This window comes from Anolis sagrei, chromosome 10, assembly GCF_037176765.1.
Source record: "Anolis sagrei isolate rAnoSag1 chromosome 10, rAnoSag1.mat, whole genome shotgun sequence".
Lineage (NCBI taxonomy): Eukaryota > Metazoa > Chordata > Lepidosauria > Squamata > Dactyloidae > Anolis > Anolis sagrei.
The window spans coordinates 15,053,468-15,125,556 of NC_090030.1; the positions used below are offsets into that span (position 1 = coordinate 15,053,468).

Here is a 72,089-nt window from a genome sequence, read left to right on the forward strand (position 1 = left end):
TGTATTTTCATTCACTGGACCAAATTTGGCACAAATACCCAATACGCCCAGATTTGAATATTGGTGGGATTGGGGAGATTGAGTTTGTAATTTGGGAGTTGTAGTTGCTGGGATTTATAGTTCATCTACAATCAAAGAGCATTTTGCACTCCACCAATGATGGAATTGAACCAAACTTGACACACAGAACTCCCATGACCAACAGAAAATACTGGAAGGGTTTGTTGGGCACTGACCTTGAGTTTGAGAGTTGTAGTTCACTTAAATCCAGAGAGCATTGTGGACTCAAACCATGATTGATCTGGATCAAACTTGGCACCTACACTCAATATGCCCAAAGGTGAACACTCGTGGAGTTTGGGGGAAGAGACCTTGACATTTGGGAGTTGTAGTTGCTGGGATTTATAGTTCAACTAAAATCAAAGAGCATTCTGAACCACACCAATGATAGAATTGGGCCAAACTTGGCACACAGAACTCCAGTGATCAACACAATATACTAGAAGTGTTTGGTGGGCACTGACTTTGAGTTTGGAGTTGTAATTCACCTACATCCAGGGAGCACTGTGGACTCAAACTATGATCTGGACCAAACTTGGCACCGATACTCCATATGCCCAAATGTGAACACTGGTGGAGTTTGGGGAAAATAGACCTTGACATTTGGGAGTTGTAGTTGCTGGAATTTATAGTTCACCTACAATCAAAGAGCATTCTGAACCCCACCAATGATAGAATGGGGACAAACTTCCCACACAGAATCCCATGACCAACAAAAAGTACTCTTTTCTGATGGTCTTTGGTAAATGCTCTGACACCCCCTCACAACCCCCCCCCAGGGGTCCTGACCCCCAGGTTGAGAAATGCTGGCTTAAGCCATCATGGGGGGCCACCAGTGGTGCAGTGGGTTAAACCACTGAGTTGTTGAACTTGCTGATCGAAAAATCACAGGTTCGAACCCGGGGAGCGGCATGAGCTCCCACTGTTAGCCCCAGCTTCTACCAACCTAGGCTCTGACACCCCCTCACGACCCCCCCAGGGGTCCTGACCCCCAAGTTGAGAAATGCTGGCTTAAGCCATCATGTGGGGCCACCAGTGGTGCAGTGGGTTAAACCACTGAGTTGTTGAAATTGTTGATCGAAAAATCACAGGTTCGAACATGGGGAGCGGCATGAGCTCCCGCTGTTAGCCCCAGCTTCTACCAATCTAGCAGTTCGAAAACATGCAAATGTGAGTAGCGGCACTCCATGCAATCATGCCGGCCACATGACCTTGGAGGTGTCTATGGACAGCGCCAGCTCTTCAGCTTAGAAATGGAGATGAGCACCAACCCCCGGAGTCGGATACGATTGGACTTTATGTCAGGGGAAAACCTTTACCTAAGCCAGCATGTTGTAGTGGTTTGTGGGTTGGCTATGACTTTGAAGAGCAGGATTCAAATCTCCACTCAGCCATGGAAGTCTATTGCATGATCTTGGGAAAGTCATACTCTCTCAGCCTCAGAGGAAGACAAAGGAAGCCACAATGTAAGCAAATTTACATCACTTTCTCAATCCAGCTCAAATGGATTTAGAATCATAGAATCAAAGAGTTGGAAGAGACCTCATGGGCCATCCAGTCCAACCCCCTGCCAAGAAGCAGGAATATTGCATTCAAAGCACCCCTGACAGATGGCCACCCAGCCTCTGCTTAAAAACCTCCAAAGAAGGAGCCTCCACCACACTCTGGGGCAGAGAGTTCCACTGCTGAATGGCTCTCACAGTCAGGAAGTTCTTCCTAATGTTCAGATGAAATTTCCTCTCTTGTAGTTTGTTAGTAGATTTGTAAGTACTTTATACTCTCCAGTACCAACCTCTCTTCCAAACTCTGTGTGTATATTGATTTATTTATTTTGAGACATTGCAAGGGGGTTGCTTACCCAGGTTTGTGCCCTATGACCTTTGCCCTTTCCGAGGCCAAGAGATCAACTGGCACATTCCACTTTTTCCCCTCCCTTTCTTAATTCTTTTCCCTCTTTTCCCTCTTTCCTTCTTTCAGCCCTTAGCGCCATATATTGGGCAAAGAAAAGAGTTCCAACGAATACAGCACAGCCAAGGCTTCAGACCCTGCAGGAGGTCAAAGGGCAAAACGAAATGTTTCGCCCACGTTTTGCATTGCTCTTCTCCTTCCATTTCTATATCTTGCCTGTCCTAACTCTCATCCTTTTAAAAAATCTGAATGGGAAAGGGATATGAATCAGAGGATGCTTGCTTTGGGACCACTTATGAAAAGTAAACACTGGGATGCACCGTTTGAGCTGTGAGGCTATGATGTACAAGAGGGAAATGCAACGTCATGCCCTTTGGATGTTTTGATGGCATCTCCCACCATCCCCTATACACATGGCTACAAGAAGGATAATCAGAATTACAGTCTGGCCATATGGAAGTTGATGAGCATGTTGCTGTTAGATCTGTTTACATTAGAAAGGTTATTTCTAAATGTTTACACATTTTGGTCAAATCTAAGTGTGCTGTCGCACGCTGGGCCTGTGCATAAGACTGTAGACAGGACATAAATTCTGTGTGCCCAACGGGACGCCGGGGCTGCCTCAGATTAAAGGCCTTTGGATTTCCTTAAAACAAAGTCTTTAGATTGCTTAAAGGTTCAACAAAGTTCTTTATTAATGAAAACAAAAAGGTACTTTAAAGCTTTCTTAACAGTCTAATGCAGTGGTTCTCAACCTTCTTAATGCCGCGACCCCATAATACAGTTTCTCATGTTGTGGTGACCCCCTACTATAACATTATTTTTGTTGCTATGCCATAACTGTAATTTTGCTACTGTTATGAATCGTAATGTTAATATCCGATATGTAGAATGTATTTTCATTCCCAGGATCAAATTTGACACAAATACCCGATACACCCAAATTTGATTATTGGGGATAGGTGGGTGGGTTATTTTGTCATTTGGGAGTTATGGTTGCTGGGATTTATAGTTCACCTACAATCAAAGAGCATTCTGAAGTCTGCAAACAATAGAGTTGAACCAAACTTGGCACACAGAGCTCCCATGACCAAGAGAAAATACTGGAAGGGTTTGGTGGCCATTGACCTTGAGTTTTGGAGTTGTAGTTCACCTACATCCAAAAAATACTGTGGACTCAAAACAATGATGGATCTGGATCAAAATGGGCATGAATGCTCAATAATGTGAACACTAGTGGAGTTTGGGGAAAAGAGACTTGACATTTGGGAGTTGTAGTTCCTGGGATTTATAGTTCACCTCCAATCAAAGAGTATTCTGAACCCCACCAATGATAAAATTGAGCCAAAATCCCCAAACAGAACCCCCATGACCAACAAAAAAATACTGTGTTTTCTGATGGTCCTTGGTGACCCCTCTGACACTCCCTCATGACCCCCCCCCCAGGGGTCCCGACCCCCAGGTTGAGAAACACTGGTCTAATGGCTCTATCTCAATCTTGTCCACAGGGAACAGGCACTATCTTCATAAACTGTATTTTAGCTAATAGGGAAATCCTTAACTTCTAATCTGGGCAGTCTGTCTTTGCCTCTGTTGGCGTGGAGGCCCTGCACCTGGTACCAACTGCTTCTGGCTTCCGCAAGTGACCCTTACCAAGCAGAGATTTGTAGACTTCCACGGGAAAAAGAACTCAGGTTTCGGTGATGGCTGGCTGAAGTCCCTCAGCAAAGGAGCTATAAGGCTGTATAATCATCAGCCAAGCTGTGGGCTGTATATCTCCCTGGCCAAGCTGTGGGGATGTATCTCCCCAGCCAAGCCGTAGAAGACAAAGCTTTCTACAGGAGCTCTTGGTATTATGTCCTGCATGAAAGGCTTCTCTGTGTGGACTGAACTCACAATGGCTCCTATTCCCTCTAAAACCCAGAAGGGGGGGAGGACCAGGGAACTTAACTATAATTGACAGGTGGCTTGCCCTATGATTGCAGCCAAAAGAAGCCACCTATCTGCAGAGTCACTGAAACTTAAGGGCTACAACAAACATTCAATGCAAAGCAAACAAAACTGGAGCTCCTGGTACAGCTGTACCTGCACACTATGCCTCCTTTGTTTCTTTTAGGTTAGCACATTTCTTCTTTTCCTGAAACAGCAAAGGATGCTTAGAATCAGGCAAACAAAAAAGACTTTATGGCAGTGTTTCTCAACCTTCCTAATGCCGCAGCCCCTTAATATAGTCCCTCATGTTGTGATGACCCTCAATCATAAATTATTTTTGTTGCTACTCCATAACTGTAACTTTGCTACTGTTATGAATTGTAATGTAAATATCTGATATGCAGGATGCATGCACTGGACCAAATTTGGCACAAATACCCGATACGCCCAAACTTGTCTGAATGTATCTCCAACTATGAACCATCACAAAGCTTAAGATCATCAGGAGAGGCCCTGCTCTCAATCCCACCACTCTCGCAATTCGTGGGGACGAGAGACAGGGCCTTCTTGACAGTGGCCCCCCATCTGTACAACTCTCTCCCTAAGGACATGAGGTTGGCTACTTCCCACCTGTCCTTTGGAAGACACTGTAGACCTGGCTCTGTGGCAGGGCGTTTGATTAGATGAAGTGACAATAGGAAAGGAATTTGGGTTTGCGACATTGGATTTCCCGGCTTGATTTTTGGTTTTACTGGCACTCTAATATTATTGTTAAATGAATTTATTGGCTGATTTGTATGATGTTTTTAAGATATTTTCACTGTTTTACTGTTTTAATTGCATTTTTATGATGTATACATTGCAAGCATCATGTGAGGCCGACCTGAGTCCCCCTTGTGGGGAGAAGGGCGGGATAGAAGAATATGAAATAAATAAATAAATAAATAAATAAATAAATAAATAAATAAATTTGACTACTGGTAGGGTTGGGGGGGGGTGATTGTGTCATTTGGGAGTTGTAGTTGCTGGGATCTATAGTTCACCTACAAAGCATTCTGAACTCTACCAACGGTGGAATTGAACAAAACTTGGCACACAGAACTCCCATGACCAACAGAAAATACTGGAAGGGTTTGGTGGGCATTGAGCTTGAGTTTTGGAATTGTAGTTTACTTACATCGAGAGACTCAAACAATGATAGTTCTGGACCAAACTTGGCACAAATACTTAATATGCCCAAATGTGAACACTGGTGAAGTTTGGAGAAGATAGACCTTGACATTTGGGAGCTGTAGTTGCTGGGATGTATAGTTCACCAACAATGAAAGATAATTTTGAACCCCACCAACAATAGAATTGGGCCAAACTTCCCACACAGAACCTAGAAGGGACTCACTGGTGTGAGCCTCCTTCCAGCCTCGTACGCTCTCCTTCACCCACACAGGCGCACCACGCTGCCATGCTCTGAGCATGTCTGCTCTTCCCTCCCCCGTTTGGAGTCTCAGAAACAGCCCTTCCCTTAGATGAGAGGCTGGCCAATCACAGCGAAGGAGAGCTTTTGGTGGGAGAATTTGCTGTCTGTTTCCAAAAAGAAAGAAAAAGGAGAGGTGGAGAGATCTTCAGCTTTCTCTGCCAAAGGTATTCTTAAGACCATCAGAAATATATGTTTTTGATGGTCTTTGGTGACCCCTCTGAGACGCCCTCATAACCCCACCCCCCGGGACCCTCAGTTTATTTGACGAACTTTTTTGTTGTTGTTGTGTCAGGAGTGACCTGAGAAACTGCAAGTCGCTTCTGGTGTGAGAGAATTTGCTGTCTGCAAGGACGTTCCCCAGGGGACGTCTGGATGCTTTGATGCTTTATCATCCTTGTAGAAGGCTTCTCTCATGTCCCCGCATGAGGAGCTATAGCTGATAGAGGGAGCTCATTTGCCTCTCCCCGGATTCGAACCTGCCACCTGTTGAGCTGCAAATTTGACGAGCTGCAAATTCAAAACTCAAAAGCAATTTGCAATCAATTAACTCTTCAGAGGGGAAGAGGACAGAGCGAATGTTATCCTTCCCAGTTCACTTGGGCAAAAACAAACTTCGGCAGCCTTTCCGAGCTTGTGTTTGCTTCCTTTTCTATTTTGGCGACTGCAAAAACCTGCAAAATGTTGAAGGTTTATGCGACACCGTGCAAAATCCTTAACTGAGATGTTAAGAACTTAACTTTCAAAGAGACAGGCTGCCAACCGTACCAAAAGCGATTAGAGGGATTTCGGGCTTAGCGAGACGTTTGCGTTAAAAGCCACATTTAGGTGTCCAGCGAAACAAGGGACACAATGATGCCCCAAAGACATGGCAGCTCCGCATCCTTCCTTGAAGAGAGTGGCAATTGGACCTTGCCTCAAAGTGGGGCAATGCATTGGAGGACTGAAATACAGCAATAATATGCGGTGGATGTCATTATGTCAAATTAAGAGAGACGGAGTTGATCTTGAAGCTAACATGACCTCTTGCTAATTAACCCTTCTGGAACCCCTATTTAAAAATAAAGGGTTTTTCAGGTCCCTGTTGAAGTGGCCCATTTTGTTTAATTTTTTCCCCTCGTACATTCAATAGTACTCTCACCTTGGCACACGATGTATGGCAGCTATTTCAAGCCAGGTATGCTATAGATAACTGAACTGCAATAAGGTGCCGTCTTCTTTCAATTAGTTAGTGAATTAGCTCAGGTGAAAACACCCTGTTCTTATCTCCTTCGGTCAGAACCTCCTCTGTGAAGGATGGCAAATCGCAGAGAACAAAAAATGTGGTCAGTTCCCAAGCCAGGCTGGTTACAAAACAGCCCTCTTCTGAATTCACAGCGATGTACCTTCCTCTAGGTTACCTGCAGCTCTGTTCTGAATTTGCAAAAGCATTCGTAGAGAGGAATATGCCACAATGGGTGCATCTACACTGTAGAATTAATGCACTTTGACCCCACTTTAATGATCATGGTTCAATGCTATAGGTTCCTAGTGTTGCACCTCAGGCCTGGGGACACCTATGACCACAGCACCACACAATATAAGCTTATTGTAAAAGCACATAAAATATATGGAAAAAGCAGAAAGAAAGAAAGAAAGAAAGAAAGAAAGAAAGAAAGAAAGAAAGAAAGAGAGAGAAAGAAAGAAAGAAAGAAGAGGAATAATCCAAAAAGGTTTTGCAAATAGTGCTAACCGCACAGTAATCAAAATCTATATAAATAAAAATGTAATGTTCGTTTGTGGGATTAACAGAACTCAAAAACCAGTAGGTGAATTGACACCAAATTTGGACACAATACACCTAACGACCCAATGTATGTCCTTCACTCAACATTTTTTTGATTTTGTCATTTGGGAGTTGTAGTTGCTGGGATTTATAGTTCACCTACAATCAAAGAGCATTCTGAACTCCACCAATTATGGCATTGAACCAAACGTGGCACACAGGACTGCCATGATCAACGGGAAAACACTAGAAGGGTTTGGTGGGCATTGACCTTGAGTTTGGGAGTTGTAGTTCACCTACATCCAGAGAGCACTGTGGACTCAAACAATGATGGATCTGGACCAAACTTGGCATGAATACTCAATATGCCCAAATATGAACACAGATGGTGTTTGGGGGAAATAGACCTTGGCATTTGGGAATTGTAGTTACTGGGATTTATAGTTCACCTACAATCAAAGAGCATTCTGAACTCCACCAATTATGGCATTGAACCAAACGTGGCACACAGGACTGCCATGATCAACAGAAAACACTAGAAGGGTTTGGTGGGCATTGATCTTGAGTTTGGGAGTTGTAGTTCACCTACATCCAGAGAGCACTGTGGACTCAAACAATTATGGATCTGGACCAAACTTGGCATGAATACTCAATATGCCCAAATATGAACACAGATGGTGTTTGGGGGAAATAGACCTTGGCATTTGGGAGTTGTGGTTACTGGGATTTATAGTTCACCTACAATCAAAGAGCATTCTGAAACCCACCAACAAAAGAATTGGGGCAAACTTCCCAACGAGTGACTATCACTCATAAAAACACTGAAAAACACAGCAGAAGAGAGCCAATAAACAAAAAATACATTACAATGAATTCACAAAGCCACATACATATACACAAATATACACACACATATATACACACACATATATATACACACACAACACATATACACAGACTGGGCCACAGCAACGCGTGGCAGGGAATGGCCAATGTCTCATAAAAATCTAAAAAGAACACAGTCCAGGAATGGCCAAAATCACAAGTACAGCATAAATCCATAAGCAAAAGGTATACTTAGTAAAACTTGAGCAGGCATCATAACATAATAATATAGGAAATTTCCAGGATACTTGAATCCAAAACCAAGACTTGACTTGACACCATGACCAGAGACTCAGGTCTAGCTTGTAACTAAAAAGCCAACATTGCCTGAACTAACTTTAAGGTAAACACTGGCTGTCAATAAGCAGTCATGGGGAAATGATTTCTCCATGTATTTTCTCTATCTCTTTCCCACGTAATCTTGCGGACCAATGTTTTCAGCTCTGATCTGTTAACAAAGACTTTTGCTATTCTCTGTATCACCAGGTGCAGAACTTTTCATTTTACTTAACTCTTCACTTGACCCCTTATCTAATGTTGTTGTTTCTGGCTCCACTGACTGACCTTGGAGCTCTGCACTGTCTGAACCAGTTTCATTTCTCTGGCCTGAATCTTCATCACTTTGAACCCCAGAAAATCCCACAGTTCCTTCTGAATCATCAGTGAACTCATCAGCCCCTGGCTGAGCCACAATATCTGGGAGTTGTAGCTTGGTGAAGCTGTAGCACACTTTGGCAGAGAAGGCTAAAGCCCTTATAAAGCCCCTTAGATTCATAGAGTTGGAAAAGACCTCATGGGCCATCTTGTCTAACCCCCTGACAAGAAGCAGGAAAATTGCATTCAAAGCACCCCCTACAGATGGCCATCCAGCCTCTGTTTAAAAGCTTCCAAAGAAGGAGCCTCCACCACACTCTGGGCCAGAGAGTTCCACTTCTCAACAGCTCTCACAGTCAGGAAGATCTTCCTAATGTTCAGATGGAATCCAGCTAAACCTTTTTATTCAAGTGGGCCTTTAAAACATTACATTTTTAAAGACTTCAGTGGGTCCCGCTTTAGATTAGGGAATTGGTTTTGATAGTTTTTAAAAATTTGTTTATCTTCGTTGTATATTGTGTGCATTCTTGCATGACAGGTTAGATGACTACACAGGGAAGCCACTGAAATCCACAAACGTGGGCAATTTCAACAGAAAGGAGGAAACCATGAAAATGAACAAAATCTGGCTACTGGTATGAAAAAAAACCTCTACAATCAGGACAGTAAATAAAGAGCAACACTCAAAAAACAGGGGAATTCCAGACAGGAAACAATCAGGACCAGCTAACACCTCCAAACAAAGGATCCCTCCAGGCAGGAAGCAGCCAGGCTTTGAAGCTGTAAGGCCAGTGAATGCTAATCAAGGTGGCCAGTGGCAACATTCACACTTGCCTCAGGCAGACAAGCATTATTTCTCCGACCATGGACATTATTCCACAGATGTATAAACCCACTTTCCTAGTTTCCAACAGATCCCTCAACCTCTGAGGATTTTTTTTTTTGTCGTGTCAGGAGCAACTTGAGAAACTGCAAGTCACTTCTGGTGTGAGAGAATTGGCCGTCTGCAAGAACGTTGCCCAGGGGATGCCTGGATGATTTGATGTTTTTATCATCCTTGTGGGAGGCTAATCTCATGTACCTGCATGAGGAGCTGGAGCTGATAGAGGGAGCTCATCCGCCTCTCCCCGGATTCAAACCTGTGACCTGTTGGTCTTCAGTCCTGCCGGCACAGGGGTTTAACCTACTGCGCTACTGGGGGCTCCCTCTGAGGATGCCTGCCATAGATCTGGGTGAAACGTCAGGAGAGAATGCTTCTGGAACATGGCCATACAGCCCGGAAAATTCACAGCAACCTAGTTAGGTGACCGTTGTGGATCTTTCCAGTTCTATAATTCTAAGAATCCAAGGTTGCTTCTATGAGATGGGAAGCACAGGATCATAGATTTCGAAGAGACCCCAAAGACCATCCAGTCCAACACCCTTCTTCCCTGCAGGAACATACAATAGAAATACCCCCAATAGATGGTCATTTAGCCTGTGCTTAAAAACTTCCAGAGAAGGGAGCTCCACTCAATTCCCAGGCATCAATTCCCACTATTAGGACATTCTCCTCAATGTTTAGGTGAAATTTCTTTGTGTAGACTTTGTGCAAATGTGACCCCAGTGAATCAACTGAGAAAGTTGACTTACCCAAGGTCACCCAGCAACATTCTGTATTTGCAATATTCCCAGATATTGCACTGAATCCAGAAAGAAACACACAGAAACTTTTTGTTGTGTTTTCTCCAAACAACAACTACAAAAAGCAACAGAGTGCTTCCTTGCTCCTGGTTGACTCATGTTCGTGTTTCTCGCTGCCATTACTTTAATGCCTGCTATGGATTTGAAACATCTGAAATGAATCATAAGTGCTTGTACTCAAAAGCAGAGACATACACAATTCCATTCCCTCCTGTAATAAAGTATATGTATGTCGCTGAGAGTAAATCTCATTGAACTCAAGCTTGCAAGGAAGGATGCACAAGATTGCACCGTAATGGTTATGGAAGAATCAAAGTGAAGTGGAGTTGTGTAACGGAGGTAATGGCATCATACCCTTTCTCCATTTGTCTCCTTCCTCTTGTCTTTCCAGATCAAAGTTTGGATTCTGGGCTCTTTGGGCATAGAGACCTGCTCTCTTGTCCTCTGGTTCAGAAGTAATGCATAAAATTGGTTGTACCCACTCGAAGTTATTTGATTTATGTTCTCAAGTGGAGGGAGAAAAGGATGAGACAAGCCAGGAAGTCATTTCTCCCAAGAGGTTATTGAAAAAGCTAGGTGGGCATCACTTTCAGGATGGCAAACTTCAAATAAGCAAACAGAAGATGGCACAGCCTTACTCTCTCTTGTCTCTGATCAGAATCTAAAATAATGGGTATTCATTGATCCCTTCCGGACGAAGATGCTAGTGATGGCAACTATCAGATGCTGAAACAGACAACCTTGTGAGGAAGTAGGGTTGTTATGTGTCTTTTATTATAAGTTGTTGTTGTGTGACTTCAGTGCCCCTATTGAAGCAGCTCCACTGTTGCCGAGCCAAATTCAAGGTGCAGGTGATGACCTAAACCAGGATTTCTCAACCTGTGGTTCGGGAGACTTTGGGGGGGGGGGGGGGGTCATGAGGGCGTGCCAGAGGGGGTCACCAAAGCCCATCAGAAAACACAGTATTTTCTAGGTTCTTGTGGGGTTTTTTTGGGCTATAGGCATTTCTCCTGACTTTTCGCCTGCATCTATGGCAAGCATCCTCAGAGGTAGTGAGGTCTGTTGGAAATAGGACAATGGGTTTATATATCTGTGGAATGGCTGGGGTGGGGCAAAGAGGTCTTCTCTGCTAGAGCTAGGTGTGAATAGCTCTGATCACCTTCATTAGCATTTGAAGGCCTGGCTGAGCCTGGGAAAATCTCTTGTTGAGAGGTGTTAAGGTGTGCCTGGTTGTTTCCTCTCTGCTGTTTTGCTGTTGTAATTTTAGAGTTTTTTTAATACTGGTAGCCAGATTTTGTTCATTTTCATGGTCTCTCCCTTTCTGTTGAAATTGTCCACATACTTGTGGATTTCAATGGCTTCTCTGTGTAGTCTGACATGGTGGTTGTGAGAGTGGTCCAGCATTTCTGTGTTCTCAAATAATATGCTGTGTCCAGGCTGGTTCATCAGGTGCTCTGCTATGGCTGACTTCTCTGGTTGAGTAAGTCAGCAGTGCCTTTCATGTTCCTTGATGCGTGTCTGGGCAATGCTGCGTTTGGTGGTCCCTACGTAGACTTGTCCACAGCTGCATGGTACACGGTAGACCCTTGCAGAGGTGAGAGGATCCCTCTTGTCCTTTGCTGAACGTAGCATTTGTTGGATTTTCTTGGAGGGTTTGTAGATTGTTTGTATGTTGTGTTTCCTCATCAGCTTCCCTATGCCAACAGTATTTTCTGCTGGTCATGGGGGTTCTGTGTGGGAAGTTTGGCCCAATTATCTCATTGGTGGGGTTCAGAGTGCTCTTTGATTGTAGGTGAACTATAAACCCCAGAAATTACAACTCTGAGATGTCAAGATCTGCTTTCCCCAAACTCCACCTGTGTTCACATTTGGGCAGATTAAGTATTCGTGCCAAGTTTGGTCCAGATCCACCATTGTTTGAGTCTTCAGTGCTCTCCGGATGTAGGTGAACTACAACTCCAGAACTCAAAGTCAATGCCCACTGAACCCTCCCAGTATTTTTTGTTGGTCATGGGAGTTCTGTGTACCAAGTTTGGTTCAATTCCATTGTTGGTGGAGTTCAGAATGCTCTTTGATTGTAGGTGAACTATAAATCCCTGAAACTACAACTCCCAAATGTCAAGGTCTGTTTCCCCCCAAACACCACTGGTGTTCACATTTGGGCAGATTGAGGATTTGTGCCAAGTTTGGTCCAGATTCACTATTGTTTGAGTCTACAGTGCTCGCTGGATGTAGGTGAACTACAACTCCAGAACTCAAGGTCAATGCTCACCAAACCCTCCCAGTATTTTCTGTTGGTCATGAGAGTTCAAGTTTGGTCCAGTGAAAGAAAATATATCCAGCATATGAGGTTTTTACATGATGATTCATATCTGTAGCAAAATGACAGTTATGAAGTAGCAACTAAAATAATGTTATGATTGGGCGTCACCACTACATGAGGAACTGGATTACGGGACTGCGGCATTAGGAAGGTTGAGAAACACTGCCCTAAACTGTTCGGGCCCCACCTATCTCCACAATCGCATCTCCCTCTATGCACTGGCACAGACACTAAGATCCACAGGGGAGGCCCTCCTCTCGCTCCCACCACCGTCTTGGGGAGATTGATTATCTCATTTGGAAGTTGTAGTTACTGGGATTTATAGTTCACCTACAATCAAAGAGCATTCTAAACTCCACCAATAATGGATTTGAACCAAACTTGGCACACAAAACTTTCATGACCAACAAAAAATACTGGGAGGTTTGGTGGGAATTGACCCTGAGTTTTGGAGTTGCGGTTCATCTACATCCAGAGAGCACTGTAGACTCAAACAATGGTGGATCTGGACCAAATTTGGCACAAATACTCAATCTGCCCAAATGTGAACACCGGTGGAGTTTGGGGAAAATAGATCATGACATCTGGGAGTTATAATTTCTGGGATTTATAGTTCACCTACAATTAAGAGCATTCTGAACCCCACCAATGAGATAATTGGGCCAAACTTGGCATGAAAATTCAATATTCCCAAATGTGAACATGAGTGTAGTTTGGGAAAAATAGACCTTGCCATTTGGGAGTGGTAATTGCTGGGATTTATAGTTCATCTACAATCAAAGAGTATTCTGAACTCTACCAATGATAGAATTGGGCCAGACTTCCCGCACAGAACCCTATAGATGTCATAGATGTGGGCAAAACATTAGGAGAGAATGTTTCTGGAACATGGCCATGCATGCCGGAAAACTCACAGCAACCCATTCAACAGGATGTCTCATATCTGAGGCTGGGAAAGCTTTCCCTTTCGTATAGACTGATCAGATATGAACCTGTTATACTTTGGGGTGTGAGGACTTTGGAAAGACAGTGCATCTGTACCCTGCAATTTATTAATGTAGCTTTTACAAAGAAACGCATGGCTAAGTTAAATGAAACCAATATTTTCATTTGGGATTTTGAGGAAACACACTTGCGCTCATAACTCCTCCTGATTGTCATCCTTGAATTCTGACTCATTCTTATAGCTATTTTGAAAATGTGGCAACCCCAAGAGGCGGTGGTCTTTGTCAGTGGTATTTAAGTAGAAGGCTTAAATAAGATCTTGGAGTCCTCGTGGACAACAAGTTAAACATGAGCCAACAATGTGATGTGGCGGCAAAAAAAGCCAGTGGGATTTTGGCCTGCATCAATAGGAGCATAGTGTCTAGATCTAGGGAAGTAATGCTTCCCCTCTATTCTGCTTTGGTTAGACCACACCTGGAATATTGTGTCCAATTCTGGGCACCACAATTCAAGAGAGATATTGACAAGCTGGAATGTGTCCAGAGGAGAGTGACTAAAATGATAAAGGGTCTGGAGAACAATCCCTATGAGGAGCGGCTTAAGGAGCTGGGCATGTTTAGCCTGAAGAAGAGAAGGCTGAGAGGGGATATGATAGCCATGTATAAATATGTGAGAGGAAGCCACAGGGAGGAAGGAGCAAGCTTGTTTTCTGCTTCCCTGGAGACTAGGACGTGGAACAATGGCTTCAAACTACAAGAAAGGAGATTCCATCTGAACATGAGGAAGAACTTCCTGACTGTGAGAGCCGTTCTGCAGTGGAACTCTCTGCCCCGGAGTGTGGTGGAGGCTCCTTCTTTGGAAGCTTTTAAACAGAGGCTGGATGGCCATCTGTCTGGGGTGATTTGAATGCAATATTCCTGCTTCTTGGCAGGGGGTTGGACTGGATGGCCCATGAGGTCTCTTCCAACTCTTTGATTCTATGATTCTATGATTCTATGACACGATTTCATGGCTGAGCAAGGTGTCCTACTAGATGGGATCCAAAATCTATCCCAACTCAAGTCTTAAATAAAGTCAAGGCTATATATAAATGTAAATAAAAGTTCCTGGGTTTTTTATTCCAACCTTGTATCCTTCAACTTATTCAAAGAATTTGGATTGCAAGACCATGATCCCATACCAGTTGCCATGTTGGGTTAAGTTTCTCGAAGTTCATGGTTGGCCTCCTTTTTTGGTGTTCATGCAAGAGTAGTTTCCCTCATACAAGCAGGGGCTGAAGCATGTTGTCTGCAGTCCTTTGAAGAAAGTGGAGCCCCATGCATTGTTTTGTGTCTCATTGCATGTTGCGTATTATGCATAGCTTGCCTGTTATGCATTGTCGAAGGCTTTCATGGCTAGAATCACTGAGTTGTTGTACATTTTTCAGGCTATATGGCCATGTTCTAGTAGCATTCTCTCCTGATGTTTCGCCTGCATCTGTGGCAAGCATCCTCAGAGGTTGTGAGGTCACAACCTCTTAGGCCGTTTGCCATAGATGCAGGTGAAACGTCAGGAGAGAATGCTTCTAGAACATGGCCATATAGCCCGAAAAACCTACAACTCGGTTGCCTGTTATGCCTTAGTAGTGTAGGATCAATCAAGTATCGGACAGAGGAAAAGTCACAAGGTGTTGGCTTTGGAATCAGGGCAAGTAACTTTTGGCTTTGAAATCAGGGCAAGTAACTTTCCCAGGTCTGCTTGAAGGGATGCTGAAGCCCATTATCTCAACTTACCATTCATAGATGAAGCCAGTTAACAGTGAAACTGCGAGACTCTCTGGCCTATTGAGCTATTGGGCCATTTAGTAATTCTTCAGATCTAATTTCTGGTCAGATGCATTAAAATCAAGGTAGTAGTTACATGGAACTGCATTACAATCTAGGAAGCTGTTGTAGTAAGCCTGACTCTGCACTACTCTGCATGGATTTTAACTGTGATTTTTTGAAAATATTGTTTTTATTTAATTCTGTTTAATGTATGAAAATTTGTATATTTGAAATTGTATGCTAATGCTTTTAGGTTAAGCCGCTGTGATTCTCTTTCGGGAGAGATAAATAAATCTAATAATAATAATAATAATAATAATAATAATAATAATTGGTCTTCCTCTGTCGGTGATCCGGAAGCTCAAGTTGGTACAAAACGCAGCTGCTCGGCTTCTTGCGGGAATTCCGATGAGATGCCACATAACACCAATCTTACTACAGCTGCATTGGTTACCAACTGAGTACTGGATCACTTTCAAAGTACTGGTACTCACCTTTAAGGCCTTGCATGGTCTGGGGCCGATGTACCTGAGGGACCGCTTCACCCCCTACCAACCCCAGAGATCCCTCCGTTCTGAGGACCAAGATCTATTGGAAGTCCCCAGTGTCAAGACCTTGCGTCTAACAGCAACCAGATGCAGAGCCTTTACAGCAGTGGCACCATCACTCTGGAATACTCTGCCACCTGAAGTCCGTGCCTTGTGGGACTTATCAGCTTTCCGCAGGGCATGTAAGACATACCTGTTTCGACAGGCCTTTTATTTTTGATATTGCTGTTTTTAAATTGTTTTTAATTGTTTTTAATTTGTGTTAGATTTTAGCCATTCTTGTAAGCCGCTCCAAGCCCCAGGGGAGTGGCGGCACATAAGCTCGAATAATAAATAAATAAATAAATAAATAAATAAATAAAATAATACCATCTGCCTGCCAGCTACTCTGGAACTTCTGGATTCAGACAGACAGAGTTTTGGAGCACAATACTCCTGACCTCACGATCATGTTAAAAAACAAAGTGTGGATTGTCAATGTTGCAATTGCAGGTGACAGCAGGATTGAAGTGAAACAACTGGAAAAACTGACACGATATGAGGATTTAAAGATCGAACTGCAAAGACTCTGACACAAGCCAGTCAAGGGGGTCCCAGTGGTGATCGGCACACTGGGTGCAGTGCCTAAAGACCTTGGCCTGGACTTAAACACAATCGGTGCTGACAAAATTACCATCTGTCAGCTGCAAAAGGCCACCCTACTTGGACCCGCATGCATTATTTGCTGATACATCACAGTCCTAGACACTTGGGAAAAGTCCGGCGTGTGATTGAATACAAAAGACAGCATAGTGATCTTGTTTGCTGTGTACTAATCTTGTTGTGTATCAAGTTATTATTATTATTATTATTATTATTATTATTATTATTATTATTATATGCCTAGTGAAAAACTGACTTAACTGGTAGCAAGGACATCTGACCCCCACCCACGGCTGGAACTCTAATCTCAAGACCTTTCTGAAATACAAAGTGACTGGAATATTCCCAATATTCCAGTGTGTATGTCTCCCAACATTCAAAACAAATGGTCTGCTCCAGTTACTGCCCAATGAGTCTCCAGCATCTCCCATATCAAACTATCTGGCCTCTAGGGCTTCTCTTTTGTTCGGTGAATAGCTTTTGGTTCTACTTCTTCCCATTCATAATCATAATGATAATGGTCACAGTGGAACAGCGGGTTAAACTGCTAAGTTGCAAAACTTGCTGATCAGAAGGTTGGTGGTTCGAATCTGTGGGACGGGGTGAACTTCCATTGCTAGCCCCAGCTCATTAGATACCGCTTTCACGGGAAGGTAACGGCGTTCCATGCAGTCATGCCGGCCACATGACCTTGGAGGCATCTACGGACAACGCTGGCTCTTCAGCTTAGAAACAGAGATGAGCAGCACCCCACAGAGTCGGACATAACTAGACTTAATGATGAGGGGAAATCTTTACCTTTACCTTATGACACTGCAACCCCCTTATCCGCAGATTCAATATCCATGGTTTCAATTACCCATATTCCTCAAAATATTACTGTTTGTTACAGTAAGTCATAACAGGATCAAGTGTGTATGTGTGTGTTAAAGAAAACCTTATACTGTTGATTATTATGTGCAGCTGCTAATGTAGGTCAACTAGTAAGTTTGGACCACACCTGGTGGGGTATAACTGTATGGGTTTTAGAATACAGTTCAGCTTTGCTCTGAGATGCCTTTACTCAGGCATTTTGCTCAACCATTTCTACAGCTCTCTCATTTGGATGAAGATGAAGAAACCTTGTTCTGTATTGCTTACAAGGACTATGTAAGTTTATTGCACTGTTTGTAATATTGCAAGTCTATGTTTTAACTCTGCTGATAAGAATAAAGTTTTTCTGTTCTTTTTCCTCTTGCTTGTGTGCAATGTTATTGTGTCTTCTGCACTGGACCTGACTGAAACACGTTATGTGTAACACTGTTTGCCAGTCTCTCTAGTTCAGTGTTTCTATATGGTTTGCTTCCAATCCAAGGAGAGCCAAAATATAGAGTTCCCTCCCTGTCATCAATAATTTGAGCTGGCCCAAGGATAATGGGATTGTATGGTGCAACATTCCCCTGTTAGGCTACAATTCTAATCTGCCCCTAGTGCAGTGTTTCTCAACCTGGGGGTCGGGACCCCTGGAGGGGTCGCGAGGGGGTGCCAGAGGGGTCACCAAAGACCACCAGAAAACACAGTATTTTCTGTTAGCTATGGAGGTTCTATGTGGGAAGTTTGGCCCAATTCAATCGGTAGGGTTCAGAATACTCTTTGATTGTAGGTGTACTATAAATCCCAGCAACTACAACTGTCAAGGTCTATTTTCCCCAAACTCCACCAGTGTTCATATTTGGGCATATTGAGAATTCGTTCCAAGTTTGGTCCAGATCCATTATTGTTTGAGTCCACAGTGCTCTGTGGATGTAGGTGAACTATAACTCCCAAAACTCAAGGTCAAACCCTTCCAGTACTTTCTGTTGGTCATGGGAGTTCTTTGTGCCAAGTTTTATTCGGTTCCATCGTCAGTGGAGTTCAGAATGCTCTTTGATTGTAGGTGAACTATAAATCCCAGCAACTACAACTCCCACAGGACAAAATCAATACCCTCCCCAATCCCACCAGTATTCAAATTTGAGTGTATTGGGTCTTTGTGCCAAATTTAGTCCAGTGTATGAAAATACATCCTGCATATCAGATATTTACATGACTATTCATGACAGCAGCAAAATGACAGTTATGAAGTAGCAATGAAACTAATTTTATGGTTGGGGGTCACCATCACATGGGGAAGCGGATCAAGGGGTCGTGGCATTAGGAGGGTTGAGAACCACTGCCCTAGTGTTTCCCCAATCTTCCACTGTCATTGCTGGCTTGGGATGATGTGAATTATATACAACATCTTGGGAAGGCCAGGCATGATGCTTGCTACATCCCTACCCACAAAACAGAACAGGAGAGAAAAGTTCCAAATGTATACATATATATATATACTTTATTGAATAGTTGCTTTGGGGTGGTTCACTTCACCACCCATAGAATTATTTCTTTCATTTCAGCAGTGGTTCAGTAACAGTTTCATTAAATTTGCCAAAGGAAAGGAGGGTGAAAGAAACAGATGCACAAATAAGGTTATAATAAATAGATCCAGATGCATTCTTTTAAAAAAAAACTTTTCAAATAAATTTCTGAAATAAATACGTTTTCCCCCCCTTAAAATGGTAGAGTGTGGTGAAAAATATATATACAACAAAGAAGGTATATGATGAGCGGATATTATGCTGTATATAAATTGAGGGGGAGAACACAATCGCAGCGGATGCACCATACAGAAAGCCTTTTGTCTCTAGGAAAGCTCTGTCCCATTTGACCTGGGCTCTCCAAGTCCTTTCAAGGGACAGGACAGGGCCTTTGCAAAGAAGAATCAATGTGCTCGGAGCCAAAATTACCCAGAAATGGGAAGGGGGATCTTCGGAAGCAAGCTGAACATAACAGAAGAAAGTCAGGGACAACAAGAGAAACCAGGGGACATCACTCAGAAACCCTGCCGATGTGACGGAGACACGAGATTGGAGAATGAAACATTTTTCTGAAAGGGACTCCAGTATTCAGTAGGAATTATTCTTCTAGCTCAAGGTTGAATGACCTGTGGCCCCACAGATCATAGTGGACTACAGCTTCCACCAACAGCAACTTGTAATGGGAGTTGTAGTCCAACCATTTCAGGTGTTCTCCGCCTCTACTAGATCAGTTTTTATGACCTCTTGTCTGTTAAGTTCAAGAACCTGGGATGGCAATTTGTGTAGATTTCATTCAACTTCCATGCCTTCATTTCATAGCCATCTGTTTGGGGTGCCTTGGTTAGACCACACCTGGAATACTGTGTCCAATTCTCGGCACCACAATTGAAGAGAGATATTGACAAGCTGGAATGTGTCCAGAGGAGGGCGACTAAAATGATCAAGGGTCTGGAGATCAAGCCCTGTGAGGAGCGGCTTAAAGAGCTGGGCATGTTTAGAAGAGAAGGCTGAGAGGAGACATGATAGCCATGTATAAATATGTGAGAGGAAGTCACAGGGAGGAGGAAACAAGCTTGTTTTCTGCTGCCCTGGAGACTAGGATACGGAACAATGGCTTCAAACTAATAGAAAGGAGATTCCATCTGAACCTTAGGAAAAACTTCCTGACTGTGAGAGAGAGCTGTTCAGCAGTGGAACTCTCTGCCCCAGAGTGTGTTGGAGGCTCATTCTTTGGAGGCTTTTAAACAGAGGCTAAATGACCATCTGTCGGGGCTGCTTTGAATGCAATTTTCCTGCTTCTTGGCAGGGGTTTGGACTGGATGGCCCATGAGGTCTCTTCCAACTATTCTATGGTGCTTTGAATGCGATTTTCCTGCTTCTTGATAGAAGGTAGGACTGGATGTCCCACAAGGTCTCCTCCAACTCTATGATTCTATGTGACAAGAACCAATGAGCCTAGTCAACATGCACTCCAGCAATGGTTCCCAACATGTGGTCCATAGACTACCAGTGGTCCGCAGGAACTAAAATATGGTATGTGGCCTACACCGTTGCAATGAGAGCAACTGGTCTTGTGAAACCTTCTTATAGTGCTCAGGCTTATTAAATATGGTTTTCTGTGGGCGAGCAGATAGCGACTACTGGATGGCATATGTTCTGTATCAGAAACTACTTCTGATGTCGTCAATCCAGTGCAATTTTCTAAATCAGCACCACAAATCACCAAACCAAATTTAAAGTTGACCAAAAACTGTTTCGTAACCCTCTTTGTACTAATGTTGGAGAGTGGTCAAAGTGGTCCCTGGTCAAAAAAATGCTGGGAATCTGCACTACAGGAATAAGGATCTCACTCAGACACTTCACCATCTTCACCTACTTTCACAACCACAGCTATTTGTGGTTCTTTCGATGCAATTGGGACTGCAATTCCCTTCAGTCCTAACCACTGCTGCCAAGAAGAATGTTGGAAGCTGTAGACTAGTGGTTCTCAACCTGTAGGTCCCCAGGTGTTTTGGCCTACAACTCCCAGAAATCCCAACCAGTTTACCAGCGGTTAGGATTCCTGGGAGTTGAAGGCCAAAACATCTGGGGACCCACAAGTTGAGAACAACTGCTTTAGACCAATAACCAGTTAGGAGACGTTATTGAATGGCAGAGAAGAAGTGTTTCTATACTACAACTCTTGAGAATTCCCAGCCAGCAGCAGCCACTCTGCTTGAACGTTTTTGGGAGTTATAGTCCCCCAAAAAGCCAAATTCTCCAAACTCTAATGAATATGCAGATTTTCTTGCACTTGGAAGGACACAGGTCATAATTCAGACCTGTTATCCTGCTCTCCATAGTAAGGAAAATGCCATAAAGGAAGCTGTCCTCTGTTGCTGAACTATCTAACAATGTCTACACTGAGTGGCAGTCGATCTCCAGGACATCAAGCAAAGATCTTTTCCATCTCCCTGTAAACCAGTGGTTCCCAACTTTCGGGCTTCCAGGTGTTTTGGACTTCAGCTCCCACCATTCCTAACAGCTGGTAAGCTGGCTGGGATTTCTGGGAGTTGAAGTCCAAAACACCTGGAGGCCCAAAGGTTGGGAACCACTGCTGTAAACCGTAATACAAAATTAAGAGGAAAAGCTGTGCGAACATCTCCCTCTATAATCAAAGGTGTCCAAGGTGCTTTATTTAGGCAGGGGGAAACTGAAAGTACAGACACAACCCATTGCAAAGAAATGTCTCCTTCACCCCAGAACCTTGAAATTGAGAGCTATAGCAAAAGTGAAAGCCAAATATCCATTCCCAGGAAAGTTTGTGCCAAGAGTCTTTCCTTGGAGCATTTCTCCCAATTTTCCCATGAAGACAAGAAGTATCATGACTTCTAATATCAAAGCTGTTGTCCTGGGCACTGTTTGCTTTGCATGATACATCCAGCAGAACCTTTAAAAGTTACTTTTTAAAAAACTGAAACTCCCAGAATCCTCCAGCCAATATGTCAATCATGTATGTGAGCCAGAGGAATTCTGGAGGTGTCACTCTAATAAAAAGTAACTTTGTGATCTCTGACCTTATGGATGTCTAAAACAGGGAGATGACCTTCCTTTAGTCCCAAGGTAGGGCAACGAAACATTAGTAAAAGAAGTAACTTCTGTCATTAAGTCATCAGAATGAGCTTTCTATGGAATCTACCAAAAAGTATGAGATCTGTGCTATCTGGTATCCCATCAATTTAGGAGACAGCGATTCCTGAGGCGTAAATTTTTATTCTGCCCAGGGCCAGCCTGACATAGTTTGCTGCCTGAAGCAAGATGGCACCCTTCCCCATTTGATGTAATGGATCGTTGCAATCTATACCAGTTTGTGTGGCATTCTCAGCCCTATCTGCCCATAGAAACCAACCAAGGGATCCAGGAGGAATCATTTGAATATAACAGAGCTCTCTGTGATTCTGCCTTCTCTCAAAGACAGGCATGGCTCAGGGTAGCTCAGAGTAGACATGATTCCTGCTCACTTCTGTCTCCACAGCAACCCTGTGAAGTAGGGGAGGCTGAATGAGAGACTGTGCGAATGTCCCACAGCAAGCTTCACAAATGAATAAGGAATCTAACCTGGATTTCCCACACCTAGGCCAACCTTCTCACCTACTTTCTTGAACCATGCTCATCTGATCTTCAACTAAATCAACTCTGGACTACACAAGGGCTTAACCTCCCAGATGCTATAGTGCTTGAGTGCAATACTTATTTTTGGAACCCACCACAGACAAATAAGGCATTCTGGAGGTCAGAGTACTGAGCCATCCCGTAGCAAACTGCACCTTCCCCTTTGCAATAACATGTGCCCATTTCCCATTTCCACCCATCCATAAGCCATTGTTGAAATGTGCAAAGCGTTGAGAACCCATCTTGGACACGGAGACCGAGTGGTCTCCTTCACCATGGCAGAAGCATCAACAACCCAAGTGAGCTTCAGGGTCTGGCCAGTTTTGGCAATATGCTGTCTTTGCTCCATCCCCAGTTGACAGATTTTGGCTGGGGGAGTGGAAAGAAGAGCATGGTGAAGATGAAGAAGACGAAGAAGAGGGGGAGGACAACGAACAGCCATTATCATCTCCCCCCATTCCTGAGGAAGTCATACTGGTTTGTCCAAAGTCTTGGGTAAAGTGGCTCCACTCGAGGAGGAAATCTTCCGACACACAGTGTTGGTGTGGTTCCGGCAGCGACAGCCCGGCCGTTTCACAGCATCGTAGCCCCGCTGGCACAGTTTGAGGCACCCCAAGGTGGGAAAGTAGCAGCATAGGCAGGGCATGAGCACAGAGAGGAAGGTCATGGCGGCCCAACGGACGCAGCAGGATCCCGGGCCGCAGGAGCACGGGTCATCTGCGCAGGTGTCCTCGTCGTCCGAGGAACAGTGGTAGAAGATGCCCTTGACGCAGCAGAGGCAAGTCCCATAGTCTATGAGATTCTCCGGGGAGCAGAGGCAGCGCTGGTTGCAAATCCAGCAAGAGGGCAAGCTCCGGGCGGCCGCACAGTGGGCACACTTGCAGTGCCCGCACTCCTCACAGATGAAGAGGTGGCCTGCGTGGAAAGCAGGGGTTTTCCCGGACATCCCCTTCAGCAGCTCCTCAGGTTTCAGGTCGCCTGCCTGGGGCTGCGTCCTGATAAGTGAGTGCCCGGAGTGCGGTGGCGTGATGCTACCGAGCAGCCGCTGCTCTGAGGCCGTGGTGCTGTGGGAGATAGAGCTGGCGGTACTGGAATGGCTCAGGGGCTGCATCTGGTGCGTTTGGCCAGGGTCAAGGTCCTGGAGGATGGAGGTAATCAGGTGATCCTGAGTCACCTCCTGTTTATGGATCGCCTGTGGTTGGGATAAAGAAAGGCTGGAGGGTGCTTGCTTGAAGCAGGTTGGTCTCTCCACATAGTCATTGGTGGCACGGATGGCGTGGATCTGGTCGATGGAGAGGACCTGCTGGAACTCCTCCGGGACAGAGTCCATGACCTCTTCAGGGCTGCGCTCAGTGATGCCAGTTGCAAGGGGCATTCTGGAGGAGGAGGAACTCTCTGCTCAACAGGGAACATTAGAAGAACCTACAGAAGAAACAAGAAGCCAGAAAAAGAGACAACCGTCTGTTAATTATAATCATGATCCAATCAACTGAGTCATTAATGGGACAGGAAAGGAAGAAAGGGCAAAGAACAATCGATCCCAAGTTGGTGTCCTCCATAAGTGTTGGACTACATCCTCCAGAATATGATGGGATTGGTTCACTGGGGACTGTAGTCCAGCACAACTAGTAGTGGATATTGCATTGGAAAAGTCTGCTCAAGAGCTCAGAAAAGAATTCTACATTCAGATGGATATCCTCAAATCAGGAAGTTTTAGGAAAGGGGGAAAATTTCCATGACATCACATGATGCCTTGCAGTTAACCTCTGGCTGGTTAATACCAGCCAGAGGTTGGTATTAACCAGAAATACTAGTGGCAGTAGCAAAATCAATTATTCTTACTGATATCTATAGCAGCATTTATAAGACATAATATAGCCCAGAATCATGGGAAACTCTGGATTGCCAGAGATTTATAGTTGAACTCTTAGACATATTGGCACATATATTTGCCCTAGATAGAACTGAACCATGGACATGAATTGGAAGGTAGGAAGAACAATTGATTAAGAACAATGCCCTGTGTTCTCAACACAGAGAAACTATACCCTATCTATAACTGAACTGTGATAAGAAATGTGCCTGTATGGTGAATTAATATAAGATGTTTGTGAGTAAACAAGATATGTAACTTTTTAAAGAAGACTTTGTTTTTGGTCTCTGAGTGCATATTTTTAAACTAAGAGGTTTTGAGGGAGAGTATATGTTTTGAGCAACTGCAATTTCAACTTCAAAGAAACATTTTCAAAACTCTGTTAGCTAAGTATATGTTTTTTTGTGCAGTGGCATGTCTTTGTTCCTGGCAGTTCAAAGACATGGTTTATCAGTTTCACAGCTGAGTTACCTGTGTGCCATTACATGAATGTTTGTGAACATCACTTGTTCAAAGGGTTGAATTCTAACAAGGTCATGCTTTTCCTTGACTAGTGGTTTTCAAAAGGTGGTCTCCAGATGTTCTTGGAGATTCACATTTGCCAAATGGATATGACATCATGTTTCTTTTTCAAAAAGGTTAAGATTGTCAGTTTTTCCACTTTTTCCCAAAAAGAACAGCCACAGGCCTCACAATGGATTCCACACTCTTCCCTCAACCATCACAATATCCATCAACCCCCCACAAGTGGGTGGAGTGATAGGTGCATGTCAAGTTGGGAATGTTGCCCAGCAAAGAGCCAACAACAATAGCCTTGTTATGTAGAGCAATGGTCTGCAAGTGTTTTAGACTTCATCTCCCAGAATTCCTGACAGTTGGCTAAGACTTCACCTCCCAGTATTACCAACAGTTGGCTAACCTTTGGGAAACCAAAGTTTGCTGTAGAGAAAACAAGAGCGAAATGCTCTGGCTTGAGTAATTTAGGTCATATTTCTATGGGAAAACCTGAAGCAATTTAAAAGAGAGCCTGATTCAACTCCCAGATGAAATGTGGATCAGGTTCCACACCGTGAATGCTTTAGCAGGACGGCCTAGTAGCTAGTAGGAGCCAGAATGCATGCACTGAAAGGTACACACAGAAGGACAGAATATACATACATTGGAAATATGCACCAATGCAGAGGTGCACCAAGCACACACTGCAATCTCCTGAATCCAGTCACTCCTTTCTCTGTGATGAGCAACCCTTCACATGACTTGCCCACATAATTAAGGCAAAATGGAAGAACCTTTTGCTTCCCAGATGAGGAGAGTTAAGCATCACAAACCTCACAACCATTCATCCTGAAATCTGCTTCCAGCAATCCCATATGGAATAGGGACAAAGGTGAGGACTTCTCATAACACATCCTGCACCATATAGACTAGCCTGTTGCCCTGGAATATGATGTAAACAGTCACTGCCAGTCCAAGTCAAATTTGACCAGGGAGAATCATAGAGTTGGAAGAGACCTCATGGGCCATCCAGTCCAAACTCCTGCCAAGAAGCAGGAAAATTGCATTCAAATCACTCCTGACAGATGGCCATCCAGCCTCTGTTTAAAAGCTTCCAAAGAAGGAGCCTCCACCACACTCTGGGGCAGAGAGTTCCACTGCTGAACGGCTCTCACAGTCAGGAAGACCTTCCTAATGTTCAGATGGAATCTTGTAGTTTGAAGCCATTGTTCCATTGCGTCCTAGTCTCCAGGGCAGCAGAAAACAAGCTTGCTCCCTCCTCCCTATGATTTCCTTCCACGTATATATACATGGCTATCTTGTCTCCTCTCAGCCTTCTCTTCTTCAAGCTAAACATGGCCAGCTCTTTAAGCAGCTCCTCATAGGGCTTGTTCTCCAGACCCTTGATCATTTCAGTCGCCCTCCTCTGGACACATTCCAGCTTGTCAATATCTCTCTTCAATTGTGATGCCCAGAATTGGAAACAATATTCCAGGTGTGGTCTAACCAAGGCAGAATAGAGCATGGGTAGCATGACTTCCCTGGATCTAGATACTAGACTCCTATTGATGCAGGCCAAATGCTATCTTGTCCATTTCTCCCCTCCAGTTTGCTTGTGATACTTTTTCCCGTTCTTGCCAATGCATAAGTGGCTCTTCTACAACCTAGACACTGTTGCTACTAACTCTGTTACAAACTATCTCCCCCTCCCCCCTATGTATCATCTCCCCATCTCTCTTGCACAGACTATGGTAGTCTCTTCTTTCATGGCCCAATTGCTCTATTTTCCATCTTCGCAACCACGATGGATCAATAATATTAAGTCCTAAGACAGTGTTTCTCAACCTGGGGGTCGGGACCCCTTGGGGGGTCGCGAGGGGGTGTTGGAGGGGTCACCAAAGACCATCAGGATATGCAGTATTTTCTGCTGATCATGGGAGTTCTGTGTGGGAAATCTGGCCCAATTCTATCATTGGTAGGATTCAGAATGCTCTCTGATTGTAGGTGAACTATAAATCCCAGCAACTACAACTTCCAAATGTCAAGGTCTATTTTCCCCAAACTCCACCAGTGTTCAAATTTGGGCATATTGAGTATTTGTGCCAAGTTTAGTCTAGATCTATCATTGTTTGAGTCCACAGTGCTTTCTGGAGATAGGTGAACTACAACTCCCAAGCTCAAGGCCAATGCTCACCTACCCCTTCATTATTTTTTGCATTCTGTGTGCCAAGTTTGGGTCAATTCAATCTCTAGTGGAGTTCAGAATGCTCTTTGATTGTAGGTGAACTATAAATCCCAGCAACTACAACTCCCAAGGTCCAGAGAATGAAAGTACATCCTGCCTATCAGATATTTACATGTCAATTCATAACAGCAGCAAAATTCCAGTTATGAAGTAGCAACGAAACGAAAATAATTTTAGGGTTGGGGGTCACCACAACATGAGGAACTGTATTAATGGGTCGGAGCCTTAGGAAGGTTGAGAACCACTCTCCTAGGAGATGTAGTTGGATGAGACACCAACATTCTTTGGCAGAGGAGGCTCAAGACTTGGTAAAACTACAAATCCCAGGATTCCATAGCATTGAGCCGTGGCAGCTAAAGTGGTGCCAAAACTGCACTAATTCTACAGTGTAGATCAGGCATGGGCAAACTTCAGCCTTTTAGGTGTTTTGGACTTCAACTCCCACAATTCCTGGCCTCAGACCACTTAAGCGGCTGCTTACTTACATAATGGTCTTCCATTATGGATTTCCTTGTGGGTCCGTATGTGGCTGTGGAGCCCTATTCTTGCTCTGCATCTTCTTCCGCAGTGTGGGCATTGGTTTCCAGGTGGAAGGCGGTCCCGGTCGGGGTTGGCTTGACGCGCCTTCCTCCTGGCACGTTTCTCTCTTTCACCTTCCACTCGTGCCTCCTCAAATTCTGCAGCACTGCTGGTCACAGCTGTCCTCCAGCTGGAGCGCTCAAGGGCCAGGGCTTCCCAGTTCTCAGTGTCTATGCCAGAGTTTTTAAGGTTGGCTTTGAGCCCATCTTTAAATCTCTTTTCCTGCCCACCAACGTTCCGTTTTCCGTTCTTAAGTTCGGAGTAGAGCAACTACTTTGGGAGACGGTGGTCAGGCATCCGGACAACGTGGCCGGCCCAGCGGAGTTGATGTTGGAGGACCATCGCTTCAATGCTGGTGGTCTTTGCTTCTTCCAGCACACTGACGTTTGTCCGCTTGTCTTCCCAGGAGATTTGCAGGGGGGAAAGGAAGGGGTCTGAGGCCAGGAATTGTCGGAGTTGAAGTCCAAAACACCTAAAAGGCTGAAGTTTGCCCATGCCTGGTGTAGATGAACCACCAACTATTCAGAGGATGCCAGGGTACAAACACATGCACATATAAGAGCTCATACCTCTCATGAAGGGCTTTAAAGTACCAAAGAACTAGGCTTTCAGGGAGCGGATAACATACTGTGTCGGTGAAATTACCAATTTGGTGGAATAGACTTTCTGCTTTCATTAACGTCATTCTAAGATTTGTTTATGTTCCAGCCTTTTCCCTCCCAAAGAAGGACTCAAGACAACTTGCATTTTAAAATAAATACAGCTAATACACAAAATGCAACGTGCCCAGCATGGCTGCTCTCCTCCGCCACCCTTTTAAGGTCAGCCAACGAATGTCTCCATAGAAAAGCGAGGCTGGAGTCAATGAAGGCAGGGCGCAGCTAGTAACCAAAGCTGTCTGAGCAATTGGAGGGGAGGGAGAAGGGAGGCCGTGGGATGATTGATTTCTGTTCGCCAGTTTGACCTTGAAGAAGCGCAGAGATCAAGAACTCCGTGCCCTTGACGGCTAAAAGCCAGGGCTAAATTTGGTGCTCCTCCCTCCAAGGAAAAGCAGCCAGGTTTCTTGAAAAGGTCTTGAGTCTCCAGGATGAGAACGGGAAGGGAGGAGGATGCTGTGAGGCACATGAAAGGCTGAGAAGCCCAGGCGCATGAGGCATATTTGCATATTATTTATTTTATTTTCTTTAAAACATTTCTATTCCGCCCTTCTCACCCCGAAGGGGACTCAGGGCGGAGCACAGCATATACACAGCAAACATTCAATGCCGGGACACAAATTCACATACACATACATAAACATTTTTTTAAAAATTATCAAAATATTAAAATACACGCTCTGGTTACATCCCGCTTAGACTACTGCAACGCTCTCTACGTGGGGTTGCCCTTGAAGACGGCCCGGAAGCTTCAACTGGTCCAGCGTGCGGCTGCCATGTTACTAACAGGAGCGGGACGCAGGGAGCATACAACGCCCTTGTTGTATCAGCTCCATTGGCTGCCGATTTGCTAGTGGGCTCAATTCAAGGTGCTGGCGTTGGCCTATAAAGCCCTAAACGGTTCCGGCCCAAGATACCTATCTGACCGCATCTCGACCTATGAGCCCACGAGGACTTTGAGATCGTCCGGGGAGGCCCTGCTCTCGATCCCGCCTGCATCACAGGCACGGCTGGCAGGGACGAGAGATAGGGCCTTCTCGGTGGTGGCCCCTCGGCTGTGGAACACCCTTCCCGTGGACATCAGACTGGCTCTTTCCTTGATGATATTCCGCAGGAAATTAAAGACGTGGCTGTTCAAGAAGGCGTTCGAACAAGAAGTGCAATAATTGGTAATGACGACAGGAATGGAACAAGGGAAAATGATACTGGATTGTGGTTTAACGATGAGACGATGCGAATGGCTTTTTGTATTATTGATATTGATATTGTTGATGTTGTTGATGACGATGCTTTTGTTATTGCTAGATTGATTTTAGATTGTGTCTTGTAATTTGCACTCTGTCCTCTCTATGTTGTACACCGCTGTGAGTCGCCCCCGGGCTGAGAACAGCGGTATATAAGCACAGTAAATAAATGAATAAATAAATAATAAATTTAAAACTGTCCTAGTCATCCGCGTCAAATCTAATTGGCCTGGACATCTTTCCTATTGCCGCTTTATTGCCCTGTCCCAGAAGCTTGGTCCCACAGCCAAATTTTGACCATCCTTCTAAAGGACAGGAGGGAGGGGCTGACCTGATCTCACCAGGAAGGGAGTTCCATAGCCGGGGAGCAATCACCGAGAAGGCCCTGTCTCTCGTCCCCACCAATCACGCCTGTGACAATGGCGGGATGGAAAGCTGGGACTCCCCGGAGGATCTTAATCTCCGTGATGGTACATAGGGGGAGATGCGTTTGGACAGGTATCCCACATGCAGTGGTGCATTGCACACTGGAGTAGTGCCGTACACATTGGTTCGTACATGGGAAGCATTTAAGCAGAGGTTGGATGGCCACCTGTCAGGTGTGCTTTGAATGCAATTTTATAATAATAATAATAATAATAATAATAATAATACTTTATTTATACCCCGCTCCATCTCCCCCAGGGGGACTCAGGGCAGCTTACATAAGGCCACGCCCATCAACACAATAAACACAATATTACACAAAAACATAAAATGCAAAAACCAATATAATAGACAACACAATATAAAATCAAACATCCAACACAAAGAATTTTACTGGGCAGGGCCACTTCAAGAATTAAATTTTAAATTTTAAAAACACTGGGAGATAGGCAATGTAAAATTGTCGTGAAGGGGAAACCAGGATGAGGAAGGATTTAATTGCACGTACCATAAAATAAGGTGCTTCTGAGGTCATTTTGGTTGGGGGGAATCCTACATTCAATCATTGAAAGCGCATTGGAATAACCAGGTTTTCAAGTTCCTCCTGAAGATTGCCAGCGAGGGGGCTTGTCTAATATCTCTGGGGAGTGAGTTCCAGAGCCGGGGGGCCACCACAGAGAAGGCCCTCTCTCTCGTCCTCACAAGTTGCACTTCTCAGCCATTATGCCAATGGCGGAGAATCTAAAACTAACTTTACACTGATAGGGTTGCCTGTCAAGTGTACATTTGTGACTTGTAATAGTGTGGAGCTGAACACAAAATCAAGAGACCTTGTGGGCCATCCAGTCCAACCCCCTGCCAAGAAGAAGGAAAATTGCATTCAAAGCACACCTGACAGATGGCCATTCAACCTCTGTTCAAAAGCCTCCCATGTACGAACCAAAGCGTATGGCACTACTCCAGTGTGAAATGCACCACTGCATGTGGGATACACAATGCACACTGTGCATGTCTCTTGTGGCATACATGCCTCCCACACCCAATCCGCATCATCCATGCCTTCTTCTAAGGTTGAGAGAATGTGATGTGACCAAAGTGATGCAGTGGGTTTCCTCAGCTGAACATGGCTTTGAACCCTGGTGTCTCAGAAACCAACACTCACACTGTTACACAATACTGGCTCTCAATTTAGTAGTTTGCACTTCATTAAAAAAGCATTGACGAGAGGAGAACGTGGGATCACAGAATCCTTGAGTTGGAAGAGACTCCCATATGATCTAGTTTATGAATCCAGATTATCTGCTTTGAACTGGATTATATGAGTCTACACTGCCACATAATCCAGTTCAAAGCAGATAAAGTGGATTCAGAAAATGGATCATATGGCAGTGTAGATGGGACCTCAGTCTGCAGCATCCTTGACTGAATCAATCTGTAACGCAGTCTTTTTCTTTTCCCATTGCCTTCCACATAGCTTTTTCTCATTGGGTCACATGATATGTCTAAAGTACAGTAGCCTCCATTGAGTCATCTTGGTTTCTGGAAAGAATTCAGATCTGATGCAGCCTGGGAACCATTCATCTACGACTCCTTAAAAATATCCATACTATCACAGCAAAAATCCTGAAACTAGAAGAGGACAAGATGGCAGTCTTGAGAGCTGTGGCCCAGGAGGAAAGGATAGATGTAAAGCTTTGGAAAGTTGCTGTGTTGGATAATAATTTCCAGAACTCCCTGACCATCAGAACTTTCACCACCATGTCAATATCTGATATGCAGGATGTATTTTCATTCACTGGACCAAATTGGGCACTAATACCCAATATACTCAAATTTGAATACTGGTGGGGTTGGGGGAGGGGTTGATTTTCTCATTTGAGCTTTGTAGTTGCTGGGATTTATAGTTCACCTACAATCAGAGAGCAGTCAGAACTCCACCAATGATGGAACTGAACCAGTCTTGGGACACAGAACTCCCATGATGAACAGAAAATACTGGAAGGGTTTGATGGGCAACCATATTCTTTTATGGTGTGGGTTGTCTCTGTATGTTTCCACCTTACTATTGATGACGGTATCCAAACAATGGCTTCAAACTACAGGAAAGGAGATTCCACCTGAGCATGAGGAAGAACTTCCTATCTGTGAGAGCTGTTCAGCTGTGGAACTCTCTGCCCCGGAGTGTGGTGGAAATTCCTCCTTTGGTGGCTTTTAAGCAGAGGCTGGATGGCCATCTGTCGAGGGTTCTTTGAATGTAATTTTCCTGTTTCTTGGCAGAATGGGGTTGGCCTGGATGGCTCATGAGGTCTCTTCCAACTCTATAGTTTCTACATCCAGGGAAGTCATGCTACCCATGCTCTATTTTGCCTTGGATAGACCATATCTGGAATATTGTCTCCAATTCTGGGCACCACAATTGAAGAGAGATATTGACAAGCTAGAAAGTGTCCAGACGAGGGTGACTAAAATGATCAAGGGTCTGGAGAACAAGCCCTATGAGGAGCGGCTTAAAGAGCTGGGCATGTTTAGCCTGAAGAAGAGAAGGCTGAGAGGAGACATTATAGCCATGTATAAATATGTGAGGGGAAGTCGTAGGGAGGAGAGAGCAAGCTTATTTTATGCTGCCCTGGAGACTAGGATGCAATGGAACAATGGCTTCAAACTACAAGAGAGGAGATTCCACCTGAACATGAGGAAGAACTTCCTGACTTTGAGAGCTGTTCAGCCGTGGAACTCTTTGCCTCGGAGTGTGACAGAGGCTCTTCCTTTGGAATCTTTTAAGCAGAGGCTGGATGGCCATCTGTCAGGCGTCATTTGAACGCAATTTTCCTGCTTCTTGGCAGAATGGGGTTGGACTGGGTGGCCCACGAGGTCTCTTCCAACTCTTTGATTCTATGATTTGGTCCTAATCCTTTTCATTTCCCAGATATTTTGATAATGATGGATGGAAGGAAGTAACAATCAATGTTCCTTGTCTTGGTTTTCTTTCTGTTCACTCTCAGAGAGAGAGGGAAGGGCAATTGATTTTGACTACAGTGAAGACAATCAAAACTGGGTAGTGGATGTTGCGATTACTTGGAAATTTCCACCCTGGCTGTGTAAGAGAATTGGGCTAAGAAGGAAGTGTTGCAACAATAAGATCCAATGTCCCACAGTGGCCTTTAACTCAGGATTCAAGAAATAACTTACTGGAATCGCACTCGGTGGCCTCAAAGTTTTACAACTCAGAATCCACCGGAGAGAAGGACTGCCAAGGCATTTCCTCCACTCCGAAGGGATCCTGCAGCAATTGGGGTGAAGACAAGTCACCCCCCATGGGCTCAAATAGTGAGAATAAGATTCTAGCATTTGTCCTGGATTCCGATTTAGCTCCTGCTCCCCTGTGAAAGTGAAAACCCCATTTTCTGGCCTGAGGGAGGACTTCTCCAGGAATTTCTAGGTCTTCCAGCATGATCCCATGGGCAATTTCCAAGAGAAGGTAACCTTAGAATCACACTAGAAGACTTTAGAGATTCCTAGGGAGGTGTTCTACATTACACTTCTACAGATGGTTATCTATATAAATGAAAATGTAATGTTCATTTGTGGGATTAACATAACTCAAAAACCACTGGGTGAATTGACACCAAATTTGGACACAAGACACCTAACAACCCAATGTATGTCCATCACAAATGATTTTTGTGATTTGGGAGTTGTAGTTTCTGGGATTTATAGTTCACCTATAATCAAAGAGCATTCTGAACCTCACCAATGATGGAATTGAACCAAACTTGGCACACAGTTCTCCCATGACCAACAGAAAATACTGGAATGGTTTGGTGAGAATTGACCTTGAGTTTGGAAGTCATAGTTCACCTACATCTAGAGAGCACTGTGGACTCAAACAAGGATGGATCTGGACCAAGCTTGGAACAAATACTCAACATGGCCAAATGTGAACACTGGTGGAGTTTGGGGAAAATAGAGTTGACATTTGGGAGTTGTAGTTGCTGGGATTTATAGTTCACCTACAATCACAGAGCATTCTGAACTGCACCAACCAGAGAATTGGGCCAAACCTCCCACACAGAATCTCCATGTGGGCCACAGCAATGCATGCCAGGGGACGGCTAGAGTATGTTATATATATATATATATATTCTCAAGACTTTGTTCCTCTACTGCAGTGTTTCCCAGCTGTGGTCTGTAGACCACCAGTGGTCCGCAAGGACTAAACTATGGTCCACAGGCTCAGCATTACTACACCATTGCAACGACTGTTGTCACAAAACCCTCTTATAGTTCGCATCTCCTTCTATGAACTCTAAGATCTTCCATGGAGACCTTCCTTTCGCTTCCACCATCGTCACAAATACGGTTGGTGGGGACAAAAGAGATGGCCTTCTCAGTGATGGCCCCCCACCTCTGGATCGCTCTTCCAAGGGAAATAGGACAGGTCCCATCCCTCCCCTCCTTTCGTAAGAGCTTGAAGACCTGGTGGTTTCAACAAGCCTTTAAGAATGACCAGTTCTAGCCCAGCCCCAAACATTATTGAATATGGCCTTATACTTCCTACCTATTACCCCGATCATCCCTGGAAATGAGCAGCCACAGACCCGTACCTGCTATTACTGTTAGCCTGTTATAGCACTGTACTTAATTCCTGGTCCCCTCATATTTTGAGTTTGCACTAGCCTCGGTCTGGCCTTTTAATTGCTCTGAACAGGCAGGATTATTTTTATTTCGATAATTGCATGCTTATGTTGTTTTGTTAATTTTATGTTATGCTGTTTACTCTGTATGTTTTGGTGATGTTGCTTGGAAACCGCCCTGAATCCTCCTCAGGGAGATAGAGCGGTATATAAATAAAGTTTTATTACGATAGTTCCAAGGCTTATTAACTATGGTTTTCTGTGGGTTTGCAGATGGCGACTACGGAGTGGCATATGTTCTGTATCAGAAACGAGCTGATGTGGTCTATCCAATGCAGTTTTCTGAATCAGCACTCCAAATAACCACACCGAATCTAAAGTTGACCAAAAACTGATTGGTAATCCTTTTGGTACTAATGTTGGAGAATGGTCCCTGGTCAAAGTGGTCCTTGGTTAAGTGGTCCTTGGTCAAAAACAGGTTTGGAACTACATCTACTTGAAGATGTGAGCCACTGTCACAGAATAAGCTAACAAGTTAAATCAACCTCTATTTTGATACGGACCAATTCCTCTCTGCTTTTCGTCCCTTGTTGGTGTGCCACGTTTCACCAGAGCTACCTGGAAGATGCGGTGACTTTGAATTTTCAAGGGAAAGGAATATTTATCTGCAATCCTCAGTCTGTTTATAAGAAGGTGGGAGCCCATTGAACTCATTGGGGTGCATTTCCGAGTGGAGACTTCTAAGATGGTGCTGTTTGTGTGAGATTAAACCCAACAGCTAGACACAGTTGGGAGAAAGCTGCAAGCAACTGATAACTAAAGCCTGTCTCCGGCAAATTTCCGCACTCGAGCTCAGAATCGCGGTGGAGAAAGTCTGAGATTACGGCCACCTGAGCTGTGAGTTTTCAATCGAAATCAGAGCTGCAATCAGTGAAACTGCATTATATGGCACTACTGATGGGTCAAAGTCTTTTCAAGGAAATAAATACATAAATTAAGTTTTAAAGAAGCCCCCGGTAACACAGCAGGTTAAACCACTGAGCTGCTGAACTGCTCAGGTATTTTAAAAAGACCAGCAGGAAGCTCTTCCTTGGAGGCTTTTAAACAGAGGCTGGATGGCTATCTGTTAAGGGTACTTTGATTGTGCTTTTCCTTGGACTAGATGGCCCATGTGGTCTCTTCCAACTATTATTCTATTAAGTAGAGTCAACCCCTGTGCTGCCAGGACTGAAGACTGACAGGTCGCAGGTTCGAATCTGGGGAGAGGCGGATGAGCTCCCTCTATCAGCTCCAGCTCTTCATGCGGGGACATGAGAGAAGCCTTTCACAAGGATGATAAAACATCAAATCATCCAGGCGTCCCCTGGGCAACGTCCTTGCAGACAGCCAATTCTTTCACACCAGAAGCAACTTGCAGTTTCTCAGGTCGCTTCTGACACGACACAACAAAAAAAAAAGTGCCCCCGGAGGCACAGTTGGTTAAACTGCAGAGCTGCTGAACTTGTTTATTTATTTATTCATTTACAGTATTTATATTCTGCCCTTCTCACCCCACAGGGCGGATTACAATGTACACATATATGGGAAACATTCAATGCCAATTAGACACACAACAGATATTGACAGACAGTCAGAGGCTATTTAACTTTTCTGGCCGAAAGGTCAGCAGTTCAAATTCGGGGAGTGGGGTGAGTTCCCGCTGTTAGCCCCAGCTTCTGCCAACCTAGCTGTTCAAATGAGTAGATCAATAGGTACTGCATCTACTGGAAAGTAATGGCACTCCATGCAATCATTCCAGCTACATGACCTTGGAGGTGTCTCTGGACAATGCCGGTTCTTTGGCTTAGAAATGGAGATGAGCACCAATCCCCAAGAGTTGGACATGACTAGACTTTAATGCTAGGGAAAACCTTTACCTTTACTTTACGTTTTTAAAGACCTGGGTCAAAATAAGATGCTGATCTTTAAATAATTCAGAAAGGTTGTGTGCCCCTAATCCCTGCAAATGTGGAGGGATGGATGCATAGATGGGCATCTCTAGGTGCTCTTGTCATAGATGTTCAGTTGCTTGTGAGGAAGGGGTTACCAAAAATGCACCTTTGCATACAGAAGATCCCCAGACCCACAAAAAGAACCTTTGCCTTCTTCAAGATGGGAAGATGAAGACATTTGGCCATCTCCATAGAACTGCAGCCAAGCCATGCAGACCAACCAAAGGCCAATGGGAGTGATGCCAAGTTGCAGAAGGCCACATCCGGAAGGCAAGGCAGTTGTAGACGACAGTGAACTAGATGGATCCCATGCACTGTCAGCTTCCAGTGTTCCAACTACATAAAACTCCATTTAAAATAATAATAATAATAATAATAATAATAATAATAATAATATCTTTTCCCAGGAAGCCAACTTCTGCCAGACGGCTTTTAGGACCCCGCAAGATTCTCCGGCACCAAAGAGAACTGGGGTTGGAGGGGGAGAGTAAGCGAAAGAGAGAGGATTGAATGACAATAAATTGTTCGCCATTCCGGATGCGATGAAGCCAGCAAGAGGGACTGAAATAGATACTGCAGTAAAGGCAAAGGGGGAAGAAGCAAGAGGGTGAATAGAAAGAAGGGAGTTGGCAGCCGCGACGCCAGCTGGGAATGGAAGCCACGACAGAGAGAACCATTGAGAAGCAGACCTGAGAAGCAGACCAGTGGTGACAAAACACCACTGAAGTGGCAAGCAAACCTATACTAACCACGATCCTAAAACTAGACGTGGGGACACACAATAAGGCAGGTCTCCCAGCTAAGAAAGGACTTGATTTGAGCCAATAGTCAGTTGCAAAAGATGGCCTTCAAGACCCAAATATGCTATCAATGATGTCAAAATGTTCATTGCAATTGCTCCTGGACTATATGAATAACATAATTATCATTTCCCAAATCCTATGTTGAGTATCTCCTATGTACCACATAGGTAAAGGTAAAGGTTGTCCCCTGAAATTATGTCCAGTCATGTCTGACTCTGGGGTGTGGTGCTCATCTCCATTTCTAAGCCGAAGAGCCGGCGTTGTCCATAGACACCTCCAAGGTCATGTGGCCGGCATGACTGCATGGAGTGCCATTATCTTCCTGCCGAAGTGGTACCTATTGATGTACTCACATTTGCATGCTTTCGAACTGCTAGGTTGGCAGAAGCTAGGGCTGACAGTGGAAGCTCACGCCGCTCCCTGGAATCGAACCTGCGACCTTTCGGTCAACAAGCTCAGCAGCTCAGCACTTTAATTCACTGCACCATGCATGTACCACATGCATGTATATATATATTTATTTATTCATTTATTTACGGCATTTATATGCCACCCTTCTCACCCCAAAGGGGACTCAGAGCAGCTTACAAGATATATATACATACAATGTATTATATTATTAACATAGTACAATATCAGTATTATACATTACTATATTGTACTATACCATTATATTGTAATATTACTAGTAATATTACATGTAATATAAAATATATAATTTTAATATTGTATTATTAGTAGCAGTATTATATTGTATTACAATATAATATTATAAATATTATATTTATATAAAATATATTATATTATATTATTAGCTTATTATTATAGTAAGGTAAAGGTTTTCCCATGACATGACGTCCAGTCATGTCCAACTCTGGGGTTGGTGCTCATCTCCATTTCTAAGCTGAAGAGCCAGCATTGTCCAGAGACACCTCCAAAGTCATGTGGCCAGCATGACTGCATGTAGCGCTGTTACCTTCCCACTGCAGCAGTACCTATTGATCTATTCACATTTGCATGTTTTTGAACTGCTAGGTTGGCAGAAGCTGGGGCTGACAGCAGAAGCTCACACCGCTCCCCGGATTCGAACCTGCGACCTTTTGGTCAACAAGCTCAGCAGCTCAGCAGTTTAACCCACTGTGCCACCGGGGGCTCCTCTATTATATTATTATTATACTTGGTATAATTATTATTATACTTATTACAATTATTATTATTAGTAGTAGTATTATTAGTATTATTATTATACTTGGGGCCTATCACTGTACATATCTGCAGAAGTTAGTTGCAATCCACCCAAGCGCCTGCTGACATAAATCAGTCCATTTTGAAAAGATGGATCTACACTGCCATATAATGCAATCTGAATTGATTATATGGCAGTATGCAAGAAGACAATGTGCGACAAGGCTAGCCTGATTCACAGGAAAGGTATAATATCTACACTGTCGAATTAATGTCATTTGAAACCACATTGATTTCCATGTTGCAATACTATGGAAGAATGGGAATTGTAGTTTAGTGAGGCACCAGTACTCTTGGGCGGCGGAGCCTTGTGAAACTACAACTCCAGTGATTCCATAGCATTGAGCCATGGCAAGTGGTATCAAACTGCATTGATTTAACAGTGTAAATCCACTCTGACACAGCTTCCACTTTCAAAATGTCAGAATAGGAGAGTAAAGGGTTCACAGCCCATTCTTCTACTGCTACAGTATAGATCAGTGTTTCTCAATCTTCCTCATGCCATGACCCCTTAATACAGTTCCTCATGTTGTGGTGACTCCCAACGATAACATTATTTTCATTGCGACTTCATAAGTGTAATTTTGCTCCTGTTATGAATCATCATGTAAATATCTGATATCCAGGATGTATGATCATTCACTGGACCAAATTTGACACAAATACCCGCTATGCCCAAATTTGAATTCTGGTGAGGTTGGGAAGGGATTGATTTTGTCATTTGGGAGTTGTGGTTGCTGGGATTTATAGTTCACCTACAATCAAAGAGCATTCTGAACTCCACCATTGATGGAACTGACCCAAACTTGGCACACAGATCTCCCATGATGAACAGAAAATACTGGAAGAGTTTGTTGGGCATTGAACTTGAGTTTTGGAGTTGTAGTTCACCTACAACCAGAGAGCACAGTGGACTCAAGCAATGATAGATCTGGACCAAACTTGGCACGCATACCCAATATGCCCAAATATGAACAATGGTGGAATTTGGGTAAAATAGACTTGACATTTGGGAGTTGTAGTTGCTGGGATTTATAGTTCACCTACAATCAAAGAGCATTCTGAACCCCACCAATGATCAAATTGGGCCAAACTTCCCACACAGAACCCCCATGATCTACAGAAAATACTGTATTGTTGAAGGCTTTCATGGCCAGAATCACTGGGTTGTTGTAGGTTTTTTAGGTTGTATATCCATGTTCTAGAAGCATTCTCTCCTGACGTTTCACCTACATCTATGGCAGGCATCCTCAGAGGTCTGTTGGAAACTAGGAAAATAGGGTTTATATATCTGTGGAATGTCCAGGGTGGGAGAAAGAACTCTTGTCTGTTTGAGGTAGGTGTGAATGTTGCAACTGGCCATCTTGATTAGCATTTAAAGGCCCAACAGTTTCAACGTCTGGCTTCTTACGGCCTGGGGAAATCATTTGTTGGGAGGTGATTAGCTGGCCCTGATTGTTTCTTGCCTGGAAGTCCCCTGTTTTTGAGTGTTGTTCTTTATTTACTGTTATGATTTTAGAGTTTTTTAACAGTCACACCTACCTCCAACAGACAAGAGTTCTTTCTCCCACCCTGGACATTCCACAGATATATAAATCCTATTTTCTAGTTTCCAACAGAGCTCACAACCAGTGAGGATGCCTGCCATAGATGCAGGCAAAACTTCAGGAGAGAATGCTTCTGAAACATGGCCACACAGCCTGGAAAACTCACAACAACCCAGTAATTTCAGCCATGAAAACCTTCAACAATACAGTATTTTCTGTTGATCATGGGGCTTTTAGAACATGGCCATACAACCTGAAAAACCTACAACAACCCAGAAAATATTGTGTTTTCTGATTTTGTTTGGTGACCCCTTTGACATCCCCTTGCAACCCCCCGGAGTCCCGAACTCCAGGTTAAGAAACGCTGATCTACACTGTCGAATTAATGTCATTTGAAACCATATTGACTGCCATGGTGCAATACTATGGAAGCATGGGAATTGTAGTTCAGTGAGGTACCAGTATTCTTGGGCAGCTGAGTCTTGTGAAACTATTTATTTATTTACTCCATTTATATACCGCTTTTCTCAGCCCTCAGGCGACTCAAAGTGGTTTACAGTAGCAAAATTCGATGCTTGAACATAATAAAACAGATTAAAACAATGACATCAATATACAAACAATACAAAGTGGACAATTTCAACAGAAAGGAAGAAACCATGAAAATGAACAAAATCTGGCTACCAGTATTAAAGGACTCAAAAATCACAACAGCAAAACAACAGAGGGGAAACAAACAGGCACATAAAATCACTCTCAACAAGGGATTCCCCCCAGGCACTTCCAAGCCATTGAATGCTAATCAAGGTGATCAGCTGAAACATTCACAGCTAGCCCCAGCAGACAAAAGTCCTTTGTCTCACCCTGGTCATTCCACAGATATATAAACCCCATTTTTCCTACTTCCAACAGACCTCACTACCTCTGAGGATGCTTGCCATAGATGCAGGCGAAACGTCAGGAGAAGAATTGCCTCCAGAACATGGCCATATAGCCCGGAAAAACCTACAACAACCCAGTGATTCCAGCCATGAAAGCCTTCGACAATACAATACAAAGTCAATACTTCATAACTCATGGTGTCTCTTAGTTAAAATCAAGACCCAAGCTCGGCATCCAGTTGTTCCATGTTCCAGTATTTGTGACACTGCCTTTTCAAATGCCTGCTCAAACAACCAGGTTTTAACCTTCCTACAAAATGCTAACAGAAAAGGGGCCGACCTAATATCTCTGGGAAGGACGTTCCATAGCCAAGGGGCCACCACTGAGAAGGCCCTGTCTCTCGTCCCTGCCAAATGTATTTGTGACACAGGTGGGATCGAGACCAGGGCCTCCCCAGATGACTACAACGTCAGTGACTCCAGAGAATTGAAGTGGTATCAAACTGTATTAATTTAACAGTGTAAATGCACTCTAACACAGCTCCCACTTTCAAAATGTCAGAATAGAACAGTAAAAGGTGTTCACAGCCAATTCTCCAACCGTAGTGTAGATGCATCCCTGGATAGGAGGCAGGAATAAATAGAACAACATATTTTCCCCTTCGTAATATATTGAATGGTTTTTACAAATCCTATGGCCTTCCAGAGTCAACAAGATGAGCATTTTTCTTTCTTGAGAACACCTTTTGCTTCCCGTCTTGGTTCCATCTAAAAGGGTGTGGCCCAGTGGAAAAAAAAGAATTGGGATACTTTTGATCTCGATTGCATTTGCAGCTCCGGATCAATGAATGTCAGTGTAGCCCCAGCTAAGAGCACTAACTACACGCTGAAAAGCTCTCAATCAAATCTTGTCTCAGTCACCATCTCTCCGGTGCTATAAGCCCATGCATATTTAATAGGAGCAAGCTCCAAAGAAGGCGGCTGGACTTTCTTCCGAGTAAACAGGCCCCCTTTGCATGCATTCAAGGCAAACCTTTCCTTTGTCTCAACAGTCCTCTGCAACATGAGGTCATGCCTCTTGCCTACCTCGCAGGGCTGTTAGAAGAACCTAGCACTACTAATGTTGGTAATACAGATTAAAAACCCTACATGTAGAAAACTGGGGTTTGTTTATTGCTTTCTTGCAAGAAATGGGTGCATCTACACTGCAGAATTAATGCAGTTTAACACCATTTGAACCTCCATGGGTCAATATTATGGAATCATGGGAGCTCTAGCTTTGCAAAGCCTTCAGATTTCGTCTGTCAAAGAGTGCAGATGCCTCACTAAACTGCAACTCCCAGGACTACATAGCATGGAGCCACTGCAAGTAAAGTGGTGCTAAACTGCATTAATTCTACAGTGCAGATGCACCCAATGACAACAGCATTTGTCAATTGTAGGATTAATGAATAAATAGGTTACCAAAAACCAAAGTGTGACTATATCACATCATTTAAAACAAGTACTGGACTAACAAGAGATAAAGGTCCACCAGATTTTGAGTGACTGGCCTTTTTGTTACATTTTGTTTTTCTGTGCATTTGTGTGTGCTGTTGTGTTTTGTCTTTGCATTGATGATCTGCTATTTCCAGAAGGCATGTAGTAAGTGGAATGTAGTAGAAGAGTTCATATACATATATGTGTGTTGACAAAGGTGTTCATGGCCAGAATTGATGGGTTGCTGTGAGTTTTCCAGGCTGTAATGCCATGTTCCAGAAGCATTCTCTCCTGATATTTCACCCACATGTATGGCAGGCAACCTCGGAGGTTGTGAGGTCTGAGGATGCCTGCTATAGATGTGGGCAAAACATCAGAAGAGAATGCTTCTGGAACATGGCCATGCAGCCTGGAAAAGAGAGAGATGGGGGGAGAGAGAGATTGATGGGGGGGGGGGACTAAAATCTGTTTGGTTTTCTATTACCGTATATACTCGAGTATAAGCTGACCCGAATATAAGCCGAGCCACTTAATTTTACTACAAAAACTGGGAAAATGAATTGACTCAAGTATAAGCCGAAGGTGAGAAATTCAGAAGCTACTGGTACATTTCAAAATGAAAATAGATACCAATAAAATTACATTAATTGAGGCATCAGTAAGTTACATGTTTTTGAATATTTATATAAAATTGTAATTTAAGATAAGAGTGCCCTAACCTTCTTCAATGTAAATGTGCTTACGTATCCTTCCAATAATAATAAAGACAGTAAAATAATAAATGGAATAATAATAATAATAATATTATAGTGAAATAATAAATGGAATAATAACAATCATAGAGTAAAATAATAAATTTAATGATAACACTTATAAAATAAAATAATAAATGAATAATAATAAAGTAAAATGATAACTATAATAATAACAAATAGAGTAAAATAATAAATGCAATAATTTATTTATTTTTTTGGTCGTGTCAGGAGTGACCTGAGAAACTGCAAGTCGCTTCTGGTGTGAGAGAATTGGCTGTCTGCAAGGACATTGCCCAGGGGATGCCCGGATGATTTGATGTTCTTATCATCCTTGTGCGAGGCTTCTCTCTTGTCCCCTCATGAGGAGCTGGAGCTGATAGAGGGACCTCATCCGCCTCTCCCCGGATTTGAACCTGTGACCTGTCGGTCTTCAGTCCTGCCAGCACAGGGGTTTAACCTACTGTGCCACTGGGGGCTCCAATGCAATAATAATAATAATAATAATAATAATAGTAATAATAATAATAATGACAGAGTTAAAATAATAAATAACTTTGACTCAAGTATAAGCCAAGGAAGACTTTTTCAGCCTAAAACAAGGGTTGAAAAACTAGGCTTATACTTGGGTATATACAGTATATTTTATTGATATACTGCCTTATTTTAATGTGTTTTGATCTCTATTTTTAAAGCATATTCGTTTTCATGGGTTTATGTGTATGCATTTTACCTATGTTGTCCTTGAGAAGTGAAGAGAGGTAAATAACAATTATTATTATTATTATTACTATTTTCTTGAATAAAATTACACATTAAAAATTACTACATCTATGTTGTTAGTACACATAGCAATTTGACAATCCCAGATTTTCTGCTTTGAACTGGAATATATGGCAGTGTGCTCTTATAATCCAGTTCAAAGCAGATACTGTGGGATTTTCTGCCTTGATATTCTGGATTATATGGTTGTGAGGAAGGGCCCTAACTGTTTGCAACCTAGTTAATAGCCCTCATGGCAGGTCTATCCACTGCATCCATTTCTCCATCCACCACTTCAGGCTTTGAAGGAGATTACAGCAGCCTTTTCCCCAAATACCTGGGAGTCACTCTGGACCGTGCTCTGACCTACAAGAAGCGCTGCCTGAACATCAAGCAAAAAGTGGGCGCTAGAAACAATATCATATGAAAGCTGACTGGCACAACCTGGGGATCACAACCAGACACAGTGAAGACATCTGCCCTAGCGCTATGCTACTCTGCTGCTGAGTATGCATGCCCAGTGTGGAACACATCTCACCACACTAAAAGAGTGGATGTGGCTCTTAATGAGACATGCCGCATTATCACAGGGTGTCTGCGCCCCACACCACTGGAGAAATTACACTGCTTAGCCGGTATTGCACCACCTGACATCCGCCGGGAAGTAGCAGCCAATAGTGAAAGGACCAAAGCAGTGACATCTCCAGCTCATCCCTTGTTTGGGTATCAGCCAGCACGTCAACGACTTAAATCAAGAAATAGTTTTCTTAGCTCTACAGAGACACTTGCTGGAACTTTGCTTTTGCAGGAGGGACACCCTGAAGCACATTTTGCTCTAGCTTGTCAGTGAATATCTCAACCAATCCAACCTAGTTTGTGGCAGGCACAAAAACAAAGTTTCTGGAGTAGAACAACTACCGTACTTTCAAAGTCAGGACCACACAACTAAACAGGAAATAACACTTTGAAACCGGGAACAGATATTATGTTTCAAATTTTGTTACAAAGTTTTCTTATTTCTATCCCAATTTATCCCAAATCAATACCCAAACAGAGTTCACCAATTAGTTCTCATTTTTTAGGGCATTCAACACTTGCCAAGGTCACATTTGCCGGTCTAGAAAAATAGAGGCCCTTAATTCATGGGGAAAATAGTAAAAGAGACTGGGTTGTTGTAGGTTTTTTCGGGCTATATGGCCATGGTCTAGAGGCATTCTCTCCTGACGTTTCGCCTGCATCTATGGCAAGCATCCTCAGAGGCAGTGAGGTCTCTTGGAACTAGGAAAAGGGGTTTATATATCTGTGGAGAGACCAGGGTGGGCCAAAGGACTCTTGTCTGCTAGAGCTAGGTGTGAATGTTTCAACTGACCATCTTGATAGCTTGGAAGTGCCTTGAGCAATCTTTTGTTGAGAGGTGATTAGATGTCTTCAGAGGTTGTGAGGATGCTTGCCATAGATGCAGGCGAAACGTCAGGAGAGAATGCCTCTAGACCATGGCCATATAGCCCAAAAAAACCTACAACAACCCAGTGATTCCGGCCATGAAAGCCTTCAACAATACTGTAAAAGAGATTATTGCATAATCAGGTCCATAGGGAATGCAATTCAAGGCCCTTCAGATACAATTGGATTATATATCCCAGTACACCTAAGGGCTAATAATAGTAATAATAATAATAATAATAATAATAATAATAATAATAATAATATACTGTATTTATAACTCGCCCTATCTCCCTGAGGGGACTCAGGGGCTGAAGTCCAACAAGAACCACTAGTTGTCTAGTTCCAGTATTATTAATACCAATTAATATTCAACACTGCAAGCAAAGAGGTGCCTTCCAGCTACTGTTTGCCCTCATATCCAGAAACATTATTTATTTAGTTATTTATATCCCGCTTTATCACTCCATACAAAGATTCAAAGTGGCTCACAATTACAACTTCAAATATACAAGAATAAAACAGAATTATCATTATATATTATCAGGAGTAATTATAATTAATATATTAGTATTATTATATGACAATATTATTTTATTTTATTTATATTATGTTGTATTATTGTTAGTATTGTATTGTATTATATTACAATATTATTATTAATATTGTCTTCTATCTATACACATAATAAAAGTGAAATTATGTATGTGTGTATGTGGCTGGGGTGTCTACTTACACAGACAAGCTCTTGTCTCCACAAACAGCTATATCTCCCACTACTCAGGAGACACCAATGGCCCTCCCTCCAATGACATTGCAGGTTATAGCGAGTGCCATGAACATGTCCAAGAACCTTGCCAATGTCCTCTACAAACACAATCCTACCCACCACCCAAGAGAAGGCTTTCATACAGGCTTTCTCATATGTGTTTCCTCCACCACAGACATCCCAGTGTTTCTGACTCTCTCTATTGGTGTGGGATTTGCATGACCCTGCCCACTGCCTCTCCCTTAATCCTTTCCTATTCTTTTCTATGGCACACATCAAACAGAGGAATTGATCAGCAATGGAACATACTAGAGAAGTTTGGGGAGAATTCACCATGATGTATAGGAGTTGTAGATACTGGGATGTATAGTTCACCTGCAGTCTAAGAGCACTCTGAAACCCACCAGTGATGGACCTGGAACTATCTTGGCACACAAAACTCCCATGATCAAGAAAAATACTGGAGGTCTTTGGGGAAAATTCACTTTGATTTGGGGGAGTTGTAGTTCACCTACATCCAGAAAGCACTGTGGACCCAAACACTGATGGGCCTGGACCAAACTTGGTACTCATACCTAATATGGCAAAATTTGATTACCTGAGGGGTTTGGAAGGAACTGACCTTCCTTTCTGGGAGTTGTAGTTCACCCACAACCAGAGAAACAGTGACCTCCACAGATACTGGACCTGGACCAAACTTGGCACACATTCCTAATACGGCAAAATTTGATTACTGGAGGGATTTGGAAGGAACTGACCTTCCTTTCTGGGAGTTGTAGTTCACCCACAACCAGAGAAACAGTGACCTCTAGTGATGCTGGACCTGGACCAAACTTGGCACACAGAACCCTAATGACTAACTCAATCTCCTGGAGGGGTTTGAGGGGACTGACTCACCATAGTGGGAGTTGTAGTTTACGCTACAGCCAGAGAGCACACTGAATCCCACTAGGGATGCATTTAGAGCAAACTTGCACAACATAACAAACTTTAGGTATTGATTGAGTTTTTCAGGGTTAACCTGGCATGATGTGAGCTGTAGTTCACCCACAACCTTATGCATTTTGTACAATGAAAAAATTGACTTTTTCACATAACCCGGGCAATGCCCGGTTCCCAGGCTAGTATGCATATATAATATATTTTATATTATTAGCATAGCATAATATTAGTATTATATATTATTATATTGTACTATACTACTATACTGCAATATTATTAGTCATATTATATATAATATATAACATATAATTATTACATTATTATATTGTACTATATTATTACTATACCACAACACATATAATATAGTATATTAGATTATTAGGATTCTGTAATATACAGCCTTTCAACATGATTTCCATTAGGTAACAACACCATAACACCTATTATCCCCAATACTATCCGCTCTTTCAATAACTATGATCCACAAGGCTGTATTGTCTACTCCTTGTTATTATATTATATTATTATATATTATTATATTGTCCTATTTTATTGTGCTATTATTATATTATTTTATTATTTTATTACATATTACTATATTGTGTTATATTATTATACTATTCTTATATTCTTATATTATATATTATTATACTTTACTATACTAATATGTTATTCTTATATTATTATATTATATTATTATATATTATCATACTATGCTATACTAATATACGATTATTATATTATAAATTATTATATTGTACTATATTATACTACAATACACATAATATACCACCAATATATTATTATATTATGTCATTATTTTATTATATATTATTATATTGTCCTAAATTATTATATTATTATATATTATCATACTATACTATACTAATATACGATTATTATATTATCAATTATTATATTGTACTATATTATACTACAATACATATAATATACCACCAATATATTATTATATTATTTCATTATTTTATTATATATTATTATATTGTCCTAAATTATTATATTATTATATATTATCATACTATGCTATACTAATATACGATTATTATATTATCAATTATTATATTGTACTATATTATACTACAATACACATAATATACCACCAATATATTATTATATTATTTCATTATTTTATTATATATTATTATATTGTCCTAAATTATTATATTATTATATATTATCATACTATGCTATACTAATATACGATTATTATATTATCAATTATTATATTGTACTATATTATACTACAATACACATAATATACCACCAATATATTATTATATTATTTCATTATTTTATTATATATTATTATATTGTCCTAAATTATTATATTATTATATATTATCATACTATGCTATACTAATATGCGATTATTATATTATAAATTATTATATTGTACTATATTATACTACAATACACATAATATACCACCAATATATTATTATATTATTTCATTATTTCATTATATATTATTATATTGTCCTAAATTATTATATTATTATATATTATCATACTATACTATACTAATATACGATTATTATATTATAAATTATTATATTGTACTATATTATACTACAATACACATAATATACCACCAATATATTATTATATTATTTCATTATTTTATTATATATTATTATATTGTCCTAAATTATTATATTATTATATATTATCATACTATGCTATACTAATATACGATTATTATATTATCAATTATTATATTGTACTATATTATACTACAATACACATAATATACCACCAATATATTATTATATTATTTCATTATTTTATTATATATTATTATATTGTCCTAAATTATTATATTATTATATATTATCATACTATGCTATACTAATATACGATTATTATATTATCAATTATTATATTGTACTATATTATACTACAATACACATAATATACCACCAATATATTATTATATTATTTAATTATTTTATCATATATTATTATATTGTCCTAAATTATTATACTATTCTTATATTATTATATATTATCATATTATACTATACTAATATACTATTATTACATTATTATAAATAACTATATTGTACTATATTATTATACTACAATACATATAATATACCACCAATATATTAGACTATTAGTATTATATACTATACCGCCTTTCAACATGATTTCCATTAGCTAATAATACTGTCTGCTCTTTCGATAACTATGATCCACGAGGCTGTAGTGTCCACTCTTTCAAGAAACCCACACAAGGACTCCATTTAGTTGCACAAAGGGAGAAGAGAGAGAAGAGAAGAAGCTGGCAAATAGACTGATTGAGAAGGGAAAGCCTTCTCCTGGCTTGCCACACAGCCATGTGGAGGAGAGAAGGAAGATCTGGATCAGTGGCCAAGAGAGAGATCAGCAAAGATTTGGGATGCCCAGCTAGCCAACCATTGCAAGTTGCCTGTATAACTTGTATGCTACGGTATATTATGGTCTTTAATAATAAAATAATAAAAAATAATAAAATGTATCTATCTATAATATAATAATAAAATAAAATAATAATAAAATATATCTATCTCTAATATAACAATACAATAAAATAATAATAAAATTGATCTATCTATAATATAATAAAATAATAATAAAATGTATCTATCTATCTCTAATATAATAATATAATAAAATAATAATAAAATGTATCTATCTATAATAATATAATAAAATAATAATAAAATATATCTATCTACAATATAAGAATATAATAAAATAATAATAAAATGTATCTATCTCTAATATCATATAATAAAATAATAAAATGTATCTATCTATAATATAACAATACAATAAAATAATAATAATAAAATGTATCTATAATATAATAATATAATAAAATAATAATAAAATTCATCTATCTATTATATAATAATATAATAAAATAATAAAATGTATCTATCTATAATATAATAAAATAATAATAAAACGTATCTATCTCTAATATAACAATACAATAAAATAATAATAAAATGTATCTATCTCTAATGTAATAATATAATAAAATAATAATAAAATGTATCTATCTATTATATAATAATATAATAAAATAATAAAATGTATCTATCTCTAATATAACAATACAATAAAATAATGATAAAATTTATATATCTATAATATAATAAAATAATAATAAAATGTATCTATCTCTAATAATAACAATACAATACAATAATAATAAAATGTATCTATCTATAATTTAATAATATAATAAAACAATAATAAAATTTATCTATCTATGATATAACAATACAATAAAATAATAATAAAATTTATCTATAATAATATAATAAAATAATAATAAAATATATCTATCTCTAATATAATAATATAATAAAATAATAATAAAATCCATCTATCTATTATATAATAATATAATAAAATAATAAATATTATCTATCTATAATATACTAATATAATAAAATAATAATAACATGTATCTATCGCTAATATACTAATATAATAAAAAATAATAAAATGTATCTATCTCTAATATACTAATATAATAAAAAATAATAAAATGTATCTATCTACAATATAATAATATAATAAAATAAAAGAATAATAATAAAATGTATCTATCTACAAAATAATAAAACAATAATATAATAAAATAATAATAAAATTTATTTATCTATAATATAATAATATAATATAATAAAAATAAAATTTATCTATCTAACAAGAAGAGGATGGAGGAAAGAACACAATCGAGGAAACCTTGCAAAAACTACAAGTCGGCTTATTTGAAATCCGGTTCCACAAAGGCTCAAGTCTATATTGAAGTCCTTGCTGAGCGTTTGGGAAAGTGTTGCCCCTGGTTGGGCTCCCAGAGTTGCGTCCACACTGGGGAATTAATGCAGTTTGACACCGCTTTGAATTGCCGGGACTCCCAAGGCAACTGAATCCTGGAAGAGCCACTCATTTGGCAGGAAAGGGAAAAAAGACCTCTTGGAAATGCAAAAAACAGGAGTTAGGAATGTCAAAGTAGTGCAGAAGTGTGTCAATTCTAAAGTGCAGACGCGCCTCTCGTCCTTTCCTTGGAAGGAAGAGAACTGAGCAATTCCCCACAAAAGAGAAGCCTTCTATCCCTCTTCCTGGCCACACTACAAATCCCAAGACTCCAAGGAAAGAGGAGAGGGAGAAGAATGGAGCAACCAAAGCAGAGATCTCCTTTTCTCCAGATCTTTCCCACTCACTCACTCACCTGGATGTCCCTTCCAGGCTGGCCATCAATGGGGCTGCTTGGCTATGGGCTCCATCCATCCACCTATCCATCCATCCCAGAGCTGCTCCTCCGACAGACAGAGAAAGCCAAAGCTTGAGCACCAAGCCAGCCTCGAACCCGCCTCCTGGGGACGGCTTTCTCTTTGGCTATTTTTTTGTGAATGGAGCGCGCCCGCCTTTGCCGGCTTGTGAATGGAGGAAGCGCCGGAGTGGGCGGGGACAGAACCCTGGTAGCCACGCCCACCGCTTGACTTGACTCTCCTTCTTCTCTCCCCCCTCCCTTCCCCTTCCCCTTCCCGGAGCTCTTAATGCTGCCCAAGTGGCGTCACTTGGCTGAAACAGAGTCGGCCCATTAGACGGCCCCAAAGGGACCCCACAGCACAAGCCATGTGGAGGGGGGGGGGATGAAAAGTGAGGCTCCCACACTGTGGAATTAACGCGGTTTGGTCCCACTCAAGGCTATGGGATCCTGAGAGTTTGGTGTGTGTGTGTGTCAGGAGCGACTTGAGAAACTGATGTGAGAATTGGCCGTCTGCAACGACGTTGCCCAGGAGAAGCCCAGATGTGTTATCAACCTGTGGGAGGCTTCTCTCATGTCCCCGCATGGGAAGCTGGTGCTGACAGATGGGAGCTCATCACCATGCAGTTTAATGACTCTTTGGTATGAGAGAATTGGCTGTCTGCAAGGACGTTGCTCAGGGGAGGCCCGGATGTTGTACCATCCTGTGGAAAGCTTCTCTCATGCCCCCACATGGGAAGCTGGTGCTGACAGACGGGAGCTCATCACCCTGCAATTTGGTGACTCTTTGGTGTGAGAGAATTGGCTGTCTGCAAGGACGTTGCCCAGTGGAAGCCTGGATGTTGTACTGTCCTGTGGGAGGCTTCTCTCATGTCCCTGCATGGGATGCTGGTGACTCTTTGGTGTGAGAGAATTCGTCTGCAAGGATGTTGCTCAGGGGAGGCCCAGATGTTGCACCATCCTGTGGGAGGCTTCTCTCATACCCCCGTATGGGATGCTAGAGCTGACAGACAGGAGCTCACGCTGCAATTTGGTGACTCTTTGGTGTGAGAGAATTGGCCGTCTGCAAGGATGTTGCCCAGGTGAGGCCGGGATGTTGTACCATCCTGTGGGAGGCTTCTCTCATACCCCCGTATGGGAAGCTGGAGCTGACAGACAGGAGCTCATCTTGCAGTTTGGTGACTCTTTGGTGTGAGAGAATTGGCCATCTTCAAGGACGGTGCCCAGGGGACGCCTGGATATTTTACCTTCCTGTGAGAGGCTTCTCAATATTGTAATAGAGTAATACTAATATAATAAAACAGTTTTGGAGCCCCCAGTAGCAAAGTGGATTAGACCGCTAAGCTGCAGAACTTGGAGACCGAAAGGCCAGCAGTTTGAATCCGGGGAGCGGGTGAGCTCCCACTGTTAGGCCCAGCTTCTCCCAACCTAGCAGTTCGAAAACATGGAAATGTGAGTAGATCAATAGGTACCTTTTGCTTTTGCAGCAAGGTAACAGCACTCCATGCAGTCATGCCAGCCACATGATCTTGAAGGTGTCTATGGACAATGCCAGCTCTTCAGATTAGAAATGGAGGTCGGCTAGTTCAGCAGCTCAGTGGTTTTAAAAAAAAAACAGGGGAATTTCAGACAAAAAAAAATCTATCAGGGCCAGCTAACACCTCCCAACAAAGGATACCCTAGGCAGCAATCAGCCAGGCTTTAAATCTGCAAGACCATTCAATAATAATCAAGGTGGCCAATGGCAGTATTCACACAAGCCTCCAACAGACAAGAGTTCTTTCTCCCACCCTGGACATTCCACAAATATATATATCCCACTTAATAATAATAATAATAATAATAATAATAATAATAATAATAATTTATTTATATCCCTCTACCTCTTCCCAAGGGGACTCAGGGCAGCTGAGGCCTAGTTTCCAACAGGGTTTACAATCTCTGAGGATGCCTGCCATAGATGTGGGTGAAACATCAGGAGAGAATGCTTCTGGAACATGGCCAGACAGCCTGGAAAACTCACAGCAATCCAATGTCCAAGTTGTTTGTAGCCGCAGTTCTGAAACAGGGAGGAACAACAGAAATGTGGGATTGGCCCAAACATCACTTCTGGTTCTCAACACATAGCAGAATATTATGTCTTGCAGAAGTTCAGATGGGCCGAAAGGCGGCTATGCGCTTTTGACTCTTGTGATAATATAGTCAGTGGAAGTGGCCCAAAAACAATAATGTTATTAGGTTCTTGTAGGTTTTTTCGGGCTATAGGGCCATGTTCTAGAGGCATTTCTCCTGACGTTTCGCCTGCATCTATGGCAAGCATCCTCACTACCTCTGAGGATGCTTGCCATAGATGCAGGCGAAACGTCAGGACAAATGCCTCTAGAACATGGCCCTATAGCCCGAAAAAACCTACAAGAACCTAGTGATTCCAGCCATGAAAGCCTTCGACAATACAATAATGTTATTTTCATCCTTGTCTTGCAAGGTTTTTTCTTTTCTTGGAAAGTTCAAATTTCCCCTAGTTTTTTTTTAATTTGGTTTTTGACCTCTGGATCTGAGCGATCTCCTTTGCACCGTTTTCGTTTTATTTTCAAGGCAAAGCAGCTAATTTTGGAGCCAAGAATCCTCCTTGGTTCCAAGCTTCCTTGTCAAGCTAACAAAGGGAAGGGAGAGCTTGGAGCTATTTCCGAGATCCATTAGCGCTGGGCTCTGCCTTTCGCTGGCCTGCCTTCCCCTCCTCTCCATTTCCCTCCCAGCTCTAGTCCTGCCTTTGCAATCCAATAATGAACTGCCATGAAGCAGCCCAAAGGTCCTGAGATCCAGGGAGGGAGTGTGGGGTAGGGTGTATTTTTGAGTATCACTTCCACTTTGGGCAAAGGAGAACAGGCCTCTTAATTTGCAATTAATTAGGAGCAAAGCCTGCCTTCAAGGTGGGCAAAAATTGCAGGACGATTTGCAACAGACTGGGGAAAAGGTCTGGAACAAGGATGTGGACCCTCTTTTACATAGCCTACAATTGTGCTACTTTGATTAATTTTCTCCAACCTCACAACCTCTGAGGATGCTTGCCATAGATGCAGGAGAAACGTCAGGAGAGAATGCTTCTAGACAGGCCCATAGCCATGATTTCGTTTCAGGGGGGGGCTGAATTTTTTTCAGGGGGGGTTTTGGGGGGGCTGTTTCGGGGGGGGGGTCGGGGGGCTGAGTTTCGGGGGGAGGGCTGAGTCTGAGTGAAAGAGGGTCTACCCTAGCAAACCTTTTGTATCATTACCCCAATACCCCCATGCATATGGGATATATTGAGTATGGTGATCAGATCATGATATGAATAAACATAACAGTTTAAATAATGCACCAGTAAGGCCTTTTTGTGAACCACCATGAGAATTTGGGGGGGGGGTGAAGCCCCTCAAGCCCCCCCAGCTACATGCCTGCTTCTAGAACATAGCCATACAGTCCAAAAAACCTACAACAACCCAATTTTCTCCATTCTTTTCAACTGTCCCAGAAAGTGTAAACTTTCCCCCCCTTTTGTCCTCAGCTTGCTGCAAATGGAGTTCTGAAAAGAGGAAAAAAAATCATGCCAGCCACATGACCTTGGAGGTGTCTACGGACAATGCTAGCTCCTCGGCTTAGAAATGGAGATGAGTACCACACCCCAGAGTCGGACACAACTGGACTTCATATCAGGGGAAAACCTTTACCTTACTATAATAATAAGCTAATAATATAATATAATATAATATATTTTATATGCATAAAATATTTATAATATTATAATGTAATACAATATAATACTACTAATAATAATACAATATTATATATTTTATATGACATGTAATGTTACTAATAATATTACAATATAATGGTATAATACAATATAGTTATTAGGGCTGTCCAACCACGGAAAAATTTGTTTCTAAACTCGATTCGTTTTTAGGCGGTTTTTATGTTTCGTTATTTAAAAGAATTCCGAAATTTTTCTTTAAAAAAGTTCGATATTTACGAAATTTCGGAAATTATGAAATAATTTCGAAACAATAACGAATCGATTCGTTAATGGCGGACACGATTGTGCAATATGCTAAAAAAGCCTCCAAATGGGACAGGGGGAACTTCTGAAGCTTCCCTCTCCCTCTGTTGTTGACTGTTGGTGTGATAATTTATTTTTTTATCACTGATAAAACAAACAACAACTATAAAAGTTGCACCAGACATGCGGAAATAATAACGAAATAATAACGAAACAATTACGAAACAATTACGAAACAATTACAAAATAAATTTTAAAAATTCATTTCGATTTTAATGGTTCAATATCGCTTCGTTATCAAAAAATAACGAATTAATAATGAATTACGAAATTAACGAACGAAACCGCCCAGCCCTAATAGTTATATTTAATACTGATATTGTACTATGCTAATTATATAATATATTGTATGTGTATATATCTTGTAAGCCGCTCTGAGTCCCCTTCGGGGTGAGAAGGGTGGCATATAAATGTCGTAAATAAATAAATAAATAATGTAAATATCTGATATGTAGGATGTATTTTCATTCACTGGATCAAATTAGGAACAAATACCCAATAAGCCCAAATTTGAATATTGGTTGGGGGGAGGGATTGATTTTGTCATTTGGGAGTTGTAGTTGCTGAGGTGTATAGTTCACCTACAATCGAAGAGGATTCTGAACTCCACCAACAATTGAATTAAACCAAACTTGGCACACAGAACTCCCATGACCAACAGAAAATACTGGAAGGGTTTAGTGGGCATTGATCTTGAGTTTGGAGTTGTAGTTCACCTGAGTAATGTGGACTCAGACAATGATGGATCTGGACCAAACTTGGCATGAATGAATACTCAATAAGCCCAAATGTGAACACTGGTGAAGTTTGGGAAAAATAGACCTTGACATTTGGGAGTTGCTGGGATTTATAGTTCACCTACAATCGAAGAGGATTCTGAACTCCACCAACAATTGAATTAAACCAAACTTGGCACACAGAACTCCCACGACCAACAGAAAATATTGGAAAGGTTTAGTGGGCATTGATCTTGAGTTTGGAGTTGTAGTTCACCTACATCCATAGAGTAATGTGGACTCAGACAATGATGGATCTGGACCAAACTTGGCATGAATGAATACTCAATAAGCCCAAATGTGAACACTGGTGAAGTTTGGGAAAAACAGACCTTGACATTTGGGAGTTGCTGGGATTTATAGTTCACCTACAATCAAAGAGCATTCTAAACCTCACAAACGATAGGACTGGCCCAAACTTCCCACACAGAACCCCCATGACCAACAGAAAATACTGTGTATTCTGATGGTCTTTGTCAACCTCTCTGACACTCTGTCACAACTCCCCACGGGGGTCCCAACTCCCAGGTTGGAATCAGAGCAATGGGTTCAAACAACAGGAAAGGAGATTCCACCTGAACATTAGGAAGACCTTCCTGAGCATAAGATCTGTTAAGCAGTGGAACTCTCTGCCTCAAAGTCTGGTGTAAACTTCTTCCTTGGAGGCTTTTAAACAGAGGCTGAATGGCCATCTGTTGGTGGTGCTTTGATTGTGCTTTTCCTGCAAGGCAGGAAGGGATTGGCCCATGTGGTGTCTTCCAACTCTATTATTTTATCATTTTATAGTTGCAGACTATTGTTCAAAAGCCAGGTATGCTTGGTCTCATCTCACTTCATTTGGCATAGAAGGCCACTTAGAGATTGATGTCTAAGGAATAGACAGCCCAGAATACTCTTTCCTGGCTATATCAGCCCAAAGCTAACTGTCTGGCAACCAAGGCAGCCAAGAAGAGGACTTCAAGGTTCACGTAAGTACAGACTGGCGAGGGCATCCCTTAAAGGCCATGCCAGCATTTTAAATCTGGGGGCAGAAATGGATAGCTGATAAAGTATATCACATCTGCTCAGAGCAAACCGTTCTCTACCTACCCTATTTTGGACCAATAATGGTTGCCAAGCCATTTGTAAGGGCAGCAACACTGAATTTATTTATTGCTGTCACAGACCAGAAGTTTGCAAATTTGGTTGTATATCTCAGACTTTTAATGTGTCAAACTTCAGCTTTTAATGTTTCAAAAACCTCTGATTTTAATGTTTTAACGTTGCAAACTCCTGATCTGTGAGTGTAATAAAATAACTTCATTCACCCCACAGCAACACTGTTCCAAAGCTAGCTCTCAAACCAGTTGACGGAGCAGCCGATGGAGCAATGGGTTAAACTCTTGTGCCAGCAGGACTGTTGACTGAAAGGTCAGCAGTTCAAATTAGGGGAGTGTGTTGAGCTCCCGTCTGTCAGCTCCAGCTTTTCATGCGGAGACATGAGAGATGCCTCCCAAAGGATGGTAAAACATCCAGGCATCCTATGGGCAATGTCAGGCCCGTAGCCAGGATTTCGTTTCGAGGGGGGGGGGGGGGCTGAATTTTTTTTCAGGGGGTTTTCAGGGGGGGGCTGAGTTTCGGGGGGGCTGAGTCTGAGTGAAAGAGGGTCTAGCCTAGCAAACCTTTTGTATCATTACCCCAATACCCCCATGCATATGGGATATATTGAGTATTGTGATTATGATATGAATAAACATAACAGCCTAAATAATGCACCAGTAAGGCCTTTTCGCGAACCATCATGAGAATTTCGGGAGGGGCTGAAGCCCCTCGAGCCCCCCCCCCCCCCCCCCGGCTACATGCCTGGGCAATGTCCTTGCAAATGGCCAATTCTCTCACACCGGAAGCGACTTGTGGTTTCTCAAGTTGCTCCTGACATGAAAAAAAAATATTTGGTTTGGTTTTGCATTAAACTGAGATTGAGCTCCCAAAGAGTTGCTTGTACTGAGGTGGAGCAAGAGATGGCTCCTTGCAACAACAACAAAAAGTCATCCTGCACCTTGCAGAGGAAAACCCATTTGGCACAAGATGTGCCCAGTTTGGTCTGATAGATGTCAGCTTGGCCCTCTGTGACCTGTGGCAATGAATGTCCTTCCGCTCGGTATTTCAAAAACAAAGAGCCACACAATGTCACTAGTACAGGCAGTACCCAAATAATTAACATAATGGGTTCTGTAGATTTGTCCTTAAGTCGAATTTGTGTATAAGTCAGAACAGGTACATTTTTCAGTGTAACTCCACAAAAAATATAGATATTTTAGCTTTGGATCGCATAGGGTTAACACCCCTGTGGGGTTTGTTTTGCAGTCTGTGCCCCTGCTTCACCTCACTTTCCGTCTCTGTGAGAATTGGATTTTGAAAAACTTGTTGTGGAAACAAGGATTCAGTGGAGATACTTAGAATCATAGAATCATAGAAACCGCCTTGAGTCGTCTTCGGGCTCGAGAAAGGCAGGAAAGAAATATAAATAAATAAATAGAATCAAAGAGTTGGAAGAGACCTCGTGGGCCATCCAGTCCAACCCCCGGCCAAGAAGCAGGAAAATTGCATTCAAATCACCCCCGACAGATGGCCATCTAGCTTCTGCTTAAAAGATTCTAAAGAAAGAGCCTCCACCACACTCTAGGGCAGAGAGTTCCACTGCTGAACAGCTCGCGCTCACAGATAGGAAGTTCTTCCTAATGTTCAGGTGGAGTCTCCTTTCTTTCCTGTAGTTTGAAGCCATTGTTCCATGTCCTGAAGGCTAAACATGCCCAGCTCTTTAAGTCATTCCTCATAGGGCTTGTTCTCCAGACCCTTGATCATTTCAGTCACCTGCCTCTGAACACACCCCAGCTTGTCAACATCTCCCTTCAATTGCGGTGCCCAGAATTTTTCACAGTGTGATTTCAGGTTTGGTCTGACCAAGGCAGAATAGAGCATAGGTAGCAGGACTTCCCTGGATCTAGACACTAGACTCCTATAGATGCAGGTCAAAATCCCATTGGCTTTTTGAGCTGATGCATGAGATTGTTGGCTCATGTTCACCTTCCTGTCCACAAGCACTCCAAGATCTTTTTCACACGTGCTGCTATCAAGGCAGGCATCGTTTACCCTGTCTGTATCTTTGGGGTTCGTTTTTTTCTGCCTAAGTGGAGTATCTTGCATTCATCCCTGTTGAACTTCCTTTGGTCAGTTTTGGCCATTTATCTCTCCAATCTGTTAAGATCATTTTGAATTCTGCTCCTGTCTTCTGGAATATTAGCTATCCCACCCAATTTGGTGTCATCTGCAAATTCAATGATCATACCTTCTAACCCTTCCTCTAAGTCTAAGCACTGGGCCCAGGATGGAACCCTGCTTATGGCACTTCACTCATCACTTCTTTCCAGGATGAAGAGGAAGTAATGGGGAGAATCACCCTCTGATGCTCACCCCATGATAATAACTCTTTCAGGAATGAATTCCCTTCTGGGGGTGGGTCTCTTCTTAACTAGGAGCCATTTGTAAGTTAATAAGGATTAGATTGTTGTAGGTTTTTCATGCTGCATGGCCATGTTCCAGAAGCATTCTCTCCTGATGTTTCACCTGCATCTATGGCAGGCATCCTCAGAGGTTGTGAAGTCCTCACAACCTCTGAGGATGCCTGTCATAGATGCAGGCAAAACGTCAGGAAAGAATGCTTCTAGAATATGGCCATACAGCCCAAAAAACCTACAACAGCCCAGTGATTCTGGCCATGAAAGCCCAACAATACCTTAATTAGGACAGTTGTTGTGGTGTGTCTTCAAGTCATTTCAAACTTAGGGTGACTCCAAGTCTAAAGTTTAGGGTGGAGATGTTTTAATGACCTCGGAGGGACGCATCTGGCCTGTGAACTTTTGTTTGGAGACCCCTGCATTAGGTGGTTCTTCTCTGAATGTTCAGAGAAGATTTTATAAGATCTCAGGATATATATTTTGACCACAATCGAGAAGGCTTTGTCACCTCCTGGTCTGAGACAGTCATGAAATGTTCTGTTGTGAGCAATTCTAGTGGCCACTAGCCATGCAAAGAATGATTACTTACAAAGTAAGACTTGCCATGAACAAAGGCCTGTCTGTAAGCAATTTACTAGTGGCAATGACTGATTGGAAGACTCGTATGAAACTACAGTAGCCATTTAGCTTATCTAACGTGACCAAACAAATCCTCCACCTAGTCTCCAGGGCAGCAGAAAATAAGGCTGCTCCCTCCTCCCTATGACTTCCCCTCACATCTTGATCTATGGCCCTCATCATGTTTCCTCTCAGCCTTCCCTTCTGAAGGCTAAACATGCCCTGCTCTTCAAGCCGCTCCTCATAGGGCTTGTTCTCCAGGCCCTTGATCATTGCCCTTCTCTGGACACATTCCAGCTTGTCAGCATCTCCTTTTAATTGTGGTGCCCAGAATTGGACACAGTGTGATTTCAATTGTGGTGCCCAGAAATGGACACAAACTGGTTCAAGATTGGGAAAAGAGTATGGCAGGGCTGTCCATTCTCACCCGACCTATTCAACTTGTATGCAGAGCACATCATGTGACATGCGTGGATTAATGAATCCAAGTCTGGAGCTAAAATGGCTGGACGAAACATTAACAACCTTAGATATGCAGATGATACCACTTTGATGGCTGAAAGTGAGGAGGAGCTGAGAAGCCTTCTAACCAAGGTGAAAGAAGAAAGTGAAAAAACTAGGTTGCAGTTAAACATCACAAAAACCAAGATGATGGCAACCAGACTGATTGCTAACTGGCAAATAGAGGGAGAAAACAGTGACAGACTTTGTATTTCTAGGTGTGAAGATGAGTGCAGACATAGACTGCAGCCAGGAAATTAGAAGACATTTCCTTCTTGGGAGGAGAGCAATGACCAATCTTGATAAAATAGTGAAGAGTGGAGACATCACACTGGCAACGAAGATCCACATAGTCAAAGCAATGGTATTCCATGTAGTAACCCATAGATAAGAGAGTTGGACCATAAGGAAGGCTGAGCTAACTGTGGTGTTGAACTGTGGAAAAAATTGAGAGTGCCTTGGACTACAAGAAGATCAAACCAGTCCATACTCCAGGAAATAAAGCCCAATTGCTCACTAGAGGGAGGGATATTAAAGGCCAAGATGAAGTACTTTGGCCACATCATGAGAAGACAGGAAAGCTTAGAGAAGACAATGATGCTAGGGAAAAGAGAAGGAAAAAGGAAGAGGGGCCGACCAAGGACAAGATGGGTGGAAGTGACTGGCTTGTCCATGAAGGAGCTGGGGATGGCCATGGCCAACAGGGAACTCTGGCCTGGGCTAGTCCTGGATGTCACAAAGAGTCGGAAGTGACTGAACGAATAAACAACAAAAACAGACTCCATGCTGGGAACAGGGATACCTCTTAACTTCTTCCCAGTGTGGATGGTTTTTGCTTCTATTTGTTTCTGAAAAGTTTCCCAGGATTAAGAAAACAGGTGCAGGAGATGAAAAAGGGGGCAGTGAAGAGGCAACTCAGTGTCATCTGACAGACAATGGCCGAGTAAGCTTCAGAAGCCTTTGCCAAACCCAAAATGTGCTGAGGAGATGAGCACAGCCCGAACGGAAATCAAGGAAGCGGTGGTGGGATGGCCAGTGGCCAAGACATTCCTCCAGGTCGTGGGTGAAGGAGCCAGAAGCAAAGATTTGCAAGCTTGTTTCCTCTGGCTGTTGAGCCTCAACATCCGACATGCTGGATCGGGTCCTCATGATGTGGAAGGCATCGAAGACTGCTTCTTCTTTATTCCTTTATTCTTTTGATATTACACCTTTTCTCTAAGATGGTCAGTAGTCTTTCATGAAGATCCCATTGGCTGTCAGTTGAGTTTCTCATGATATTACTGTATCAGCCTAGTTTTTCAGCCATTTTAATAGGCTGAAAAAGTTCCTCTCAGCTTATACTCGGGTCAATGTTATTTAATATTTTACTCTGTTATTATTAATTTGGGTTGTTGTAGGTTTTTCCGGGCTATATGGCCATGTTCTGGAGGCAATTTTTCTCCTGACGTTTCGCCTGCATCTATGGCAAGCATCCTCAGAGGTAGTGAGGTATGCTGGAAGTAGGAAAAATGGGTTTATATATCTGTGGAATGACCAGGGTGAGACAAAGGACTTTTGTCTGCTGGGGCTAGCTGTGAATGTTTCAGCTGATCACCTTGATTAGCATTCAATGGCTTGGAAGGGTCTGGGGAAAATCTTTTGTTGAGAGTGATTTTATGTGCCTGTTTGTTTCCCCTACAACAACCCAGTGATTCCAGCCATGAAAGCATTTGACAGTATTTTCTGTTGGTCATGGGGGTTCTGTGTGGGAAGTTTGGCCCAATTCTATCATTGGTGGAGTTCAGAATGCTCTTTGATTGTAGGTGAACTATAAATCCCAGAAACCACACCTCCCAAATGTCAAAATCTATCTTCCCCAAACTCCACCGGTGTTCACATTTGGACATATTGAGTATTTCTGCCAAGTTTGGTCCAGAACGATCATTGTTTGAGTCCACAGTGCTCTTTGGATGTAAGTGAACTACAATTCCAAAACTCAAGGTCAATGCCCACCAAACCCTTCCAGTATTTTCGGTTTGTCATGGGAGTTCTGCGTGCCAAGTTTAGTTCAATTCCATTGTTGGTGGAGTTCAGAATGCTCTTTGATTGTAGGTGAACTATAAATCCCAGAAACTACAACTCCCAAATGACAAAATCAATCCCTCCCCCAACCCCACTAGAACTCAAATTTGTGCGTATCGGGTATTTGTGCCAAATTTGGTCCAGTGAATGAAAATACACCCTTCATATCAGATATTTACATTACGATTCATAACAGTAGCAAAATGACAGTTATGAAGTAGCAACGAAAATAATGTTATGGTTGGGGGTCACCACAACACGAGGGACTGGATTAAGGGGTCCGCCACATTAGGAAGGTTGAGAAAAACACTGCTCTAATGGATGCTTATGACCTGAAAGTTTCACAACTTGGTTTTGTTGGGGTTGGGGGATTTGCAAATCCTTATCACAGAAAAAGAAAGCTGCTGTGATTGAGGACTGGGTCTATGTAGTCCATTCCTACCACGGTCACCTCTAAGAGCCTGAAAAAAGCGAAACGTTCTCCTCTAGGCTCTCCAAGGTACCTGCGATGGAGGTACAATTCCCAGCCCTCATTAAGAATTACCTTGAAGGTATTAATAGAACAGCCTCACCTGCAGCCCTCCCTGTTCGGATCTATGGGAATCTTTCAAATATGCTTCTGGGCCAAGTTTGAGAAAGTTTCTTTTTGAGCCACAACTCTCAGACAACAGAGTTCCCATTGTTTCATAATACTGAGCCACACAGTTCTAGTGGGGTCAAACAGCATTAATTCCACAGTGTAGATGCACCTCCAATTTATGGTTGATGGTCTGTAAGTCAAAATTAGACCAGATAGCTCTTCAAGGAGAGGATGCTTCCAAACAGAGGACTCCTCTAGCTTGGGAAAGTTGGGTTTCTGGGCTGTATGGCCATATTCCACAAGCATTCTCTCCTGATGTTTTGCAGGCATCCTCAGAGGTTGTGAGGTCTGTTAGAAATCATCATCATCATCACTATCATCACCATACTACATTTATACTTACTTTACTTACTTAAGCGATCCCTCGTTGGCCAAGTAGGATAGTCTTCCAGGATCAGTATTCTTGTAGGTCCGTTGGTGACTGTGGAGCCCTATTCTTGACCTGCATCTTCTCCCGCAGTGAGGGCATTGGTTTCCAGGTGGAAGGCAGTCTCAGTCAGGGTTGGCTTGATGCACCTTCCTCTTGGCACGTTTCTCTTTTTCACCCTCCATTCATGCCTCTTCAAATTCTGCAGCACTGCTGGTCACAGCTGACCTCAGTTATACTCCACCCTTCTCACTCCAATGGGGCACTCAGGGCAGCTTGCAGACCATTGCATACAATGCCGCATTACACATGTAATAATAAATATGGCATATCAATGTAAACAATTAGCATATCAATTTAAACATACAGTAACCAACATGATATCTCAATTGAACAATTCAAATATAAATACAATAAAAAAGCTTAAAAGTAAACACTCAATCCCAACCGAAGTGGGCTGATGACATATCAATTAAACAATCAATTGAACAATTCAAATATAAATACAATAAAAACAGCTTAAAAGTAAAAGTAAAGCAAGTGGAGTTTCTATATCTATGGAATGTCCAGGGTGGGAGAAAGAACTCTTGTCTGCTTGAGGCAAGTGTGAATGTTGCAGTTGGCTGGCTAGATTAGCATTGAATGGCCTTGCAGATTCAAAGACTGGCTGATTCCTACCTGGGGGAATCCTTTGTTGGGAGGTGTTAGCTGGCCCTGATTTTTTCATGTTGTTTGAATGTTCCTCTTTGTTTGCTATTCTGATTTTAGAGACCTCACAATCTCTGAGGATGTCTGCCATAGAAGTGGGCAAAACATCAAGAGGGAATGTTTCTGGAGTCTGGCCACACAGCCCAGAAAACTCACAGCAACCTGGTTATAAAAGCTTTCGACAACACTTGGGAAAGTTAGTTCTTTGGACTACCAGTCCCAGTTAGAAGAGGAGTTCTGGAAGGTGTCATTTGACACAATATCTTACCCAAGTTTATGGGGGGGGGGGGAGGATAGCCACAAGGACATTGCATGGGGCCCTTCACCCCGGTCTCCTGCACCCTTCTCCCTTCACTGCAAGAGAGAGATGCTTCTCTTGCAGAGTGTCCATTAGCTTGCTTTCTCTCCCTCTCCTCCCTTCCTCCTGCCTCCTTCAAGCCAGAGGCCTGGCTCCTCGCCAGCCAGCCATTTCCTGGTAATCTAATAGCTGCAGATGAACTGAAAATGCATTTCCTGCCACCCTGCATTTCCTGCCAGCCTGCTGTTGGAAAAATAATAACAATAATTTATGTAACAGGGCTGGAGAATATGCATCCTTAGCCGGGATGTTGCATTGAGGCCTTTTGCAGCTGGCGAGGCTGACTGCAGGGTTGTTGCACTGAGTTAGGGAGGGGGGCTTACTATACGGGGCTTGGTCCTAGATCACTGTGCGATCAATCCTTAATGTGCAGAATCCGATCCCGCTCCCTTAACCACACGTTTTCAGTGCATGCCCTAGTGCTGCCAGGAATGATAGTGAAGATGATAGTGGCACCAGTTTTGCCCAGTTCACTTACATACCCATTGAGAATTCATTTAGGTATAGATCATTGTATAGTTCAGATGTTTTGGCCATCCTCAGAAGAAGATGAAGATGAAGAGGAGGTGGGAGGAGGAGGAGGAAAGAAGAGAAGGAAAAGAAGCTCATGCCCATTTTTCCCCACCAGAAGTTGTAATCCAAAACTACCCTGCAAAGTAAGTCAAACTGGGAAAGACTGACTGGACCAGTGAATTTTATTGTTCAGTAGTGGATTGGATAACTGGATCAACACTACTTTTCCATGGCACAATCCTATAGAATCCCGGGATTTCTAACTTGCTGAAACACCAAATCCCTCTGACATAAATGTGCACAAAACTACAAATCCCAGGATAACATAGCCTTGAAGAAATCGCATTCACTCAGCCTCAAAGAAAGGCAAAACCCACTCTGAAGAAATATTGACAGGAAAGGCGCACAGGGTTGCCATAATTCAGAAAAGCCTTGAAGGCACACAGCAAGGAACTCAACAAGTGCTGGTTGGCTAGTTTTTCTAACAATATTATCTCTTGGTTTCCCATCATCCCCAAGCATCATGGCCAATTGTGATGGGAATAGTAGTATTACCATATGAGGGGCCAAGGATAGAAAAGAGATGAAGCAACTACTGGCAACTACTCCCTTGTCGGAAACCAGTTCCTGGGAGCTATCCAAGGTGCTGCACAATCCTCTCAGTTCTCTGATCTTTTGACATAGGCTTCCCTATTCTAGCAAGCTCTAAGGCAGTGGTTCTCAACCTTCCTAATGCTATGACCCCTTAATACAGTTACTCATGTTGGGGTGACCCCCCAACCATAACATTATTTTCATAACTGCAATTTTACTACTGTTGTGAATCATAATGTAAATATCTGATATGCAGGATGCATTTTCATTCACTGGACCAAATTTGGCATAAATACACAATACACCCAAATTTGAATACTGGTGGGGTTGGGGGGAAGATTGATTTTGTTATCTGGGAGTTGTAGTTGCTGGGATTTATAATTCACCTACAATCAGAACATTTGGAATTCCACCAGCAATAGAATTGAACCAAATTTGGCACACGGAACTCCCATGACCAACAGAAAATACTGGGAGGGTTTGATGGGTATTGACCTGGAGTTTTGGAATTGTAGTTCACCTCCATCCAGAGAGCACTGTGGACTCAAATAATGATGGATCTGGACCAAACTTGGCACGGAGACTCAATATGCTCAAATATGAACACAGATGTAGTTTGGGGAAAATAGACCTTGGCATTTGAGAGTTGTAGTTGCTGGGATTTATAGTTTGTTACAGTAAGTTGTAGCAGGATCAAGTGTGTGCTAAAACCCTATGATGTTAATTATTATGTGCAGCTGGTAATGTAGGTCAGCCAGCATGTTTGGACCACACCCGGTGGGGTATAACTATGGATTTTAGAATACAGTTTGGAGAAGTAATATGGTGCTCTAAAAGAAAATATGCTGCTATGCTTAACAGCAATGTTCTTTGTTATGGTGGAATAGCTATTTACTCAGGGTTTATGTTTTGCTCTCTCATTTGAATGAAGATGAAAGCCTTATTCTGTGTTACTTACAAGGACTATGTAAGTTCATTGCACTGTTTGATTTTGTCTGCAACACTGCAAGTTTATGTTTATTGCCTCTACTGATAAGAATAAAGTTTTTCTGTTCCTTTTTCCTCTTGCCTGTGTTTCTTTTGCAAGGAACTTGGCTAAAATCTGCTGCTGCGCAACATAGTTCACCTACAATCAAAGAGCATTCTGAACTCCTCCAATGATGGCATAGAACCAAACTTGGCACACAGACCTCCCATGGCCATCAGAAAATACTGGAAGGGTTTGGTGGGCATTGACTGTGAGTTTTGGAGTTGTAGTTCACCTCCAGCCAGAGAGCACTGTGGACTCAAACAATTATGGAGCTGGACCAAACTTGGTATGAATACTCTCTATGCCCAAATGTGACATTTGGGAGTTGTAGTTGCTGGGATTTATAGTTCACCTACAATGGTAGAACTGGGCCAAACCTCCCACACAGAGTCTCCATGACCAACAGAAAATACTGGAGGGGTTTGGGAGGAATTGAAAATTATTTAAGGGAGAACATGCCTGCTTGCCCTTCTCCACTTAAGAGTCTCAGAAACAGCCCTCCCCTTGACCGAGAGGCCGGCCAATCACAGGAGGAGGAGGGCTTTTGGCTGGAAGGATTTTTTGTTTCCAAAAAGGAAGAGAAGGATAGGCGGAGAGATCTTCAGCCTCCTCTCCAAAGGGGTTCCTAAGACCATTAGAAATATGCATTTTCCGGTGGTCTTTAGCAACCCCTCTGAAACCCCCCTCACAGCCCCCTCCAGGGGTCCCGACCTCCAGGTTGAGAAACACTACTCTAAGGAGTGTTGAAGTATGATTCCCATAATCTCCAGTCAGCATGGGTAATGGCCACACCGGTCAAAGAGGACAGGAGTTTTCATCCAGCATATCCAGAAGGAACTCAGTTGGGGAAAGTTGCCCAAACAAGAATCTGCAGGATTGATATGTAGTTCGCCAGCCATTTCCCTTTGCACTCAGGATGCAGAACGACCATGATGGGTCTGGCCAATTTCCAGAGTTGCCCTATTAGCCAGTAGGAGCATAAGTCGGAAATAGCTTGAACGTACACAACAAGAAGTACAACTTGGTTAGTCTTCCAATCCTCAAAGAGACATGTGAGCTCATCGGAGGAAAAATAGGATTGTTTCTTCATGTGATGAGTTTTTCAACAAAACTTTTGCAGAAACAAAATTACATCTCTAACTACGTAGTTAATAACAATGTGAGAAAGTGGCAGAACAGGAGTAGATGCTACTAACTTTGAAAGGATGCACTTATTTTGAAGGGAAGCACTTACTCATTTTATGGTTTCTAGTGCATGGATACTAGAGTAGAAAGAATAATAGAATGATAAAGTTGGAAGAGACCTCGTGGGCCATCCAGTCCAACCCCATTCTACCAAGAAGCAGGAAAATTGTATTCAAAGCACCCTGGCAGATGGCCATCCAGCCTCTGTTTAAAAGTCTCCAAAGAAGGAGCCTCCACCACACTTCAAGGCAGAGAGTTCCACTGCTGAACGGCTCTCACAGTCAGGAAGTTCTTCCTAATGTTCAGATGGAATCTCCTTTCTTGTAATTTGAAGCCATTGTTCCACGTCCTAGTCTCCAGGGCAGCGGAAAACGAGCTTGTTCCCTCCTCCCTATGACTTCCCCCCACATATTTATACATGGCTATCATGTCTCCTCTCAGCCTTCTCTTCTTCAGGCTAAACATGCCCAGCTCTTTAAGCTGCTCCTCATAGGGCTGGTTCTCCAGACCCTTGGTTATTTAATCACCCTCCTCTGGACACATTCTAGCTTGTCAACATCTCCCTTCAATTGTGGTGCCCAGAACTGGACACAATATTCCAGGTGTGGTCTAACCAAGGCACAACCACAGAATGTAGTTTGATATTGCTTCAAGTGGCATGGCTCACTGGAATCATGGGAGATGTAGTTTGATGAGGTCTTTAGCCTTCTTGGCTAAAGAGTGCAGGTGCCTCACCAAACTACAACTATCATGATTCAGGTGGTGTCAAACTGCATTTAGTCTGCAGTGTAGATGCACTCAAAAGAACTCAGAACAATATATATTGTCTCCTGCTCCATGAATAGCCAATGGTCAATGGTTCATCCAAACATTCCTCCAGGATGTATAAGGTTGAAGGATATAAACTGATCAGATTGCTAAGCAGTGCCTGCACAGAGTTGGAAACCTCTAATAAAATCTGACCACATGCCATACTCCACTTTAAGTCGATTTGCCATTGCTTCTTCCATCATCACAACAAAAAGAGCTTGAGATGTTTTGGGGTGTTGCGTTGGCAGTGAGAAAAGCAACAAGGAGTATTTTTCTGGAGGTCTTCCCCCCCCCCCCCCCCCCCCGAAGTTACCAGAATCAGCAGAGGCAACAATAAGAGCAGCAAAGTTCTTCCCAGCCCCAAACTGCTTAGCTGGAACATCTGAGACGACAGATAACCAATGTTATTTAATTTATTTATTTTTTCAAAAGAGAGAGAGAGAAAAGGAAGGAAGTTCATAAATAATGTAAAATGGAGAATGCATTAATGAAAGGCACAGCAAGAGGGAGGAGAGGAAAGGGAAGGATGGGCAGTGCAGGGGAGAGAAGGGGACGGAGAAGCGCACGGGAGGGGGATATATTCCTGCCCTTATTGATTGTATATGATTACATTAGGCCTATCAAATATTTATAAGACATCCCACAAGAGGTGTGTGTGTGTGTGTTCTCCATTCTAGCTATACCGTGATGATGGGAGCAGACTCCAGGATGGTAAAAGCAGGCTGGGTTGACCTCCTTCTTCAGTATACATACACTACAACACATACACTACAAACTACAAACTCCTTTGCCCCCCTCCTTATGTCAAGACTTAACCTAAGCCCATTCTCAGTCAGAAGGATAATAGCTCGGAAGAAGTAAAAGGCCTTAGGTTAGAGCAGAAAGACCCAGGCGATCCACTTCCTGAGATGAAGAACAAGATTTTGCCGTGAGGAAGGTTTAATCCATCCACCTTCCACTTGAGAAAAGAACATTTTTGAATTATCACTACCAGAATCTCGACTCTTTCAAGCCTTGCCTGGCCCCAGCTTTCATTCCACGTGAAACCCCAATTGGACTGCGGACCCCATAATAATAATAATAATAATAATAATAATAATAATTTATTTTATTTATTTATTATTTATTTACAGCTTTTATATTCCGCCCTTCTCACCCCGCAGGGGACTCAGGGCGGATTACAGTGTACACATTAGGCTTGGGCACTTTCGTTCATTAATTTCGTAATTCATTATTAATTCATAGAATCATAGAATCATAGAATCAAAGAGTTGGAAGAGACCTCATGGGCCATCCAGTCCAACCCCATTCTACCAAGAAGCAGGAATATTGCATTCAAATCACCCCTGACAGATGGCCATCCAGCCTCTGTTTAAAAGCTTCCAAAGAAGGAGCCTCCACCACACTCCGGGGCAGAGAGTTCCCCTGCTGAACGGCTCTCACAGTCAGGAAGTTCTTCCTAATGTTCAGATGGAATCTCCTCTCTTGTAGTTTGAAGCCATTGTTCCGCGTCCTAGTCTCCAAGGAAGCAGAAAACAAGTTTGCTCCCTCCTCCCTGTGGCTTCCTCTCACATATTTATACATGGCTATCATATCTCCTCTCAGCCTTCTCTTCTTCAGGCTAAACATGCCCAGTTCCCTAAGCCGCTCCTCATAGGGCTTGTTCTCCAGACCCTTGATCATTTTAGTCACCCCCCTCTGGACACATTCCAGCTTGTCAATATCTCTCTTGAATTGTGGTGCCCAGAATTGGACACAATATTCCAGATGTGATCTAACCAAAGCAGAATAGAGGGGTAGCATTACTTCCTTAGATCTAGACACTATGCTCCTATTGATGCAGGCCAAAATCCCATTGGCTTTTTTTGCCGCCACATCACATTGTTGGCTCATGTTTAACTTGTTGTCCACGAGGACTCCAAGATCTTTTTCACACGTACTGCTCTCGAGCCAGGCATTGTCCCCCATTTTATATCTTTGCATTTCGTTTTTTCTGCCAAAGTGGAGTATCTTGCATTTGTCACTGTTGAACTTCATTTTGTTAGTTTTGGCTCATCTCTCTAATCTGTCAAGATCGTTTTGAATTCTGCTCCTGTCCTCTGGACTATTGGCTATCCCTCCCAATTTGGTGTCGTCTGCAAACTTGATGATCATGCCTTCTAGCCCTTCATCTAAGTCATTAATTCGTATTTAAATTAGCTTATGATCCAATATTGAGCCATGCAGGAATTGTGTGAGGAGTAATAAAGATTCGAAACAATTTTTTCTATTTATTTCGTAATTATTTCGAAATTATTTTGTAATTATTTCGTAATTATTTTGGCATGTCTGGTGCAAGTTTTATAGTTGTTGTTTGTTTTATCACACCAACAGTCAACAACAGAGGGAGAGGGAAGCTTCAGAAGTTCCTCCTGTCCCATTTGGAGGTTTTTTTAGCATATTGCGCAATCTCGTCCGCCATTAATGAATTGATTCGTAATTTTACAAAATTTCGTAAATTTCAAAAAATTTAAAGGAAAATTTCGGAATTATTTAAAAAAATGAAATGCAAGGGCCCCCTAAAAACGAAACGAGTTTAGAACCAAATTTTTCCGTCGTTACCCAAGCCTAGTACCCATATATGGCAAACATTCAATGCCAATTTTGACATACAAACATATACAGACATACACAGAGGCTATTTAACTTTTT

General features: G+C 42.3%; 1 protein-coding gene across 1 annotated transcript; it reads right to left on the reverse strand.

The window, feature by feature from the left end:
* Positions 1 to 19,131: 19,131 nt before the first annotated feature.
* Positions 19,132 to 51,750, reverse strand: SPRY3 (sprouty RTK signaling antagonist 3). Its single transcript, XM_060756249.2, has 2 exons — positions 51,609 to 51,750; positions 19,132 to 24,012 (listed from the first exon to the last, which is right to left on the reverse strand). Exon 2 carries the CDS (start codon positions 23,963 to 23,965, stop codon positions 23,060 to 23,062), a length of 906 nt encoding a protein of 301 aa, XP_060612232.2. The 5' UTR covers positions 23,966 to 24,012; positions 51,609 to 51,750; the 3' UTR covers positions 19,132 to 23,059.
* Between the last annotated feature and the right edge of the window lie 20,339 nt (positions 51,751 to 72,089).

Excerpts from the sequence above, each read along its gene's own strand:
- SPRY3 (XM_060756249.2), bottom strand. The coding sequence starts at position 23,965 with ATGCCCCTTGCAACTGGCATCACTGAGCGCAGCCCTGAAGAGGTCATG.